The sequence below is a fragment of the Hetaerina americana genome, unplaced genomic scaffold (assembly GCF_022747635.1).
Source record: "Hetaerina americana unplaced genomic scaffold, ioHetAmer1.1.p SCAF_21, whole genome shotgun sequence".
NCBI lineage: Eukaryota > Metazoa > Arthropoda > Insecta > Odonata > Calopterygidae > Hetaerina > Hetaerina americana.
In genome coordinates this window covers 1,517,992-1,590,080 of record NW_027286775.1, presented here as the reverse complement: position 1 = coordinate 1,590,080, position 72,089 = coordinate 1,517,992, and the positions used below count along the sequence as shown (strand labels likewise).

The following is a 72,089-nucleotide window of genomic DNA, read 5'->3' as shown; positions in this document are numbered from 1 at the left end:
CTGCATCGCCCAAGGTCGTGCTTCCCTCCTTTTCAGCCTTGGATTTACTTCCTTATTACTCTCCCAGGCGCTTCATTTTTTTCACATAACGCAAAATTACCTTCATTGGAAACATTCACTTGTTCCTCGAGTTTAATCCCCCCAAAACAGCCTGTTTGATAGAAAAGAAAGGTTATGGGCTGCGTGCGCTGGTCGAAACGCGATGAGCACGTACGTGAGAAGTAAAGGAAACTGCTGAACGGATCTTCACCGCACCTATGAAATTACCTCCGTCGGCGATATCCTGACGATGACCCCCCCCCCTCTCTCTCTCTCTCTGTCTCTTAGGAGTAGTGATTGGTGCCCACTTCAACCCCGCGGCTGCGAAACGGGTCACTTCGACGTACCTAGGACTCGGGGTTTTCATCGATCCAGTCGTCGGCACCACCGGAAAACGTCACCATTTTATTATATTGCCTCTTTCCTTCTTCCTTCCATTCATCCGGTCTTTTTCTCTCCCCCTCCCTGCCACTCCGCATGTTTTCATGCTCCAAATGAGAATACTCGTTGTTTTATTCATCCATTTCGTGATTTCTCTCCCACTATGCCCTAGCACACTTCTCCGTTGCCTTCGCCCCCCCCCTACCTCCCTCCCTTCGTCCTCATCCCTGACCAACCACCCCTCTCGCCCCCCCCCCGGTCCCGCCACCCGCTCGTCGTGCTCCGCTCTTGTTTACTTATTTATAAGCACCTTCACGCCTCCCCTTCCTTATCCTCCGCCCGCACCTCTGCACCTGGTTACCCGGCATCAAAAACACGATTCCTTTTTACCCTCCCCTCGACGGTTCCACTCTCTGACCCTTCGCCTTCCTCCCCACCCCACACCCGCCGCCTCCAACTCACTTTCTCCCCTCCACACTTCACTCATTCTTTATCTCTTTCTTCTCTCCCTCACGCACACACAAACACATACCCACCCACACACTCCTATTTTATCCGCCTTAATTTTCGCGCCTTCTCTTTCCTTGTTTACTTCCTTTAAGGTCTTCTCTCCCCCCCCCATCCGCTCGCCCATGCACGCCTCCTCCCCCCCGCCCCCCATCCCTCCCCCCCGAATATCTTTCGCTCCCGGGGTTGGGTTTTTCAAGATTTATTCCCGACCTTTCTCTCTGGCACTCGCGGACGCCATATTGGAAACATTTCCTTCTCTTTTTCTTTCGCGTCGGTCGCGGAGCTCAAGAGAACGAGGTCACTGTGAAATTTCTGCTCTTTGCTGCATGTAATTTGAGAGAGAATGCTTTCATGAGGTACTTTGTAAATAATAGTTTCACATTTTTCCTTTGTCATTATTTGACGTGACTAGGTTTTTAAAATAATATTTTGGAAATAAAGCACCTAATAGCACCATTTGTTTTCGGAATATGTTAGATTTACATTATCCTTGGAGAATTCAGTGATTCATTGAAACGGCGTGTTATTTTATCTTTGGGTGACAGGTAATAATGCATTTCAAATTAAGAATTTTACGTAGGAATACGATATGCCTCGTATACTTAGGTAATTGAGTAAATACCATCCCAAATTTATCAGAGAGGCATTCAAATATTTTGTTTCACCATGAAATTTAGCATTTTCTTGGGAATTAGTTTTATAGCCACTGACTAGGCCCTAAAACCACCGTCGACTGTAATAATTTCAAACCTGAGATCGAAATGTATTGTACATCAAAATACATATTAGCAATGCTTACATACGTTGTAATAAAAATATACGAACTCGCTTGAATCCATGAAGAAAATACACTCCGAAGAGAAATAATATTTTCTTTGGTCCTCGGGAGTTTTTTAGGAAAAGCTCTACACACTTATGTAGGACTTAAAATTGCAGTCACGTAGGAAGAAAGATATTTTCAGAGCAAATGCAGTTATTTTGTAAAGGGAAGCCGCTCGAGGGCCGAGGAACCAATTAGAAATCTCTTGCTCAATTAAATTAATCAACAGGACTGTCCTCGTGCTGGGAGCTTCTTTGTCTGCATAGAGTTTCCCCATCGCACGAAGGTGGTGACCTCCACAGCCTCTCATTTGTCGCTTTCTCCAATGAACCTTGCGGTCAGCCTTCTCGCTTGTGCATCTCCCACTCATCCAGCCTCTCTAATCCACTCTTCCCCTCTGGACCCTCACCTCCATTTTCCCTTCTGCTTATCACCGGATTTCCTCCCGCCCCCAGCCTATCTCTCTCTCGGTGTCATTCCCCTCTTGCCACTAGGGAAAGACTCCATGTATGTTGTCACTACTGTAGTCCGCGTTGATAATTTTCATCAGCTTGAAATCATTTTTAAGTTACCATGTCAAAATTCCACAATTAAAGATAACATCACTGATATTGTTTCGATTTATTTGAGGAAATGTGATGGAGGAAGAATTTTAGCCTTCGAAATGCGGTATCGGGATGGTGCGGTGGCTAACGTAATGGCTTCCCACCCAGAGGGTACCGGTTCGAATCTCGAAGGCGAAAGATATTTTTCAGTGGAATGCCGATCCCTACTTGAGGAGCTTTATGGAGAGCACTTTGAGTAAGTACGCCGTCCGTCGAATTGGTCGTTAAACTTAGTCACCCCTTGGCGCCTTTCGTTATAAAAGTAGGCTTATATCCGACACCGGGTTTCTGTCCACCCTTCATCCAATCCTGTCCATCCTTAATGGGGAAATGTTGAAAATTAGTGTTATTGGAAAGACTGTGGTGGAAGGGAAAAGGCATGTAATAAATAATAACTATAATATAATAAATATAATATAATGACTAACATGTAATAAAGCGCTTCGCCCAGCGATTTATTTAGTTGATATGATGCGTCCAATCAGAATTTGAAATAGCGTATTTTAATACGCAGTAATTAGTGTGAGTATGCACTTCAATGTAATACTATATGTTTTAAAAATCTAATAGTTATTTAACCAAATGAGTTATAATTACGAATTGCTATAAATATATATTTTTTTCGAAAATGTAAATGCAATTGGAGTTTTAGATATACCTTTGGGTCAATGTATTTTGCCATTTGAATTCAAAGAGCTTGGCATCTGTATTGTTGAATCAATTTATCCTATGATCATAGCGGCAACGCTTCCAACATATCTATACAGTTGCACCAATAGTTTCCATTCCGTTCCCCTCTCCTGCGACCCACTCCCCCCCTCCCCATTTCCCCTCCCACCCATTTCCCCTCCCCCACCCTTTTCCCCTTCTCGGCACCCCCGTCACATCCCCTCGGCGCTCTCCCCCAATTCTGCCCTTCGCCAACCACTTAATTCCTTTCTTCCGCATGTGATGATAGGGTGCGTGGTGACCCCAACCACCACCGCTCTTTCATTCCAATAGTATGCAATCCTCCCCCGCTGACCTATTCATTGCTGCTCTCCGCGCCCGAGACAGGATATTATACGTAACCGATTTTGTCCACACCCCCAAGCTATTATTATTAGCCTTTAGATTGGACTTAAATCACTTGTCTCTCAATTGACAATGGAATTTCTTAAAGTAATCTGTCGAAATTTTGTCAGTATTTAAAGAGCACTCGATTCTTAGGTATGATTAGTTGTTGGCTACCGTTTTGGATGGAAATCCTGCTCCATACCCCAGGTTATATTACGGATCATAAAATCTGCGGAGAGTCGCTCTTGACTTTCCAACGGTCTTGTAGGAGAACATTTTCTGTTAGCTTGTGCGTGGCACATCCGAAAAGGAACGGCCGTTTTCTTACATTTAAGTATTGGCGGGTTAGAACAAAATTTTACGCATTCAACGCCATCTATTGATTGTTTCCGAAGCCACTTGAATTATTGTTTTGATTCAGGAGTCGTTTGTCTTTCGGTGAATGCAGATGACAATGTCCGCCAAAAAATCTTTGCTGCTCTCCCCAGTTGCGAGGTGCGTGCTATGATTATATTTTGGTGTGAAAAAGAATCAAAAAAGGGCCGAAATTCAGCGTGATTTCATGGAAATGCTGTAACAAAGAAGGGAAAGGTAAAACACTGGGATCCCATTGAATACTTCTTTTGTCTCAGGAAAGATTGTCATTTTAGAGTACTTCGTTGCTGCGTGAAAACCTTCATTTGACTTCATATCGTTCTCCTAATTAAATAACATGAAGGGTAATGCAATTTCGAATACAGAACAAGGTTACTTACTTTGCAGGAGTGAACTCATTGTGAAATATTTTATTTTATCTTTTACAAATAAAACTTGAATGATGAATTATTTAGCTGCGGAGGCGTAGGAAGCCATGACGCCAATAAATCGCAGAAGAAATATAGCGAACTAAAGTTCCTTTCGATGGAAGTTGATTGCATGTATCCCGAATTCGGTCGAACATTTAAAAACTAGCAACTATCAGAATAGGATAAGAAGTAGGAGACGACAAATGGGTGGATGTGAGAAACCTCATATTTTTAGATGGCTATTGCCGAGTGCATTAATTCCAAGAAAACTCTCGCAACAACAAGCGCGACAGCATTAGTCGACTCGAAGGTTAGTTTTGAAGCTAGCTAACGGGAAAATGAAAAGGGCATTAAATTCCTTCTGCAACAGCAAAACTTCCTAAAATTCAGTCAACGTTGACCCTTGTCCAAGATTGAAATTCTAACCCTTATTGGGTCAGCAAGGCAATCTGCATGTGACCCAACAACACTATAGCGTTTTGCAGGTGTTGAAAAGAATATACCCACGAGTACTATCTTGTGCTTTTGATCTTCCAACATTTATTGGAATTGCTTACATCCTTTGGCTTCCGCCATTTGCCCAGGGTTTCCGTTGATCATTTTCAAATAATAAAATTTGCGATGCTCAAGGATCAGAACGGTGGGAATTCAAGTGAGATTATATTGAGATGTATGAAGACGTTTGCCGCATTTACAATTCATATCGAACGATTGAGGTTGTCGTTTTGGTTACGACATTTCAAAAACAGGAGTTGGCTACAAGCTGAAGTGAAAGAAACTAAGCAAAGGATAGCATGCGATGAATTTTCATCTGACGTAATTGACTTCCCGCATTTGATTATCTCACATTAATGGTTGGTAAATATTTGATTTTAAATCTTTTTAACGTGTGGGCAAAGCGCAATTTCAAAATTGACTCCATCTGCTCCCTAGATTTGTTTTGTTATAAAAATAGTTTCTTAAAAGTATACCAAATTTATACCACAAATAGAAATTGACAGCATTAATTTATACTTTATTTTAACATTATTTTTGTCTATCTAAAATAAGAATCAATTTAGTTACTTGGACTATTTTAATTGAATAATTTGTTTCATTTATATTTTCCTTATTAATATAAATAATTGGGCCGACAATCCAAAACTTCTGGACATTATGTTGTTTGGCACCCGATTTTCCGGGTGTGAAAACATCTTGACGTGGATGAATCTCGAAAAGGTTTTCCATCTCTTCGCTATGTTTCCATCGCCCTTTTTTAATTAAACATTTCCTTTCGACATCCCCATTTTTACTAAGCACGCCACAGCCGGTTTGTTCCTCCCAACCTCACCAGTATTACACATACTCATCTCCATGCCTTCCTCTCCCTTCGCTGCGCCCTCGGAACATTAGGTTTTCACCGGCTGTTGATCAAAGCGCAAGGAGAGCCGTCGTGTTTCTTTGAGTCCTAATCGATAGGGTCGCGTGCGCACTTCCCTCTGAATCGATGGCTTCTTCTGTTAAGCAGGAGGGCGATCGGCAGTCGCTCTCCGTCCCCGTCCCCCTCCTCTGCATTTTCATCACGAATGAGAGAGGGTTTTCTACGTGAACGCAGTCGAACGGGTCTTCACATTTCGTGTCAAGTGTAGCTCGGAGGAACACTTCCCCCTGGTCACCTCTGCTCATCCCTGCTGACTGAACAGCCCTGCCCGGCACAATTCATCTCCTTCCTCCATGAGGTCACCACATTTATAAAAAATTCATTCACTTTACCGTTTGTGATCCGACGATTAGGCCACTCGACGCACAACTCTTGATTAAGACTAATAACTCTTCTCTCTAGCATGAAAATAATCTGCCTCTTGTCTGAGAAGCCGACTTAAAGGAAGTGACATTGAAAGACAGGACTTTTCCTTAAAGATCGTTTTGAAACAAGAAATCTTTTAGACATTAGTTCTGCTGTCTCGGGCAATGCTACACGCTTTGACGCATGTCGGCTGTTTTCATGATTTCAATGTAACTTACTCTTTTATGGTGGATATTGCTGGTTTATTTCTATTTTATCGTACGTTGTCGGTTTGAGTATTCCAAGCTAATATCTCATGAATTTGTTTTCTGTACTTGCATTGAACTTAATAACATTCTAGACTGGGCCATCATCATTCTACTTCTAACGGCTTTCCTTCACGTATGGATGTTTTTCTGCCCCGAATTTTGGCAGGTTTCTTTCTCTTCTTGTGCGGTGCCTTTCGGTTTAATGAGCCGCGAGAAGATACAACTATTAATCGGATTTTAACCGGTGCGATGAAGAAAACATGTATCAAATTTAAAATTTGATTATTTCAAGCGTTCTTTTTGACATTCGTTCTATTTTGTTTTGTGGATCGAAAATCTATTCCTTAATTTAGTGTAAGAAATCAAGATGTTCATTTTTGCTTCTTTTAAATCTCTGCTTTTGTTTAATATTAAGAAATTTGACCCAAAAATAGATTCGTATTGACTTACTACTTTCAACACTAATTTTAAAATGCAGTACTTTGTCGGAATAAATCTACATAGGAGTGGAATCATTGGTAAAGGATAATTGTTGAATGAAGCTACAGACAGAATGAACCCGAGTCCTTGCAGTTGCTTCGAAATTATTCGTGTAAGGAATTCACGTGAAATCAAAAGAGGTATATTGGTAAAGTCATATTGGTAAAGTCTCCGCCAGTCGGTGTCCAGCCCTAAAAAGTTATCTCTCTTTGAACCCATAGAAAACACCTCCCTATTCTAATTATTCCCAATTCCCTGAGCGATTCGTTCGCCACGCACTCATGTAGTCGCGGGCTCTCGACTTCCTTTGGCATCGATCAGTTCCCCACCCATTTGGTCTACCTTCTACAGTTAGTTGAAGATCTATGTATCCAATACTAGCTTTCAATATTTATCTTTATAGATTAGTTTTTATTGCATTTGTATGTCATCGGTTTCCATTACATTTCATAGTTTCTTGTTTCTTTCTTCTCCTTGCATATCTGTGATGCATAGAAGTTTATGAGTTTCCAACTTATAGTTTTATCCCACTAATTCCAATTAAAACCAAATACCTAGGCAAACATTAACTTTCGTGAGTGTAATTATAATGGCTCTCTTAAAAATTAATGCGTAAGCTTGAGTTGAGAGTTCAACAAGAACTATTTGACAATTAGTGATTGGGTCACGGGGTCCTTGGAGTTAAATCGCCTTCTATTTCGAGGATTTGTTTGCCGAGTGCCAATCTCGCCGATCATTTTTTCCATATGCTAAGGATCAAATTGGGTCCGTTTTTTTTTATTTAATCCTTTCTTGCATGTTTCGCTGTAGTCGAAATGAATACTACGGCTTTAAACTTTGGACAACTTTTCTCTTGATGAAAATTAGATTTACTTAACCTACTGTTTATTAGAGGAATGAAATTAATAGTTATTTTTGCAGATATTAGTCATGAAAACATTATGCATTGGAAAATTGAGATCTAGTGAGAGGTTTTTAACTGAATTAGGAAATTCCTTAATTTTACCCAATTATATTCCTTTATGTGAAATACCTTTGACCAGGCGAACATTTCTTTTGATTCATATTTTTGGTGAACTTTAAGGGCAGAGTTTGCAAAATAAATTAAAGACTACCTGATATTTAGGGGAGAATGGAAAATCGAGGGGTGTATAGGAAAAATAATTTGGAAATGTTCTCCGATAAGTCCAGTAGGATATAATGTAGAGGAGGTAAGCCTCTGAAATGTCCTTTAATAAGTTTTAAACTTATTCATAAATGCTGTAAAATGCTTTAAAAATATCTCATCCAAATAACCATTCATTGGACTGCACTCGCGGGCCATATTTCTAAAACGATGCAAATACTCGCACCTTGTGAACAGAGGTCAACTGAAGACAATTCTTAAGGAATGATCATGTTTTGCAGGAAGTTTCACTCGTGCGAAGTTATCGCAGTAAAGGTATTCCTTATCAACAACCTCTTTCTTGAAAAGTGGAAGCGTTGAATTCGAAGTCGTTTGCTTGTATGTGCAAGTCACTTCCATATCCTAACTCGTAACTACTTCACATTGAGTGGGGAAACTTTTTTTCGCCCCGAAGTTCTTATTTTACTTCTTGCCCTCTTCATAAACTGGGGCGCACATCAAAAGAAGCCTCTCTCGGCCCTTTGATTCAGCAGAGCGGAGTTGAGAGGTTGGTTACTCTGGGGAAGAAATTGCATTACGGCGCATTTTCGAGGAATGAGATAGAAAGATAAAGCGTTTAAAAGCTATCGTCTTAGCCTCCCCCCCCCCCGCTAACCCCGAAAACTTTGTGCTCGACCGGTCGATGGAGTTCGGCCATTGAATCGAGTGGGTGTAAAAAGGAATCCCGAGAATTTACTGGAGGTGGAGTGAATAAGAAGTAGGGAATGAGAGAGATGGAAATGGAGGTCTTGGTGTCCATTAGGAAAACTACTGTGGGGAAAGAATTTTGGACCCCAAGCTCAGTAGTCACCTGCATGAATTATTGATGCGCCCTTTTAAGAGCTATGCAGATCTCAGCAATAAGTACGAGTCCACCCGGTGACGCTGATTAGGTAAGTCTCCTTTCTCGTGGACAGGGCGGGCGGGATTGGGTCCGCCGGCGGCCTTTGAGCGCCGCAGTAATCGAAGCGATGCTAATGCGACGGACAGCGGTGTTTTCACATCTCCTCGGTAGGTGCTCTGGTGGCGAGGCAACGGCCGTTGGGGTTGGTTGATGGGACTCCTTAAGCCGTGTTGATGAGCTCTTCGACCGTGACACTGTGCTAGACTTCCGAAGAAATTCAGTGGTTAAATCGGTTGCAGCATGCCCGCTTTGATAACGGTTTCGTGTAATCCCCTTCCGTCTTTCAGTCTTGAATTTGTCATATTCCCCATCGCCGGCGAGAATCATCAATAAGGTACGATTAAAGGACATATTTTTGAAATTTTTTTGACCTAAAACTAAACGAGGACCTCTTAAAAAAATTGAAAAGGATATGCTGGATGCACTCGCTATTTCAAGTCGAGCCTATTGGAAACTGAATGATTTCAATTTGAATATTTGGTATGTACTGGAAATTTGAACCTTCTCTTATCCAACGTGATAAATACCATCGGGTTGGTTAATGTGCTTTTTTTGGGATAAATAAAAAAGAAACGTGAAAATTAATCCTCACAAGTAGGAATATAATGCCATCGAGGCAATTCACTTAGAATACGCAAGCCATATCATTTAAACCTCTGCCGTTAATATATACACGTGGCCTTTGTGATAGGAACCTCCGTGGTTAGCTGTTGGGGCCATTGGAAGTCATGGAATCGAATCATGTCTGGTAGATAAAACCTTGGTTAGGTTCCAGGGATTAGTTTCCGCTTAAGAAGCAGGGGAGACGGAAATTTGAGCGGATGCATGGCGGTGCGTGTGGGAAGGGGTGGCGGGAAAAACTGCCGCTTCGGACTTCGTATGGTGGAAGCCTTTTAACTTTTCTTACGAGGGTTTAGCGGGAGCTAGGGGTTAAGGGTGAACTTGATACTTCGGAAGCCATTCGAGGGCATTGGCTATTTAAAACTAACGAAAATGTTTGTGAAACTTGAATGAAAGTTGGCCAAAAAAAGAATTTAGAACTTTAAAGAGCCGTAAAAAATATCTGTACAGTGTATTTAAGGCAGTTTATTAGGCATTAATTGCGATATTACGTTGAAAATACATTTTAATGTGATTTCTCAAAGCTTTTCACTGCGATGCAATTACGTATTTTATACTTCCAAATGGCATTTCAATCGATAATTTTCGCGGAAAACAATGATTCATTTCAAATAATGAAGAGAAGAAAATAGTGTTATGAAACTTTTCACTGAAATTAAAGAAAGAGTACCTACGTCTCAATAAATTCTCCACACTCCTTTTGACTGTATATTATTCAGGTATGAATTGTAGATGCATTTAGGGATATCCTTTCACATGGTATATAGTGAGCAAGGCATATAGAGATTCAGGTAGGTGGTGCTGAAAATGCGAACATGTAAGTATGATAAAGGAAACCGTGAATGTCCACCATTAAAACGGGTCACGTAGTCTATTGCTGTTGAAGTATAACTTTCAAGGCCATTAGCATTACTCTTTAAGCTATAAAAATTAGTGAAATGTGCGTGACTATGGAATCATTATGTGAAACAACAAATTTGCTCTTTTCCCAAGATTTATTTGTAACGTACAACGTGTCTCAGTTCATCGAACCGTCTTCAGGTGCAAGTCGGTTCGATGAACTGAAACGCGTTGTACGTTACAAATAAATCTTGGGAAAAGAGCAAATTTGTTGTTTCTCATGATGACGAACTTCCACCACATCTCGCCGGAATCTGTTGAATATATATGGAATAATCGGTCGTTTTCACGTTTTTCGACATTTGATCCTATTACTGTACCATTTGCTCAAGCCACTATATATTAAATGCAATTTAATTAGCCCCCCGAACACCGCAGGAGTTGAATGAATTTAAAGTCTAAGGTTATGACTTAGCAGGCAGTAAGAACATCTGAAAACTACTATATTTAACTGCGTGTTGAATATTAATCTGGTGAATTGAATTTATTATAATTCAATTCCAAGAGTAGTGGTTAAATTAGAAAAAAACGTGAAAGTACATAGTCTCAAACTTTCGTTTCGAGTGACTAATCAACAAACTTTGAAATTGGCTCTGTTGATTGTGTTGTTAATGACTGAACGAAACGAGGATGTGATGTTCTTCCGTCCGGCGATGGAAGCCATCCGATTCATCAAAGGAGCTGACTCAAAGATGTGGGAAGGCCGCCGCGGTATTTCACGCATCATATAGGCATTACAGGCATAGTTGGTGCTTGGTGCGAATCCAAATTACTCGGGACCAACTTGGTTGGTTGTAGCCGCGTCGTCTCCTGGCGATAACTTATGATATGATGGTCATAACACGGCGAGTTAATTCCTAATGGCGTGGTCGGGGAGCGAGCGGGAGGGGTGGTGTGAGGTGCGCTTGTCGGGAGCGGGGGCGTGCGGGTGGAGGGGAAAGGGAGTAGAGGGGGCGGAGTAAGAGTGGGGGATCCCCCCCCCCCAGTGGCATTAATATAACTGCCGCGCTCTCATAGCCAGGCGTTCGTTTTTTCCGAAGAGGCCGTGGGAAACAATTAAGCCGAGCCATAAAGGAAAATAACCGAAATAGGGAGAGGGGGTTGGCGAAAAGAATGGACGCGTGAAAGAACCAACCCCGGTGTGGGTCGAAGCGTCGGTGGGGATGTGGTGAGTGTGGCACCCGGCGTCGGGGAAGGCATGCGATGCGACGCGGGGAGTAATGAGGAGCCTAGGAAAAGGTTCCCGGCGGCGGCCTTCGGGATGACCGGAAGGGGGGAGGGCGGGGGTTGTAATAAAGCGCGCGAGGCGGTGGAAAAGTTTTCTAATTCTAACTCCTAACGAGCGATTAACTCCTTCGTTTCTCGGAGCTATTCCAGGGAAGGCGAAAGAACTAGAGATTTGATGGTAGTTATGGTACGTGAAATGGCTCGGTGGTTGCTCTCTCCATTCGCGACTGTCCTTCCCATCTCCCCGAGCTCGCTTCGTTGCGCGTTTTTTTAATCCAAGATGACTGAATGATGCCCTGGTGATTAGCTGTAACGGGCAAAAAAATTGAGAGAGTTATAAGAGAGGCTAACTGAAACTTTTTCTTTTGTGAGAAGGGTTGTACGTAAAATAGCTGGTATAATGGCATCGGGAAACGCAATGAGTATTAATTTTCTAAGTTCCCTTCTCTTTCGATTTTTTTTAAATTTAATCTTTGATAATCGAAAGGTTTAATTGTAAAGGTAATGACGCCGCTTGTTTGAAATGTAGTTTAAAATTATAAGAACGTCGAATAAGCCATTCTTGTATTATCATCATATTTGTCGTAATTTATTCCAATTTTTCACGTCAGCCCCTTTCAGCCTCCGCTGAACACGCACCAAAATTAGATTTCGCGGATCTTTTAGATGCATTTTAGGAATTAAGTAACCCAGTCATAAATTTACTGAAATATGATACGTATTCATCCGTGACGGTATTATGTAGTAATTCACTACCTTTCTCTTACTCTTGCAAAAAAACCCATAAATCAAAAATCTCACCATACAGTTATGACTCTCTAAGTACCTAAGTATTTTAGCGTTACTCGTGTAATTAATAGTTAATATGGCCAATAATGCTTTGACGTTCCGTAAGGTTCAAAGAACCAATGAATTTAGTGTAGTATTTTTCGCACGTGATTATAATTTCATTTTTAGCGTTGTAAAATAGGTATTCCTAGTGGTTCATCAAGATATTAACATATTTTACGTTTAGCACTTCTATCGCCTAAGAATTCATAGGTTTCTTTTAGTTGTCACTTGTGAGGGGTTATATTGTCATCCGAAGCAATATATTTAGAATGCATTCAGATGGTGCTTGAAGAAATAATTCATTAAAACGAAATAAAGTGCTATAATTAAATCAATCCTTCATCATTGAATATCAATTGAGTTTTTTTGACGGCACCAAATGGCGTGAGGTAAGATATAATAGGATGAACTTATTTTTGAATTGACTTTTCGCATTCAGTCACCACTAAATCAGCATTAATTGCTTTAAAAAATAAATTATGCGTAATTAGGGCTTTCAAATTGATTCGCCATTGAATCAATATTTATTAAGGCTTAAAAAATAAATTAATTTCACAATTGCAAAGGTGTTTTGTCTCCTGTACTCTAGCTCGATAAAATGGAAGGCATTCCTGATGTGAAATGCGCAAATTTTAAATATGCAATTCGGATGGAAATGATTTTCTCTGTGGATACCAAGGTAAATATGTAATTTAAATCGAATTGGTAACTATCTTGAACCGTAGTCCTCTAGGTTATTGCTCCTCATGAAACTTGAACCTATTTTTTCTAATATTACACACTTATGTCAAATTTTAAGCTTCGAAGATCATGTATAGAGAACAGTTTTACTCACTGGAGGAAGCACACGTTTCCGTGCCTCGAAAGCACAGCAGGTCATGAATTGTGTTCCACTTCTTTACATCCGTACTTCGCGATTATTTTTCTACTTTTGATTAGCATTTTTTTCCAAATTATGTTTATTTTATTATCAATCAGTCGTGAATACTCGATCAGCTTATTTTAAAAAGATTAGTTTGATGGGAATTTGGTAGTTAAGGTGGTGATACAGATGAGATAAACTATTACAGAGGCACAAATGATAAATACCATTCTAAAAACTCCAAATACGTATACAATTATGTATCATATCTAATTTTTGTTTAAATATCATCCCAGATTCATCGTTCACTGATTTTTTAGTGCCATCACGATGTATCCCCCCTATCAAGCCACAGCTGTTGATCTCGTGTGTATACAGTGGACCTACGAGAGGCACGATTGAGGTGTGCTAAGAATTTATTTTATCCATCAATGCATGCATTTCACTCACCATAGCTGGTTTTAATTCAAACACTGGAGTCCATTTTCACCCCGTCCGTCCAACAGCGCACGTTTCGTTTGCAGATAAAGGTGGCGCTGCAGCTCGCTGGATGTTTCCTTTTTGATGCGAAGGGAAAGGCGGAGACGCGGGTTTCGCGCCGATGTCGGCGGCGGGGGTCGGGCTTGGCCGGAGAATGGATGATCGGGTGGAGGGGTGGGGATTACGTATTCGGGGGAGAGGAGGAGGGTAGGTCGAGGGGTGGTGGGAGGAGGTATTGCGTGCCACGAGACCATTTTGCAACATCTTACGGTCTCCTTCTTTCTCTTCATTCTATTTTACCTCAAAACTTCCACGTCTGGTTCCATTATTTCTCTCTTTTTAGTATGTTTTTTCTATCCTCTCTCATTCCGTATAATCCTCCCGCCCTGTCCCCACTCCCCGTCTATTCCCTACCAATCCCTCGCTCCCACTGCACCCCAGCCCGTTTTCTCAGCCCGGCGATTCCCATGCCAACTCCCCCATTTAAAATCCCCCAGTGAGGACGGTCGTCATTGACCGCCCTTGCACTAGCTAACCCTATCCAACGAAATATTTAGGGCCGAGCCACACTCCGACTAGTCCCTCTCTCCCCGCCCTCCTCTTTAATATTTGTTTCGACGGTCTTTGCTTGGCCGTTGTTAGCTTTTGCCATTTCCCTCCCTTTTCTTCGACTCGCTCTTTCTCTTTGGGGAGGAAGCGCCGGCACCTTCTCACTCTCACTTTCCCAGTGAACTCTCCTTACGTAAGCATTTCATTAGAAAAGGATAGGATTTTTTTGGCCCGCCTGATAACCGCCCCTGCGCTCCGCAGAACACTATCTCGTCCGTGGGCTGTTTCTTCTCCTCCCACTTCCTTTCCTCCGCCCCGACGGCCGGTGTGCCACCAAGTCCCGCCCCCCCCCCCCCCGGCCCCCATCGCATACATCACAATGTCGCGCCCGCTGGCTGCTCTTCCCCACGCCTTCGAGCACTCTTCCCACTCCCCCCACGTCCTCAGCCATCCATCCTCCCCTCCCCAAATCCATCCCTCCCCTCTCCGCGGAATTCTAACCCCCGCCCACCCCCCTCGAACGCAAAGAGGAAATGGGAATCGATTTAGTTTTTACACTTTGCCAAAGGGAAGCGTTTCCCGGGACATAAAACATCCCCCAACCTCCCAACTTCCCTCCCTATCCCCTATCTGACTGCCCCTTGGTTTTTTTTCTCTTTTTTTCATTTTTCTATCAGCCAGGGGCCAGAATAACCACTGGAGATTTTTGTTCCTTTTACCCTCTCCTGCGAGTCTTTTCTGCGGATTCAAAAAGAAGACAGTGTTTTTGTTCCTAAAAGGTTTTCGCGCAAGGAATTGAAATGCGTTCGTTTTGTCGCCACTTAAAAACACAGTCTGTAAATACGGAAGGAAATTATATTTTTGAACTCTATGCTATTTGCGTGTGAAGGGTTGAATGGATGGTTTATTGGAGGGCGCCCTCAAACTGAAAAAGAAATTTAAATGCCAATTTCAGAGGTATTTTTTTCTAGTCTGAAGGCACGATTTCTCATAAGAAAATGGAACTTATTGCCCTTTCTGGCTCTTTAATTCACAAAGAAACCTCCGCCAGTTTTGCCAAAATCGAGACAGTTTAATAGGCTCTTGAAGGCAGGTCACGAATTTCTTTGAGAATAAATTTGAAATAGGGTTTTTCGGGAAGAGCCATTTGAGTTTGCCGAATTGAGAGGCCCGCAGCGCTTTATTGGGTAAAGTTATAATCGCTTACTGTCACTGGACGAAATGAGGAAGCTTATAAATCCGTAGTCACCTTGTTTTTTTAACCGTTGCAATTCTTTTATTTGTGCTGTTTTAGTGTGCCATTAAACCTAGTGACATACATGCAAATAAATTGAGCTGATATTTATAAAAAAAATGCTAGTTCAATTGATGAAACTTTACTCCATCTTAAGGGATATAATTACTTAAACATTTTCTTCCAGCTAACGAAACAAATTATATAATTAAAGGTATGCACGAGAAGTAAACGCACGTATTTTGTTGGTATGGATCTTGGGTATGCACGTGGCTAGATGAGGTAATACAGAAGTGAGAACTATTGCACTATAGCTATCAAATTTGACCCTTAAATAACCCCACAAGTAAAATAAATCACCATTTATATAAAAACAGTAACGAAAATAGATTTTTATATCTCAAGAAACTTTATAATTAGCAGAACCATAAGAGTTTTTATTTGTGCCTTTAATTACAATAACATTGTAAATTTCACTTAAAGAGTGTGTATTGTTTACGCATGGGGTCACTTATGAACTTTCAATTCTAATCATGCTGAGCCTGAAGTCAGTAAATATGTAGTGGCAAATGAACAAAAATCAAGAAAATCTTCAATCGAGTCTTTTTGTGATGCAAGTGTTAGAATTTACTTGTTCTGAGTTAATTATGTACAGGGCATATTACTCAGCGAGTGCTCTCCGGTGGAATTGCTTTCTGCTTTATCACTGCATAGCATCGTCTCTCGTGCAACATGACGCACTGATGTAGGCTATGCAAATTTCATGATACTGCATTTGAATCGGCAAATAATCTTCTACAATATCAAAAGAGGTGAACGTGATAGATCATGAAGTTGGCCTTCTACATCGAGATTACCAATTTATTTTGGAAATTGAAATGAGAAGTTCGACATAGACTGTTAATATGAGGTATCTCACGCTTAGCTGTGACATAGGTTTAATGGCTCTGATATCATCACTTCACTCTGAGAGGTCAATCAAACATTCCATTGACATGATAAAGAAGGCTCTTTGATGCTGATTGCTCACGTCCTTGAGTTCAAACGATGGCTCTCTAGATTAACTAACCACGTGCTAGATACTTATCAATATATCAATTGGGCATTCTATGAGTGTGTGAATTAAGAATATCCAAAGTGTGAAATACATTAAAACTGTACAAGTATTTTTAATCGTTTCAGCACGCGGTTCATTCAAGTAATCCTGTCTACCGAAAAATATGCTATTTAGTTTTAATGGTTCTCTACTTTGGCTAACGCGGTTACAAGTGAATCTTTTCAAGTAATGGGAGTATTTTTGAATTATTTCAACCCGAAAGGTGACCAGTAGTACTAACAACTGCTTAATTAAAATGGATTCATGGTTCGCACATTTTCATTATCATAAAAGCAACTGTTGTTCGAAATAATTTTCCATAAATAGCCATTGAATTTTTACGCTGATTCAAAAAATAAAGCTTTGCCGGATGCAACATTTCATAGAAATGATTCGGTTGATTTGCTCACTAAATACGGCATAGGAATGGGAGATCAGTCGTATATATCAAGATGAATAATTCGTATCTCTCTGAAATTTTATTTACTTTTGTGCGAGATACCACGTCCATTTCCCGAATATGGCTTTGGCTAAATTACTTGATTTGTGACTTAATAATTTTGTCAGAAATAAAGTTTTTTTTGCGTCTCGTTTCCACTGGTATATATTTTGTTTTAGAGATTTTTCCATTTTTTTAACCTTAGGATAAATTCATTTGTGAGATGAGATTATGAATCAATATTAAATTTATCAATTATAAATTTTTTAGCAAATATTTATTCCCCTTGTGAAAACTGTGTATTTTCCTACCTTTCTCAATCGCACGTACAAAGTCTAACATTAGTTGGAGAATAGGGCGTATTTTTTGCCGGAGCTAAGTTAATGTACGATTTTAAAAATAAAGCGTTCTCGTGAGTACATTTTTAATCCACGCCAGCGTCCTTCAGTACCTAAAAGAATATACTTTTAAATACATATCAATCGTAAATTGAATTCTGTGTTTACCTTATTAACAAAAATCAAATCGACTGAATGAATATATATGCTTATGGTAGCAAATGTATTTTCAGCTCAACTTTGAATTGCTCCTAAATCAGCGCTGGAGCACTGATATTGTATCTGTCTTCTCTGTAATCAATGTCAATGTTACCCTTTGGAGTTCAAAAACTTCAATGTTGCGTTTTGAAAATCAATCTGGACACAAAATATAAAGTATAATATTGCTGATTTTGAATGTTCAAATGAGATGAGATGTAACGCAAGGAGAAATGTAACGCAAGACACTCTTATGTATAGCGAGAAATCTATTAATATTCAAAATTGGAATTAGCGAAATGTGCATTGATTTCTGTAATGGTTTTACCACCTATGATTAATTAATAAACTTCACTCACCTGCCGTATGCGATTAGTATGGAATATTAGAGTCAAATCATGCAGAAATTTCAAATTATAAAAATTATTCGCCTTGACCGGGATTATGGTAGAGTATCAAATACTGCCAGAGGAATTTAGATCAAAGTCTCCTCGTAGAAGAAGGCGAATATTGGAAATTACACACAGGTGTATGATATTTCAAATATATATATAAACACACACACACATACACACACACACACACACATATATATATATATATATATATATATATATATATATATATATATATATATATATATATATATATATATATAATGATATCCTTAAATGCACCACGATGAAAAGTTAAAACTGAAATAGAGATAATTTCGGTTTATTACATCCCTATTACCGCAATTAAATCGTGAGAAAGAATTTACAATAATTGCAGTTACTTTAAACTTGACTCTATCCCACATGGAAGTTTATGTGGATGAAATCAAACAATATGAACATCCTAAGTCTCTATTTGCGACCTTTTTGCACTTTATAAAATTCACTTACAACCAAGGGATTTTTTAATGCCACCACGAAAAAAATGGGGGAGACCGAGGCAGAGGGCATTCGACACATGAACGGTTTTGTTCCCATGCGCGCGAATCCCGGAAAGAGAGAGATGAGAAAGAGAGTAGCGCATGTATGTGTATGAGAGAGAGAGAGGGAGTGGTAGGGGTGGAAAACAAAGGAAAAGGGAGGAAGAGGGACTGTCACAGAATTAAAATGTTTGTGGCGCTAATCCCGCAGCGAGAAAATGAGGAAGCGGCCGACCACTTATCCCTTCAAATAGGAATAATCGCATATGCGAGCCATTAGTTTGAAATCATCCCATCCCCCAGCCTCGAGTATCTTCCTTCCGGCTCACATGCGGTCGGAAGCAAACTCTCCCCCGCTCGGTGGCGTCAATAGCCGCGAGTAATCCCCCTATTCCCTCCGTACTATCATTGCGGAAAGAGACGCGCGTTAAGTAGTCTCCTCCCAGTCCCCGGGTAAGGATAGCGCTGTGTTGGTGAGGCGGGGGAGGGCCGGAGGGGTGAGGGACGGGGGATAGAGACAGAGAGAGGGAGAGAGATGGAGTAAATCGCCCGTGAGAAAGGATTACCCTAAGTGAAATGCCGAGGGAAAAGGCCCGCGACACGGACGTTCGGTTCCGAGAGTGTTTGCCCTGAGGGTCGCGAGGAGATAATGTCCATGCGCATTGGTTGGCGTCTAGTGAGAGGGGTCGGTGGAGGAGTTAGAGGAGGCGATAGATAAAGTCGCTAAGACCTTTCAGGGGTGAGTGTGGGCGAACGAAAGGGTTCCTGAAGATTTCTAAACTCTGCATCTTCGATCTGTCGAAGTGGTGATTGCCAGGACTGACCCGAGTGTGCATCTCTCTCGATGTGTGTGTGTGTGTATATATGTATATATATATATATATATATATATATATATATATATATATATATATATATATATATATATATATATGTAAAATATTTCCTAGACCGGGATCCCGGTATAGGAAATATTTTTACATTCGTGATCTGCTGGATTCCGCCTGTATATGTATGTATTATATGTATGTATATGTATGTATATATATATATGTATATGTATGTATATATATATGTATATGTATATATATATATATATATATGTATATGTATGTATATATATATGTATATATATATATGTATGTATATATATATATGTATATATATATATGTATGTATATATATATATATATATGTATGTATATATATATATGTATATATATATATGTATGTATATATATATGTATGTATATATATACGAGGGTCATCCGGAAAGTAGTACCCGTTCGTGAAATAAAGACACAAAAGTAAATATTAACAAACATAAAAAATTTTATTTGAAAGAGGATACTTTAAACTACTTCTCAACATAATCTCCAAGCAAATTAAGGCATTTGTCATAACGTGTGACAAGTTTCTGTATTCCTGCTGCATAGTCCTTCGCCGCCAGCTCATTGAGATACGCGAGGGACCCATCTTGCACAAATTTTTGCATAATGCAGATGGTGTTTAACAATTTCATGAACAATTGTTCGAGAAACATTGGGAAAATGCTCACAGATGTCATCAATTGTGACGCGCCGATCGTTCCTCACGAATTCGTCAACTGAGCTCACCAGTTGGTCTGTAATGACAGACGGTCTCTCCGAACGCTCATCGTCGTGTGTGTTCCCCCTCCCCATGTTGAAGTTGCGACACCACCGCCGAACAGACGACTCGTCCATTACATTGTCTCCATACACCTCCTTTAATTGGCGATGAATATCACATGGGCGAACGTTTCTTGCATTGAGGAATTTAATCACTGCCCTCACTTCACAACTGGCGGCGTTCTCAATTTTTTTAAACATTGTAAACAATCACAGAAACAACACAGGCAATGCTAGCGTCACGCAACTTGGCTCAGAGAAGGCAGACAAGCCACTGAAGCTATCTGACCTCGTCCAGCGGCTACTCGCGTCGTCAGCACTTCATGCGGCACGAACGGGTACTACTTTCCGGATGACCCTCGTATATGTATATATATATATATACAGAAACATATATAAGGAAAAGGGATAGGAACACGTATAAAGGACGAACACAATAGAGGTGGGGAAGGCGGAATCGAACGGATCACAAGAGTAAAAATATCTCCTCAACCGGGACTCGAACACCGGATCTTTCCACTTGCCGGGCGGATGCTCTTAACCACTTGAGCTATCGAGGATATGTAATTTACCCTGAGATCCGTGGGTCTTATATGTCGCCAAGCGCCCCGATTCTTTAGCCAAGAGATGGCGTCAGGGGGCTGTTTCACCCACCAAAGGAGAAATAGACAATACACAAGAGGAAAGGACAGTGGTTAGAATTAATACAACATCATACAGGAAAAGAACAGTGCGTTTCGTGGCACGCATAGCCAGAAGAAAGAGATGAGCCACATTGGCCAAATACACATTCAAACACGAAATCCCGCCAAACGGCGAAAAAATACTCATGTATACAGAAACATATATAAGGAAAAGGGATAGGAACACGTATAAAGGACGAACACAATAGAGGTGGGGAAGGCGGAATCGGTAATATTATTTTTACACTTTTGATGTGCCTAATTTCACCTTCCAAACCTCCCCTGTGTTTGTCTTTTATGTGTGTTCCTATTCCTTTCTCTTTGTGAATGAATATTAGTTCGCTATGGCGGGTTTTCATGTTTGAATGCGAATGGGTATTTGTGTAGAAGGCGGGCTATCGATGCATCCATGACGTCGAGCGGTAGAAAATGTTTTTTTTTTAAAGGGCCGTGATTTGGAAATGCAAATCTGGAATATGATATGTGAATTGTGAAATTCGGACGAAGGCGAGGTTCCTTTATTTTGTGAGACGAATTCTTGGTTGCCCAAGGCAATCACTTGTCGATACTCCTGGCTAAAGCCACGTGGATGATGATTCACAAAAATATTCCAAGCCATCTTCCAAACACACGATAAAATGGAATCGGGAAAAGTGGCGCCACATTCGTCGGGAAATCGGGGAAAAAGTTTGGAATGGGAACGTTGAAAATGAGTGCCGACTTTTCAGATGCAGTCGAGGATTGACACCGCCGGGGAGGCGCCCGGCGACGCACGAGAGCGGAGCGGGATTTAGCCAACACTCTCTCTCTCTCTCCTGCCGTCTGGAGTAATCCCCTCCTGTCCTAGCGGCGGCGTCTTTGGCGGGCCGTCGCCCTGAACCCCCACCGCCTCCTCGTCCCCCCCCCCCCCGCGGTCGTCTTTTCGACCGCCCGTAGCTAATGCAGGCAGATTGCACCTCCCGCCGCCCCCTCCCCGCAATGCCCAGGGGTGTTTGAGGGGGGTGGGGGGAGAAAGGTGAAAGCCATCCGGCTTCTGCGCGCTATCTCGCGGCATGCTAAGGCGGCGTTATTTATCGTCCGCGTGACGTGCCGAAGCAGCACCCGTAAGAGGCGGAAGGGTCTTCCCGCCCACCCGCCTCGCCTACCCTCACATCTCACCCCCCCCCCCCAAGCGTTTCTCTTTCTCTCGTTTTTTTCCCTTAGCCGTTGTTGCTACCCTAAAGGGATTAGGCACTCGATCCCGGGCATCGCGATAGGTTTATGGCGCGGGTAATTGTTAGAGGTGGCCAGTGCACGTCCGAAAGGGTATTATAATTCTCCGGCTCTTTCTGTTGGGCTGTCGGAAGTTGAGTTTTCTTTAACACTTTGGATATCCTTCGTCCGCCCTTGGATGTATTTTAAGGCTAATTTATTCCTGTTAATGTATTCTAGTATTTCCGAGTAGTTTATGACTTTCCTTTCACTTTGATTATTATTATTATAAAAGGAGTAATAAAATAAGCCTGTGGCGTGAAAAAAGCGATGGCCCGCACAAGTTACTCCGCGGAAAGATTGCTCAAATATCTATTTTGGCGTGTTAAACTTATGTTTTTACATAATGAACAAGTGATTGGGGTGGCGATAACGATAAATAATTTTATATTTTTATAAAATATAGTTTATAATTTTTCGCATGAGCAACAGAAGAAAATACGAAATGTTGGTCAGCAGATAGTATTCTGAGATGACTAGTAAACAGTAGTTTGAATTCAAATTCAAATCCTGAACATATTTTTTGGCAAATTCTCATGGTCACCGATAAATATACTTTTTATCTATAATGGACATAATTTCACACGGCTTAGTACAAGGGGATCTCTGCTCTCGCCTATCAAACCAGTCTTCGATTTTACAACTGTTTTTTGAAGTATATATGCACATTTATGTGTAATAATAAGAAACAACTTTTGGGGCGTTTTAAAGTTTAGCATTGCGGTGAAAAAGAGAAAAGTTTTCACGTGTTCAAGGTAACTATATTAATTCGTTTAGGAGATATAAAATGCTTTGTGTAGTCATAATGATGCACTTTTCACTGTTTGCGGGGTTATGGTCACCAGGATTTCTTTTTCACTCCGATCAACCTCAAATCTATGACAAATTTCTTTTCAGTTTTTTCCCGGTCACCTTGTCAAGTATCATTTGAGACTACAAGAGAAACAGTTCACTATTTCACATCGCTTTGGGTTGTTAGCAATTAATTCTTAAGCATTGTATGCGAGTATCACATTGCCTACGAAAACATTTTTAGCCAAGTTGGTGATGAGAATGGAGGCATAGGTCTTGGATAATGATGTTAGTGATGAAATCAATGCGCTTTTTAGATTTGAAATCCTAAATAGTTTAACTTACGAAAGTATGCCACTCGGTGTTTAATAAGTTACACATGTTAATCAAACGAAGGAGCGAGATGACGTTAGCTGACACAAAAATAGATAGATACACAAAAACAACACTCACACGCAATCAGAAATTTTCGGTGGTACTATCACCTGCGGACAGATGGAACTGGGGAGAAGGATGGACGAGAGGAGGGTGGTGTATAGAAGGCAAGGGGTGGGAGACGATGTTTTGGGAGAGGTGGCATTGAGATGGCAAGGTCAAGGATAGGAGGGGGAATGGAAATTTCTGGAGAGTGGGGAGATTAAGGTCTACTATTAATCCCAGGGAAATTAATGGCGTTTAAAAGCCAAATGTATGCCTGTTCTTTGTCTGAAATTTGAGTGGAGAGTTTGAGGGCGAGAGGACTCACGTCGAGTGGCCGTGGTACTCTATGTATATAATCGGGGAGAAGAGTAGTGAATGTGGAGTACGGGGGTAATCTATACAATATAGCAGGCCAGAAAATTATTGTGGTAAAGCATGTGCACATTCCGAGCACTAATCAGGGGGAGGGTGAATAGAGATTGAATGATCGATTGAAATAAATAATTAGGAAGGTGGTGGAAATAAATAAGGATTCTTACGCAGTGCTAGGCAAAAGGTGGGATAAAGAGCGTGGTAGGAGAATATGGATTAGGGATTAGAAATGATTTAGAAGAGAAAGAAATTGAGTTCTGCTGGAGAGAGGGCTTGATAAAAACTAACGCCTGGTTCAAACATCACCAGAGGCGATACGTACGAGGGTAATACCAAAATTGAAGAATTTAACTTTTTTTAGAAATAATTTGTTTTTCATGTATTACATGTAACTTCAAAGCTGAAATATTTCTCTTTTTTATTTACTGATTATTATGAGTTTATTACTAAAATGTTATTTTATTATATGCAAAATTGTAGACGCTTGTACTTTTAATGTCTCGCCATCGTCGCTGGAGTGCCTTCCGGCCAAATGTTCTTTCAACTTAGAAATCAAGTCGCAGTCAATGAGTGGCAAGTCTTTGGCCTACTTGGGAATGGCGGGTGATGTTGTCCCATCGAAACCAAATGGGAGGAGAGCGAGGGTTTGACGGGCGACGTGGGGACGAGCGTTATTGCAGAGAACCCTTGCACATCATCCCCCATCCCCTGAATGTCCTGAATCGTCCGTCTACGTTGTTCACTAAGTTTCTCACTAGACCTGTCTGCGTTTATTGTGGTCCCAGGAGACATTAAGTAGGCCAGCAACACCCCATTTCGTTCCCAAAAGACAGTTGCCATGATTTCGCCGGTAGTCTATGTCTGTTTGAATATTCGCGGCTTGGGTGAAGAGGAATGCCGCCACTCACGTGATTGCTGTTTGGTCTCAGGTGTGAAGGGGAGCGCCCGGGTTTCGTCACGCGTAACAAGCGAAGAAGACGACGTGAAAGATGAAGGCCAACGCTTCTCCGACGACATGGCGGCGAGCTAGTATTGATGGCAAGGGCGTGCAAAAACTATCCCAATGCCTACAAAAATATCTTCATCGAAATGTATATTGCATATGAAATTATAGGGGAATGAGGAAGATGCAAAATGTTTGCGTCAATAATTGAAAATGAACGTTTCTTTCTATTTATTAAAATATCTCTTAAAGAAGATCTCAATGTTGGGTTTCTCTCGTACTCGTGGATAATGATGGGATGAACAGGGAAGTACCAGGTAGATTATGTGATGGTTAAAGGCAGATGTGGAAACGGGTTCAGCAACTCGAACAACTTCTCTTGCAGATTTAGATCATAATTTGTCATCAAATGTATAGTGTAGACCATAGTTTTTCTTAAAATTCCATTTGAAATTCAAAAGAGGAGAACGATAGTAAATCTGGATAATTAAATTTACGGAAATTGGAAGCAGAAGAAGAAGAGTGCCGAAGTGGAATTTGAAATGCTTAACCGGAGAAAATAGAAGTTGTGCCCAAGATAACTTACGGAACCGATGAATGAGAATAGAAAGATAAAAATGCCTGAGGTGAGGTGCGAGGATCTTGAATGTGGGACGGAAAGAACCGAAAATGAATCGATGCAAATGGTAAATAATTATAGAATCAAGAGGCCATGGATTGCGAGAGAGATATACATTATTATAAGGTTAAATGGAAGAAGAATGTAAGAAAGTTAACCTGGAAATTGGAAATACTTGTACAGAGAGCTAATTAATAATTTTGAAAAGATATTTATAATGCCCAGGAAATGTAGTGCACAAATCAGGGAAGGAAAATGGAGGAATTACAGATGCAAGTGGAATTAGAAGTTATACAGTGTGATGGTGAGAGAATTGTCAGGATGTAGCAAGGAAAAATGAGACTTATCAAAGAGAGATAAGACTGTGCGGAAGAGCTAGAAGATGTTCAGGGAACGTGGAAAGAATACGTGAAAGACCTTTATGGTAAACATGAGGCCGGTCAAAATAGAAATAAAAATGGAATCCGATGTGAATAGCTTGGGTCCAGAGCATCGACATAGAAAAAGCACTAATAAAGTAGAGCAAGGCAGTAGGAATGGATGAATGGACACCGTAGAATCACTAAAGATTTAGAGAAAACAGGTTGGAAGGGATCGTTTAAACTTAAACGCAGTACTAACCGTCGCTTAGGCGAGTTGATGAACAACTGTTTCCAACTGTTGTCATTCCCGAAAGCAGCATGAATTCATCAAATAGACGTCGCGGAAGCCTAAAGATTAATTTAAATGCAGTATTTATGAGGAAGGAATGTGGATAGAAGATTTCCGTAGATCGATTCGATCCCAATCCAGAAAAAGTGTCAAACAGTGGTATGTGAATACAGCGGGGTGAAAACTTTAATTTTTCAAGAATTAAATTTTGCTTTAGGGATCATCAATAGAAGATTACAAAATTGTGCAAACCATAAACTGGGCGAAGATCGTTTTGGCTTTTGAAAGAGAAGAGAAACGCGTGGCGCCATTGCAGTCATGATGAAGTTACTGGAAAAGGATATTGAGCATGATCAGGATATCTTTGTGTGCTTCGTGGATTTTGAGAAGGCGTTAGACCGTGTGTAGTGGGAAGTGGTGTATCACGGATTTGGGTGGAGGCGATTCATTCGAAATTTGCACTGGAGTCAGCCGGCACGCGAGAGTCGGAATTTGCAGTGAATGGCAGGGGGTGAGACAGTCAGGTTTCTCTGTTGTTACCATTACCTTGCCACATACATATCGAGGAAATTTAAAGGGTGCCATTGAAAGTGCTTGAGAAAGGATTGAAAATGAGTGGCGATACGATTAATGCGGTCAAGTGTGCAGATGTCCAAGTAACAGCGTGTCAGACGGCCAAGGGATTACAGCTATTACTGAATGATTTACAGGAACATGCGATATGGTGTACGATGAAGGTTAGCCACGAATAAAATCAATGTGATTCTCGTTAAGTAGGAAAATTAAATTAAAAACTGAAGAGGGAATAGACTAAACCAAGTGCAGCACTTATTGTATTTGGGTAGTTTTTTTAGAAAAATGAGCGTTGTAGTGTTGAGAATAATAGATAGTTAGCTTTAGAAAAAGGGGAAGTTACAAGAAGGAGAGGATTGATTACGAATGTGCTGCGTTATGGAGTAATTAAAACACTAGTGCAGACTTCAATACGGAGAGCAGCGCCTAATGGATATAAATCCTGGCCTGTGAGTGTAGAGGATGAGCTTAGCTCGGAGTATTTTGAGGGTTGGATGTGGCGTAGAATGAAGGAGTTAAATTGAAGAGAGAGGAAGGTTAGAAATGAGAAGTATTTGATGATGGAAATCCGAATAAGGCAGAGGCAGATGTTGGATGCCGTGAGGGAAGGAAGAATGTTTGATGTAGACGACTCGGTAGAAGAAGGAATAGGTTAGGCTTTTTGGAAGCCACCATGGAGGCAGGAAGAAGTTACGGAGGCCAAGAAGAAGGCAAGGGGAGGGGAGTAAGGCAAAGAAGGGGAAGGTGCCGTGATGCGAGAATTCGGTGTGGACCTTCAATAAACCTATTTTTATAAGGTAGAATACCTAAAATAAAAAAGGACGCCTTGTTCGCAAGGTAAGGGAAATATATAATTTTATCTTCCTCGGATTATTGATTTACTAGCTCACCGAAGGATGACAAACGCGAACTTTACCGGATAGCTGGGAAGTGTTGAAGTCGTAAACACTGAAAAAGAATGAATCTATGTGACCACTGGAATATTACCGGTATGAACTTACTCTTGTAGGGAGGTAGTATTTTTCAATTATATGTGTATGCGTGCATTATTCAGTGACCGGGAAGTTCCATGTACAATCACAGCGAGACTGCCTTACTCGTATGGTAACGTCACAAGATCCAAATCCCTTCTCTTTTCTTAAAACTTGAGTTCCAAATGTTTCCGTGGTAACGTCTCCGAAACTACGCTTTTTACGTGGATACAGTTATTTTCAAGTCAAAGATTACTGCATGTTAATATTTCGGATAAACGCACCATTCTTTGCTGAAAAACGATGCATGCATGGTCTATTTTCGGAGTCGTTATTAGACGCGAGTATTTTTGAAACGGGAATGCGTTTCTCCGTCTTTTGGGTTTGGGGGCGATGTGTTTCCGGAGAGGCACTCCCCATTCGAGGCCGCCACCCCCTCCCTGGTCGTGCGGCAGAATTCTACACAGTTCCCACGTTAATTTTGACTCGATTGGTCGGGCTAGAAGGTTGGGCGCGACCGTTCTCGTCCAATGACAAAATGAAATACCTTCGGCTGTGGCTTACCGTGTGCTGTGTGATTATCAGATGTGTGCTCCAAGTGTATTCACTTTTAGACTCCTGCGTGAACTATTGATTAGTGACTTTTGAAAGTAGGAACACGTCCTGGTAATGAGTTGCAAAAGGATCAATAACGACGTGACACTGGGACGGTGCCAGGGAAGCGGACGGGCTGCGCAATTGTCATTTCAATCCCATTTTCATTGGGAAGACGAGCCTAGGAAAATACAGAATAATGCCTTTAGAATTACCCGCAGTCAATACGTGAAGCGAATGGTGATGTCTTCGAGAGGTCGGTCGCTGGGGCGCACATCTCTTCGCGAGCACCGATCTCGACCCGTCCATACCCCAAGCCGCGAAGCACGCCACCTGGCGCCCGCTCCACGAACCACGCCGTCGGGGATACGGCGAGAGGGATGGTAAGTGCGGGTGGGACGCGGAGAGGGGTGCGGGGATGTGCTGGTCCGTCCCTCCCCCGAGAGGGCCTCGGTTCGAGGCAACGAACGAGTGAGAGGAGCGCCGGTGTCGTTCACCATCGATTGCCCAGTTATTCCTATTTCATTGCCTGCTCGAGTGAAATTCTGAAATAGTTAACACGCCGTGGGTGTGGCCATGATTCAACTCCATGTACCTAGTGTGAATCGTCGTGGTCATCAGTCTCTCCGTTGGCCCTGAACATCTTGACAAGGATGTCGATTTGTCGACCAATTTCGCCTCAACTACTTGAAAATAGCTTCACTCCAATTAGTATGACTAGTCACCATTCGTTTCAGTTATTTTTTGCGAGCGTGATCCTAAGAAAAAAATTTCTATGTACATTATTGACGTACAATAAGATGGACCTTTCCTTTTCCTTCCCATTTGCCCTGTTTGAAAAGTACGCATCTATTGGAAATTATTTTCGAAAAACATGCGAAGAGTCGGGAGTATTGAAATTTCAATATTATGTAATGAAATTCATCCGAAGTTCAAATTTCTAACGGTTCGGTGCGATTGCTACTCGTGGTGCATTAATCATTTGCTGTATGATTATGATTTTTTGACGCAGAATCTGACATTCTGGGCAGAAAAAAACAAACAATTGAACGAATCATCGTAAGGTAACTAACTGTAAGCATTTTCGATCGGTTAATGGTGTAACTTACTAAGTGAAAAAACGCGTTCAAAATACTAATGCACATTATATCGTAGACATTTATGCATATGTTGTCAAACCAGAAAAAAATTTAATGGAGAATGACGATGTTTCCCAGAATGCAGGAGATATTATCAATAATTCCCGAAACTATCAATTGAAATATTAATTGATGTTTGGATTTTCTGTAGAGGAATGGCATAATTTTGCTTTTGGGTTATAATTTACAACGTTCAAAAAATCAAATTTAGGGAAGAGTTTTGTTGCACATGAGCCTGATATTATATTGAAATGTTTACTGATAGATCTGAAGAATAGGCACGACTAAATGTTCAGCTTCTCACTTTGTTTGCCAATACCAAGTTCATTAATATACCTATATAAAAACCTATAAAAATACCCTCTTGTTAAAGGCGTAAATGTAACCAAGGTTTATCGATTTATTGTCCTTATTCAATGTTTAGCCTTCCATTAATTAGGTGGGGAACATTCGAAATCACTCAGTTGATATTTTATTTTTGCTTCATCGAATGATGTTCCATAGGAAACAAGTTGATCATAAGTAAAATACCTCTCGTTGATAGGTGCTGCATTCTCCGTTACTTTGTGCAAGTACTTCCAAATGGAATGCGCTCAACGGCCCTCGCATGCGGAGTATCGGTCAGTGGAGAGTTGATGACTCCGGAGTGGGAACCGACGGCCGCTGGGCCCGTCACGCATCCAGGACGTCAACGGCGAAAATCAAAACTGCGTCTTTAATTGCGCGCACTCTCCGTATGGATGGGAGAGAGCGGTTGTGTCCTCCCGAGGGCAAAGGACGAGGGAAGCACTCCTGAAAGGAGCGTGTGGGGATCCGCTCTCCCCCAGCGATCGAATACAGCCCTCTCTCTCTCCAACTCCGACGGCTAATGCAGGCAGATATTTACACATCCTTTAGTAACCACTGCGCACATTATTACACCAATTCTCTTTACTCTGATGTAATTTATCAATGTCCACAATCAACCTTCCAGTCAAAATAAGACAAACCGTCGGCGATTATGATAGCTTCTTTCCCTCAATCTGTTCTTAGAAATATTTTCAACATCCAACAGTAAAACAAATACTTAATATGCATCGAAGAAAACATTTTCTACCACTTCTATCTAGCCTATCTATCATCCGCCTCGTTACCTGTCTTCAACACTCCTTCGACACTACTTGAGGATTTTACTGTTCGTGTTTTCTTATAAAATCTCTAAAGAAATATTTTTTCTCTTCGATTCCCGCTACAGCTGGCTGGATTTCATTTCCTCCATATACTATTTTTGTTAAGTGAATATCATTTCATGCATTTTATATTTGCGTGTAATGTGTACTCTATGTGTTTCATAGCGATTAAATTCAGGGTTCGGTGACTCATGAAACATTTCCATTATCACTCGCGATCCGGGTTTCGATGTTAGACGTCATCGTCAGGCTACACCAGCAACCAGCACGAGTCTCACATAGCTGGACCGCCGTCGTGAGGGAATGGGAGGTTGGAGAAGGCGACGGAGGAGGGGGCGTGGCATAGGGAAGAAGGTAGTAGACAGGAAACAAAAAAAAACATTGGCGAGGCAGGTCGCAGATTCGACCCTTTTTTTACAAACTGCGTTTTGCTCGAGTGCATTACACTCATTTGGTTCAAAGGGAGAGGGAATATTCATTCATTCGAAGTCACTCTGATGCTCGTCATCAATTAGGTGAGCCTCATTACATGTAAATTTCCAAACCTTGATGCGGGTCATTTTCACTCCAACTCTCCCCTCCGAATCTTGTCTCCAATTTGAGGGCTTAGTACGCTTTCGTCCCAAAGGCTGTGCGATAATATTCGATCCCCGTGTAATATCGCAAGACAGCGGCAATGCGCGATATCTTGCGTTATTGTTTAATATGCGACGTGGGGCCATGTGTGACATCATGCGATATTGGCCAGCTTGCGATATAATACGATCGATAAGCGATGCACAATTATTTTCAAATCATGCGATACTCTGCGATTCCACCATGGCGAATTCTCTCCCCCCCCACCCACGTGCTTCTCTCCCCATCTTTCCTCGAGCTCTTCCTCGTCACTTCAATCCCCCGCCCCACCCCCAACCCCAAACCCTCCCGCCCCCCTCCCCCACCCCACTGCTACCTGCGCCGCCATCCATCACCAGCCGAGGCAATATGTCACCTGCACATGCCCCCCTCCCCTACCCCCCCCCCTTGCCACGGGGAAAAAATATCAACTAGGGTGACGACACTCCTGGTTCGCTGCAACCGCCGCTCGCCTCCCTTCGTCACACGCAAGAAATGTACTCGCAGATTAAAAAAATAATGATGGTGGAGCGGTGCCCTTCTCGGTGGGCGTGTTTTTTTTTCATTTTCCCTTCCCGGCCTCGGAGTCGGCCATCATTCCGGTGCTCACGCAAGTCCACGTCCGCGGAATTCGTGACCTTCGGCAATGAGAGTTAGAGTTCGTTATTCCGTGCACGCACCCTTGCATCCGACCGGGGCGTCGACGCCTGGGCCGAACGCGAGTGCTCGCCGGGCGGACGTGCGCCCAATCTCTCCCGCCCCCGTCATCCTCAGCATCTCCAAAGCAACAAACGATTCTCTTCTCCAAAGTGCTCGGAAAACTTTTCTCGGGCAATCTTTCCGAGGCCCCGAAATTTGTAGCAGGGGTCCGCAGAGGCATTCCTCGCGTCCTCCGCCGTGTGATGTCCATTCAGCGAACCCCCCCTCCATAATTCAGGTTCTCTACGAAAGCTGTATTATGGAAGGGATTAGGAGAGGGCGTGATTTAAAAGTAAACTTTTCGTCGGCTTCTTGGGTTTAGAGGGATGAGGGCGGGCGGAGGGACGACAATGCGAAATGATTAATGATAAAGCGGCCCGAGGGAGGAGTTACGTGCGCGAGTGGGTGGGTTAGCCGAGATCCCGGGATATTTAAGTGGCGGGGCGGAAGGGGAGGTGGATGAAAGGGAGGGTGGCTACGGGATCTCTGATACGACGAGGTTTGGCAATATATTAACACGCAAAGTATCGGGCGACGTGGCGATTATAAATGGCTCGCATGAAAAGGCAACTCGGCCGAGGAGTACTTACGACTAGATTTGTTAGAGGGTGTGCCTTGAATTGGAGCGACTCCCCTCTCTCTCTCTCTCTTTTTAAGTCGAGGGAATCGTATGAGGGAGGATGAATCGTGCGCCATTATTTGGCCTCGGGGAATGTCGATGAGGATTTGGAGTAAATTGACGACGTCTCATCTCGCCAGATTTCAGTCCGTGGGAGAGCAGAATTTTACAGAATGAAAGGCGGACGGAGTAGAAATCTTTCCTACCCGAAGAATGATGTTTTCGGAAACAATACGATTATTGTATCCTGAGATGCCTATGTCGTGGCGAAAAAACTTCTTTTACGTTTTTAACAAATGGGATTTTTAAATATTTGAGCTTTGGAAGGAAAGAATGTTCATTGCTCAGGCGTTCAGCTACCGAGAAAGCGAAATGCGTGCATTTTTATCGGGTGCGAGGAAATTGTATTTCATAATCTGTGCCGATGGAATCGCCCCCGTGTGGGAAGCATCTTTTTATTGGAATGGTTTTAGGTCACTGACCAAATGGGTGTGAACATGTTTCGTTTTTAAGAAATAAGCTTTTGAAGCTTGAAATATTGTACGCTTACAAAGCCATTCGCCGTGTTGACCTTACAACCATGCTCACACTGTACACCACACTAAAAAGGTCTAAATTAACCTGAGAGTCATTCATCAATTCATCTGGGCGAGAGTCAAACTTATCTGAAACCTTTGACGAAGGTGCTTGATTCGGATCAGTTGGAAGCAATCGGAGTTTTCAGTACCACTCCGGTTATGAGCGTACCATATTCTGACTCGGGGAAACCGCCCTGGTGTACATGAAGGAACATCCTCTTGTGCAACTACGTTGCCTACATATCATTAATGACCAATCATCCACGAAGAAATAATACACTTTGCCTCTCTACATATACAGGGTTCGTCCGGAAAATAAGTGTACTGACTCCTGGGCTGGACGCGCCGCTCCAGGCGCGCCCAGCACCGCTCTGACGGGCTGCGATTGGAGGGGGGTATGTTGGCAAGCGACGCTGAAAAAGGCAGTCGGCTCTGAGCTGTGGTGTAGTGAGGAGCTCTGTTCACGCGAACCTCCACGCTCGACCCACGTCACGGAACGCGATGCCGAAGTTTTTGGAGCAGCGTTATTCCATCAAATTTGCGGTAAAGCTTGGGAAATCGTCTACCGAAACTGTCGGTATGATTAACCAGGCTTACGGGGAGTCAGCCATGTCCAGAAACATGATCTTTCGGTGGCACAAGATGTTCGTGGAGGGCAGAGAAGAGGTCGACGACGAGTCTTCGAGAGGTTCCCGATGATGCCTTCGCGGGAGCGTTCCAGGAATGGGAACGCCGCTGGAACAAGTGTATCGACTCACAAGGGTCCTATTTTGAGGAATATTAGCTTAAGATATGTAAAAGTGTAATAATTTTTTTTTCCTGAGCTCAGTACACTTATTTTCCGGACGAACCGGCGTTTTTTTATGACCTAGTTTCTTTACAGCGTAATAGCTTCGGGCTTGGAGGATTTCCACAATGCTACGCCTGAAACTGTTTTATTTACCAGTCATACACGTTTGAATGGCATTTTTAATCTGCGTTTTTCGATCCTTTTAACGGATGGACGAGGGATCCTTAGTATTCGTTTTCATACTTATATCGAGGACTCTGTTTTCCAGCTTCCGGAAGTGTATCCGACAGGATGCTCGGAGCATGCACGTATGCCCCTTGGAAGATTCCTCGGCGAGAGTGCCAAACACTGTTTGCCACGCTCCCGAAATCCATCACGACTTCATCCGGGGACCAGTTACTATTCAGGGAAACCTTGAGGCGACTCTCGGGCTTGTACGACGTAAACCCGGACGGGGCGAAGTCGCATTCAGCGTTCGGTGGCGCTGTCACATTCTCCTCTAATGGAACCATTAAGGCAAATCTCAGTCCGCTGTTATACAGTACTTACACAGCGGATCTCTTATCTGTCAACATAACTCTCTCAGTGGATTGAAGTGCCGTTTTTTAATTTGTGCCTTCTGAATGAGTGCGCTGCATTACATTTTCGATATTTTCCCAATCTATCCTATCGCCCAGGAAACACATCTATCACTCCTCCTCACACTCCACTACGGCAAGTGTGTTACGGTGTCATTTCTGTAGGTCCCAGGGGATCTGAAAGTGGCGTTCATGAACGCATCCTAGATGGTGTGGGATGACACTTGGAGGATGATTACCCCGGGAAGGAACTTCGCACCGCGAAACCCGTGGCTTTAGCGTGGTCTTCTTTTGCACGCAGTGTGGGCGATATCACGCTATCCCGTGATTTGGAACAGGGTACTGTGATCCGACTCATTCAAACCTCTTCCTTGAAGAGAAGACGCCATATATTTGTGAAAATTTACTCTCCACTGTGGCCGTGAGACACCTACCGACGGAAAGCGAGAACCATTGGGCGAAGCGCTGTAGGTCAAGCCTAGATTGTATACAAGGCGATCACCGAGTAATTGTTTTTTAAAAAGTAGCTGGTATCTTTCGCCTCATGTGACATATGAATGATGTATTACACCTATCATTTCTGGGCATTTTTGTAATTTGTAATGGGACGGGGATCGGAATGCGATAGTGAAGCCTTAAAACACGTACTTTTGTCAGTTTATGATTATTGTCCGTATATAACCGATACGAGAGCGCTCTAGCCACCTGACGGTGGGAATCCCGACAATTGAAGGGGTGCGGAAATGGAATTAAATCACCAAAGTGCTTGTTTAAATTCGCATGCCAGTCCCCTGGGCTTCATCATTTACGGTCGTCATTGACGGAAAAGCAGAATGAAAAATTGCGAAAACTACTCAATGGTTCGGAGAAAAACATTTTTGCTTAAGAATTTGATAGCAGATTTCATCAACCAAGATTAAAATCAGGAACAATGTGACATCTTTTGTGAAATCACTGGTTTGGTAAACATTTTTTTAAATAACCAAGTCCTATGCGCTGGTTTTTCAACGCTTGAATATATTTTCACTCTTATCAGATTGATATAAGGCTATTCTAATAAGTGAGAAGTATACCTTTGAGTGCTAATACAGAAGAAAGCCAGCAATCATGTCTGTTTTAGGTTTTTATTCAGGTGATTTCTATTTTTTTTCTATTTCAAAGATATCTCACATTTATGCGTGAAAACTGCTCTCGTTTAAACTGAATTGTATTTGAGAGCGATTGAAGAGATTGTATATTATTTTATATTATACCGCAGTAAAATTATTTCTTTTTTGAAACTTCACACAATGCACGAATGGAAATTTTGCTTTAGTTTCTCCTTTTCCCTCAGCTGCTGTCCCGTTTTAAAGATTTCCCACCACTCGGAATGGCTGAAGCTCGCTCTAAACAGCGCCCGGCCGAGGTCTCCGATGGCACTTTGGCTCGGGGAATAAATTATAATTCACAAAGAATGTACGTTCCATTTAAAAAATAAAAAAAAAGCTTGTTGGAAGTGAAATGTGTCCCATCTTCCCGTCGCTATTACGGCGAAATATGAGCGTTCATCAGCGAGGGAGAGTCGTTAAAAGTGCGCCCTTCCTCCTTCAGCACACGCGGAAGCAAACACGTTCCTCAAAATCTGAGGAGTAAGGACTTTTGTCCAATAGATTCCGAAGTTCTGCACGGGGCGTTCATTTTCGAAGCCAGGTCGTTGTTTTCGTTCCGGGCCGCGAGTTCTCCGGTCGCCGCAGTACTCCCCCGGAACCGCGCGCTATGGAAATCATTGTTCTCGGGATCATTTGCGCTGACTGCGGCGGCTGCGAATGGCTGAAAACACTTAATGCCTGGTATGGCTGCTGCAGCCATGTGCTCTCTCTCTCTCTCCCATGCCCCCCAACCCACCACCCCCGCCCTCCTCCTCCCTGCACCTTGCCCTTTCTCTCCCCCTCCCTCCCTGCACTCCGACCCGCCCCCACCGGCAACCTTTCGCCCGAACCCCCGCCTCTCTTCCCCGCCCCCTCCCACCACCCACCCCCCCTTCCATTCCCTTCCCGCCTGCCCCACCTCACGAATTCCATGAGGTCAAGAGGAATATCGACCGAGTGTCACGTGGTATTTTTTGTAAGCCCATGGCTGAACACTTCGCTCCGAAAGCCGATCCGAGTTTTGACAGCTGCCTTAAAGGAAAACACTACGAGATGCGAGGCACTGTTAGGCAAACGTTTCACGGGGGGACGGGACTGGAAAAAAAAGATTTGCGGGGGAGCATGTTGAGGACGGTAGCGTAGTGGCGGTGTTAATGGAGGTGGGGATGGAAGGGAGCCACCGGACGATATGAATTTTTGTTGCGGGTGGCACGCTGGGTCAATGGGACAATGCTCGGAGGGCAAAAAGGAATTTGCAGCTCGTGGCCCGTTCAAAGGAAGTTGATTGCTGACTGGCTCCGGTTTGATTTCCTTGGCTGGAAACTTGTCTTTTCAGAAGGAGAAAAAAATATTCCTGTCAATTTCAATCGATTCTATCGTGGTCATTGTTTTTGTTAAAAACCGCTTTGATATTTCCTTTGAAGCTCCAACACATTCCATGCTTGCATCGCTTTTGAAGCTATTTATTTTCGGAGCGTAAGGAATAGCGTGATACTCGATTTGTGTCAACAGCCCAACATTGATTTTGAAAATGTCAGCTTTTATTATACGCCGGTGATATTTACGCGAGACGCTGACAGTCGCGATTGCGTTTCCAAATTCTTGGTTCCAAAGCGATTTTTATTTATCTCAAGAAAATCTAGCAGTGGCATAGTTAGGCAATTTTGAAGGTATTAAAGATGTGTTGGAGTGCTATATGAAAGTTATTGGCAAATTTATTGATTCGACTGTTGTTTTATAAGTATCATCACTCTCGGGCTTCCTTTTTTGTACAAACGCCTTTTGTTTGATTTTAGCCACCTATGCATGTAGGAGGCGCTTTTGGCGACATTTTTCCTTGAAAAACGGAATGATGTAGTAGGATGACTTATGTATTTAAATGAAGAATTGAGACCATCCAAAGCATATCCATATGGTTGTGAATCTGGTGATCACACGTGAAAAGTCAAACGCCATGAAAAATAATTGAAGAGCATTTGATATCTTTCCTTCAATATGTCGTTTTTATTCACGAGGACACATTCTGGAATCTAGCGATATTTAATTGTTCAGTGATTAAATAGAGTTCAGGGCTCATTAAAAAAGCAAAGGGATATAATTAATTTAGTACCATGAAAGACAAAAAGAAGCGGCATAACAGATATAAAATAAAATTAGAAAAATAGGCAAGGAAAAAATTCAGGGAGTACTTTTGTGCCCCAGTCAACTCATGGAAATTACAATAATATTCTGCAGTATTTGAATTGGAAGCCATTGATTTAACGGATAATTTGTGCGCATTTACGAAGGATGCCACATCTTTACTCATCAAATAAAAAACAAATGATCTACTCTTTTTTTTGATCTGACAGAAGTATTGAATGAATAGTGATATGACTAAGCCGATCGGCTATTAATAATGCTGTGGTTCTCAATCACTTCTAAGTCTTTTGACACATTTCTTTGAATAATTTATTTTAGGTTCAAAAACAGCTAATGAATTGGGTTGATAAACTCGATCGGTCGCTAGTCATTGTGCTGGATGCTAATATGCAGCTAGGTATGAGATTAATTACTGCTGACACAAAGTGACAGACGTGTATTGTTTGGTGGCAGTCTGCCGCTATGAAGCTCGATCAGTAATTATGCGAAGGAACTAGCCCTGCATTTGCCTTCTTCATTGCTTGTTAGCATCTATTGCTTAATTTTCACATGCCATATCCTATAAATAGAAAATTACCAAATTTAATTTCTAATCACATGACTTGATTGGAATATTCGATTGTATATTCTCTCGGGCGTTATAAATAATACTTCGGCATAATTAGGAAATTTTCTAATCGCTTCAAGTTATGTTTCCAATGATACTTGAGAGCGCAGAGCATGACGATTTGGACTTCGTCAGTCCTCGTGTGATAGATTGATTGGGGCAGGGGACGCGCATGTGCGTGTGTGTGGGCGGCCTTCCTATGCCAAGGCATGTGACTCTCGTTTTCAAAAGCCATCTCCCCCCGATGGCAGTGCCATTGCTCACTATTGTAAAATACCCAGTACTAAGGCTTAAATTCAATAAACTGAAAGAACTTTGTCATTTGGTTCGAATTGAGTTAATTATTAAAAGGGTTAGGTTTCAATGCATCCCACCTGATGATGATGCAATACATGGAAACCTAGGTCGGATTGCATACATTTAAATTGTGGAAAATTGCATTAAAATATCCAAAATTACTAATACCTGATCCGTTATAAATCGTCTTTATGTAGCCATGTAATTTAGGAAATATCTATTTAGATATCCGGCGAGTTCATAAATGATTTTTAACTTGACCAGTGCAGTCAAAGACAATGATGATGAAGTCATACGATATCTCGTATTTCTTTCAATTTTTTATCCTTAAATTAGGCCTGAAAGACATCTCCTTTTGTGCTTTATATTATTCTATGTGCTGTAGAAAAATTATACCATGCAATAACTGACTCTCAAATTGAAAGTTTATGTTATGATTGTGTCCAAATCCGAAATCCACAATATGATAGGGGTGAAATACAAATCTAATTAATTCTTTTATTAAAAATTTTTTCCAAACCACAAATGGAAAAATAAATAAGATGCAGAAAACTAATTTACACTTTCATTTCTCTATACATTATTTTTCTATATTTCCCTATACATTAAGTTGTCACTGGCTACAGTTTATCTTATTACAGCGTGTATTTCGGCTGAAATTGTGGATAAACTTCTTTCCAATGTTACCGAGCGCTGAATATGGTAACGTCATGGAGATATGTTAAAACAGTACGATTTCCCTTTTCCTGCGATAGAGCAGAGCGGCTGACCAGTGTATGAAAGGACTATCTTAGGGCCAGTGTAGGAAATCACTATACAGATATCTCAATCTTCTAGTTACAAATCATTTTCTTTTCAATCTTTTTTTAATTCGGGAACTTGGGACGAATTCCAAGACTTGCTCCCTGTCACCGCCGTCCTTACCCAGAGGCGAAGCTGCGAAGGAAGTGTCAAGGGGGGGAGGTGGGGGGGTTGAGCGACGACTACGGATGCGGTGATTGGGGTTAATGACCGCCTCTTTGAGTGCATTTGATTGTGCGTTAGTTGCTCTTCGCCGAGCTCGGAGTCTCTCGTGGGAATGAAGAAGGGGGTGCGGAAGAGGGGGAGGCAAGAGAGAGACGGAACTGGGGGGGAGGGAGCAGGGAGGAATTAGGGTGGGGAACGATGTCCTGGCTGCCATTCCCGTTGACGCATATCGGGGAAAGGGTGGGAGGGTTTGATGGGCTTTCAGGGAGGGTGAATCGGCGGCGGGGGTGGCCATGGTTTGATGGGGTCCAGCGGGGGACACGCGAAAAAGATCGCGTATTTGTGTTTCAGGAGAGGGGGGCTGTTGGTCGGAGGGAAGAGAGAGACATTTGGAGGGGAACTGCTTGAATTACGTAACTCCCTTGCTAAGGCGCCGGTCCAATCGAGCGAGCGGCCGTCGCACACCGAGACAATCGAGACGTGGTTGAAGAGCTTGAAAATGTCGATTTGACGGAACTCCTGGAGTGGTTCGGGTGGAGCAGCGTTTGAACATACTCAACAGGGGGAAATTCATTCTTTCTGAATGGACTGAAAGAATCATTTTAAAAGGTAAATACTATATTTCAGATGAAATGAATGCATGATTCCCCCGCGACGCTTCCCGAAGGCGACGCGAAAGAAACCTAGGTACTGAAGGGAGGGACGAAGGTATCTAACCGTTATTTCATCTACATCTACATGATACCCCACAAGCCGCCGTGGGGGCGTGTGGCGGGGGCTGTTAGGTCGGTATTCTTAAAAGAGAATAAAATCAAATTCAAAACCAACAAATTCATCCAAATTCACACCTTAAGATGCGTATGCATTCATGCGAAAACCTTTTTAACCCACGCGCGCGCAAATACATATACTATCAATGAACATTTCACATGCACCTAAGAATGCAGTAAAAATCTATCCAATTACGTGCAAATTAGAATTGAAAAATAAGAAGGAGAAATTTCACCATCACATGGACATGGGACTCATGGTCCCCGCCCCCAAGGACACCGCATCGGAATGGGACACACCGCAGCAGGCAGGCAGCGGAGGCGTCCTAATCACGGAGAGAGATGGAAGAAGTTTGAAAATTAATAAAGCAGGGCGAGTAATACTGACTGCAATGAGCACTGTAATGGCAGTCGCATGAAGTCATGCGGGAGTTTTGACTGTGAAGCACACGAGATTAGTGAAAGTGCATGCATCTGGGTAAAATTAATGACACCCTTGACGCTGTGGGTGGGAAGTGGAATTTTTGCTATATATAACCCTGCAGTTGCTATCCCGTATTGGAAGCAGACTGAAGCACTCCTTCTCTCCTCCCGTATGGGAAGAAGGAGGCCTTCAGTCTGCTAGTTCTGGCATACTATATATTTGCCGAATTATATATTTATGATCCAAGCGACCGATGTATGTTGGAGGGCGAATAATTTGCGAGACCTCGGTACTGAAACATGCGGCTCTGAATTTATGAAGTAAGTTCAACCTAGCATTGAATCATCTTTCTTCTAATGATTCCTAGCCCAACTCCATCAGAATTTCAGTGACGCTCTTCGTTTTATCGTAACAGTTTTTAACGAAGCGGGTTACCCGGCGTTGAATCTTCTCAATGTGTCCTTTTCCAGTCGGATCCCATGGCACTCCATGCATACGAGTATTCTAAATGAGGCCATGCTAGAGCGTGGTCACAACGTTCCTTGACTTTGTAGTCACTCCTGACAAGAATTCGTTTGATAAATCTCAATTTTTATATGCTTGCCCGCATATTGTACGTAAGTGGATACCCCGAGGTAAATCGTTAGTTATAGTAACATCTAGTTATTTTACCGTATCAACTACTTATGGGTCAACTCCAACTAGTTTGTAAACAAATCCCGTTGATCTTTTAAAGAAATTTACCACCGAACAGTTGTTATGGTTTAATGACAAACCCAATTTTGTGCGCCTTTCCGAAATGCAAAGTAAATCCTTTGCTAGTACTAAACGATCCTCTTCCCCAGATATCTCCCGATAGATCACCGTGTCATCCGTGAAAATCCCAATTTTACTCGCGGTTCAAATCGTTCTCAAAAATCAAGATAACCAACAGCTCGATTACGCACACTTCCCTGAGGTACCCTCGGAGTCACGCCGCCGGAACTAACGCCGTCAAACACGACCCTCTGTTCCCGCTCTGGCATTCTTCAACCCAATTCATTGCACCCTTATTTGTACTAGCGAACTTCAATTTATGAATCATTTTACCATGGTGAACTTTATCAAATGCCTTTAGAAAATCCAAAATGATCGCTGAACACATGTTTACAACTTTCACTCAATAAGAGTAATTCATGTGTAAATAGTCGTAATTCGGTCCCATATCAGCGGTTTTCCTGAATCCGTTCTGATTTTTACTTGAAAAGTTAATTCTCTCGAGGTGTCCCATTAATTGGCATACAAGAATGTGTTCCTAAATTTTGCAACTAATGGAAGTGAGAGAAAATGGGTCTGTAATTACTGGGAGGTCCTCCCCATCACCACTTTTAAAAAGGGCCGTTATCGTGCGGATTTCCAATTTTGAGGCACTTTGCACGTGCCGTGTTTTTTTAAATATAACTTCGAGATACGGGGCGATGTTCGAAGCCGTTACTGTGATTCGTAATCATTGCCAGATTGGAACACAAACATATTTTCCATAAGCTAAAAAGGGAAAGCTATAAAAAATATACTCTCGGGAAGTAGCAACTATCAAATCAGAGCGAATCTAGGAACACTTTCTGCTCATTTTCTCGGTCTTGTATGTTTATCGGCACGGAGCACCGTCTCGGATCAACTGCTTCAGGGGTGGGGCTGGGGGGAGGGGAGGGGCGAGCGGGAGGCCCACGTAAGATGGCGGTGGGCGGAGAGTGCGAGGAGAAAGGCGAGAGAAAGTGCGAGGCGGGAGTGGAGGTTTTCACATGGTTGGATGGCACACATACGCACAACGGCGTCCACGGGTGCTTCTTATTCTTGCAGAAACTCGCATTCACGGGACACATCCTCCCTCGCCAACCGGCAAAAAATGCTCTCCTCCCACCATCCGACCTTTTCCCCCCCCCACCCGTCCTCCTCATCTCCCGCCCCGCGGAACTCCGTAACTAAGCATATCCCGAGGCGACCCCGCTATTGTCATGTGCACACCGTAATTTCGTGCCAGCCTCGCTTCCTCCTCATCGCCACCTCCGCCCTCTCCCGCCGCGCACCCACACCACAACTCGCACCACCAGGCAAGGGCCTCCCCGCCCCCTCCCCTCGTCCGCCCTCACCCCCCCCGTGCCTCTTTCTCTCTCCCTCAACCCCAAGACAGAGGAGGAGGTGAGGCCGCGTGGAGTTGAGGAAAAAATAATGCACTGGGCCCGACATCGTCTCCCTCCCTCCCTCCCGTTCTTGGATGCCGTATTGTTCTCCCGCTCCGTGTGTGCATGAATGATGGTTGGGCACAGCGGGGGTAGGGAGGGGAGGGAGTAATAGAAAAAAAGAGAGAGGGGTGTCGGGGATGGAAGCGGGAAGGTGTATCGGCTGAGAGTGAGCGAGGGGGAGTGCGCGAGCGAGTCTCTGGATTGCCGAGGGGGGGGTTGCTAGGGGGAGGGGGGAAACGCATGCGAAGTGATATTTTCTGTGAGGGAGGGCGAGGGGGGGATTAGATTTGAAGGCAGGGGGAAAGAGAAGGAATTCCTCGGGTATGAGAAGGAAGGCCTATTCGTACCGTACATAGTGGGCTTCGAGGCAAGATGAAAAAGAAAACCACGGATGCTGGGGTAGATTAAGAAAAGGATTGTTTGGATTAGAGCGGGAGGGGAGGGCGGCCGAAGGGTTTGGGCGGAGACTGTTTCCGGGAATGGAGGGCAGGGCTTATGGAAGAAGGGCGACGGGGGTGGGAGAGGGAGCCAGCACCCTTCTGCCCGTCTTTATTCCTTCCTTCCTTCCCTCTCTCTCTCTCTCGCTCTCTTCGCTCTCTCCTCGGCCTTTTCAGCTGGCTTTGAGGTCAGGAAGTGGGCGTCGTCCTTGTGCCCCTCGCGGAGAGGAAAAAATGTTCGCGAGAGGCCTTTGTTTTCGCTCCGGCCGCAAAGCTCCGATTTCATACGTACTCGCGGCCCTTCTTCCTCGCCGCCCCCTTCCTCGCCGCCCCCTTCCTCGCCGCCCCCTTCCTCGCCGCCCCCTTCCTCGCCGCCCCCTTCCTCGCCGCCCCCTTCCTCGCCGCCCCCTTCCTCGCCGCCCCCTGCCTCGCCGCCCCTCCTGCCATTCCTTCGCCCCCCATGCACCCTGCACGAGGCACTCATTACACATCTCTAAAACTTCGTCATCTCCTCCCCTCCCGAGTGCCCCCTCACCCTCGTCCCCTGACCCCCAATTTGCCGTTTTACGTGGGTGGTCTTCGTTCATTACCTTCCAGACTTCCTTCGTTTCCACCTTTTCGCCTCCCCGGCGGCCTCTCAGACGTGGAGTGGCGGTGTAATATCCGCTTCCTCGGCCCGCCGCGCCCTTTCTCGGCAGTTCCGCCGCTGGAAGTGCATTGGTTTGGCATTCCAAGTGCCCTGCCGTCCCTCGGCCCTTACGCGTCTTTGGCTGCCGCACGTGTCTCTCTCTCTCTCTTCGAAATTACTTCCCGCGCTTTGTGGACATCTTTAATTAAAAATCGTCCCAATTACTCACCCACTTCGTGGAATTGAGTGAACGAAAGCAGACGCGCACGAAGCAGTTTCTATTCATTTACGTGTATTTGCAGTGTTATCTTAATCAATGGCCTAATGCATAGGACGTAACTATTTATATCTTAGTTAGAATTTAAAACAATTCTCGGAAAAAATTTTAACATTCAAAATTTTTTTATAATTTCACTTCTAGTGTAGTATAATTCCATGGTAACAAATAAATATCAATTATAGAATTTATTATGTGTCTTAAAATCGTATTGTCCGGGTTATAAGGTAAGAATTTTTCTACAAAGAAATTCGCGAAAAGTATATGCTCACGCTCATCATCATCTCAACTTAAGCGGGCGGAATACGTTTTATATATTCAAAAACATCGCTAGTTTTAGCATACGGGCGACTAGTATTTGCTCCTTTTCAGATAGTACTCTGATAGGTGCAATAAATTATGTCAATAAAAGTATAACTCTCATAAAATTACAAGATAATAAGATGTGTCATTAAATTTGACAGGAATGACTTTTCAGTTTTCTAATTCAACTCGCGTTACTTTAGTAACGCCAACTTATAATGCATGGATATGAATCGTTCATTAATGTTTATTGGAGACATAAATAATAATAATAACTATTTATATTTTGAGTGTCCATTGCAATCCTCGTAAATACTAAATGTGCCCGTAGTGTTTCGATATCTCAATTGAAAAATTGTTTTATTAATTCCAAAATATGGCGGCACAATTAGGGGATGCATTATATGCATTAAAATAGAACACCCCTGATTTTATTTTTTTTTACCTTACACAGCAGGAATAAAAAGAATTGGGCTCGCGAAATGCATTACCTCAGGATTTAATTTATAGGATAAATCGTTCGCTAAGTTCATAAGAATAAGAATTTCATGAAAGCGTAATGCGAAGAGCCAACCTTACAATACGTTTCTTAATCTCTGTCGAATGCTTACACGAATCAGGGCGAGGTCGTCATTATTCTTGATCCCGGATACTTCGAGGGATAAGAATGGAGCGCGCGTCGCGAAGGAGTTCTCAACGGAGAGAACCAACCCCACCCATTACGGCCGACTCCTTTTAATGGTTATCAGCGGCGTTCATTCATGGATCTTACTTCAGTCATGGCGGTGTATTCAATGTAATCCGTTGCCCCGATTCCTACAGTAATATGCCCGCGTAGTTTGTCTTTTCCCTCTGTCGTCGCCAACATGGGACCCCCCCCCCATTAACCCCAGATCGCCGCTTCGATTTCTCCGACGGTGACCTCGTAAATTGGCCGTTTTCAACTCTAATACCAAATAATAACCGGAATGGAGGATATTTCTTTCGATGGAAAACGTCAAAACAAAACCACTCCCTCTCAAAGGGACACAAAAAAAGCCGTTCCCGAGAAACACGGGACTACCGATTGGAAGTGACCTGGGAAGCAGTCTGATAAGGAGAATAAGAAAACCTCGTGGAACGGGGGGAGGGTTGATAAGGAAACGAGGATAAAGGGCGGGGAGAAGGTGGGAACAAAGGATTGGTAGTCAGATATGATAAGGGGAGCTGGAGGAAAGAGAAAGCTGCCTGACGAATAACGGAAAAGTGTTTATTAACCTTGGGCAGCTGCTCCCGTGAGGCCATGAGAGTAGGTAGGTAACTATTACTCGCTCTAAAATAGAAATGGAGGAAGTTTTGTTGGCTGAAAGTAATGCGGTTTATTATAGGGTAATGATGGCACTGTCGACGATAAAATCGGTAAACCAACCTTAAAAATCGGTTGAAGCACGCCTGAGAAAGGTTAATAGCAATTTGTCGTGTTTTGACTGAAAATCAATGTGCAATAGATGAACCCACAGCTTTTCATAGACTCATGTTCAGGGGACGTTAATTTAGATGTACTTGCATGAATTACTGTTGAGGCCAACCATAAGGAAATTATTACAAATTTAATTTCACCTCTACCAAGCACTGTTTCTATGTTACGTGGGATGGTTTTCGTGGAAACATAATACCAAACGAATGTTATGAATGTGGCTATACCTTCATCCATGCAATGATTTATGGAATTAGCAGAATATAAAATAGAGGGAAAATATTTTATAACATTTGATACGAAGAGCAATTGCAAGCGCCACTAAACGTTCATGCAAGCAATATTAGCGGCACGCTTACTTTATGACCAACTGCAAGTTAATTACGTTCCAGGCAGTTTCATTCTCAGTATGACTTTGATTTTGGGGACGAAAACAATCATTGACGTGCGCCCTGTATATTTCAGATTACCTAAATTGTATAGAATTTGTAACAACATTAGTAATGAGAAATGTATATAAAACACCTCATAACTATTATGAGTTATTGTTTCCTTTTATTATTTAATTAATGAATGATAGATTCCATAGTATTAAGATCAGTACATCGTTCTTAGTATTTTTTCGTTTCAGGATATGACCGGTTTCTGCGCGTATTAGTAATCTTGCGAAATCAGAGAACAGAAGTAATAGAAGTTTAGAGTCATTTCTAATAACTATGTCTTAAATTATGAGTTTTCAAAGGGAATCCCGGTGTTGCAATTTTTAAAGATCTAGCTAAGTACGGTAATTTGGTAAACATTTTCTTTTTTTTAGTATAAAATAAAATCAGGACGTATTAGCCTCTTTCGTAGATTCCCAGGCGGCGTTTGATAGAGTGAATTGGGAAAAAACTAATGAGTATATTGCAGAAAATAGGAAGAGATTGGAGGGACAGGAGATTAATTCGCAACCAGTACATGCTCGGACATGCAACTCAGACTGCTCGGGTGCGATTGGGGAACGGGGAGTCCGGATGGGCAGTGTTAGGAATACTTGTAAGGCAGGGTTGCCCTTAATCACTATTGCTGATCAACCTATATTTAGAGGAAATGATTAGAGAGGCATGGGAAGAACTGGAGGTAGGAATGGAAGAGGGCGGGGAATTCGTACAATCATTTAGGTTCGCTGATGACCAAGCTTTAGTTTGTCAGTCAGCCAAGGGGTTGCAAGCATTGCTGAGTGAATTGGAAATTCAGTGCGACAGGTATGGGATGAGAATCAATATTAATGAAACAAAGGTAATGCGATTTTCTAGGAAGAAAAAGGCTAAGCTAAACTTCGAAATAGGAGGGCAAAAACTAGAGCAGGTAGAACAGTTTACGTATTTCGGAAGTGTTTTGGACCAACATGGTCAAAGTAGTGGGGACGTAAGGAGAAGAATTGCGCTAGGCAAAGAGGCTTTCACCAGGAGGAGGGAGTTGATAACAGGGACGTTGAGTAAGGATGTTAAGAAAAGACTCGTAAAAACTTTGATATGGAGCATAGCTATTTACGGTGTGGAAACGTGTTCATTGAAGGAGGAGGATAGACGTAGATTGGAGGCTTTTGAAATGCGGGTGTGGAGAAGAATGGAGAAGGTGAAATGGACAGAGAAGAAAACAAATTAGGAAGTATTTGGTATGGTGGGCAAAGAGAGGGGTTTGTTGGGAGAAATCCTATGGAGGCAGGAAAAGTGGATGAAGGGGGTGTTGACCGGCAGCGGGATGCTGAAGACTGTCATTGAGGGGAGAATGTTAGGCAAACCAGGAAAGGGAAGGAACAGGGTAGGGATGTTGGATGGGATGAAGGGAGTAAGGAAGTACTCAGAGATGAAGAGGGACCTGATGTAGAGTCGGTTGCTGGATTTTATTATATGAAGTCACCAAATATTTATTTGGTTGTTTTGTCCATCCAAGAACTACCTTAACCGGAAGAGTATTAATAATAATCGTTATTTCAACATTAAAGCGTTACAATCTTCTTTTGCAAGGGTATTGATATTGCTTGCATTGTTAATGGCTTCATATTTATGATTTTTATGTTACCAGTGGAGGTATGGTGTCGTTCAATTTGCCAGCATTTCCTACTCATTGTAAATTGAACACGTATACTTCATTTTTAACTAAGCACAATATTATTTAAAAATACGACCTCCGTTTTGGAAGTCGGGCAATAATGCCAGTATCGATCCGCGTTTATTAAAAAATTGAAGTGTCCCCGACGCTCCATTCAGTCGGTGTGCTTTTTAAAACAAATATGCCCGGAAAAACTTCAAGAAATAAAACTCTTCATGAAAACTGCTCCTTGGAAGCCTTTGTAGAAATATTACTTGTTCTCCGCCAGGCGCCGCCACCGTATGGGTGCAGAGTGCTCCATTTCAATTCATTTCTTTATTAGGGGGGGGGGAGGTGCAAGAGGGGTCTTACGTACGTTTGCTATTCTGTTACTTCGGTGGTTAATATATTCATAAATACATGCACAAGTTGTACATTTGTAAATACCCCAGGCCCCCAAAGAACCTACTGAGCAAACATTCAGTAATCGAGCTGTCGTTTTGGAAATACCTAAGCATTTATCAAGCTATTAAAAGTGTTTCTAAATGTTTTCTTAAACATACTTTATGTAGTATAATGGGTAAAATAATACTTATTCTTCAAACGTGCACAGTTTACCGTAAAGTGTACCTTTGCGGTAAAAAAAACCTCATTTAACTGATATCCATATGCATTTAACGGAAATCGTAATACGAATCCTATTCGCCAATCATAAAGGAGCTGCTTTATTCTTCATTTTTTAGAAAAGAAGGAGTATCTGTCATGTCAATAACATCGCTGGAAATGATTTAATGGAGGAAGTCATGGGTTGCATTCCTGCATAGGGGGGAGTGGTGAAGAAGTCAATCTTAATCGAAGAAGGAGGGGCAGTTTTTGCGCTATGCGGGCGGAGGGGTCGAAGGAAGGAAGGAAGGTTGGCTGGGAATTCGGGGGGGGGGGGGACACCCCTTGGGTCACGCGGTGGTCGACTGTTTGCTCGCATCGGAACGCAATAGCGGGTGGTCATCGGGGCGGAATCATTTCGGGGCAGAGCGGGGGCCTGGGGCGAGCGAGAGGAGGACCCCTTGGGCACGATGGAAGAGGGAGGGGAGGGCGGCGAGATGAGAGGCGAGGGGTCGGGAGGAAGCGGCAGGGGCGTGGGACGAGGGGTGGGCAAAGGTGGAAGGTGAGGCGTCAGGAAGGAAGAAGGCGTAGCACGGCCGAAGGAATGCAGATGCTATGCAGCGAGGGTTCAAGGGTCGGATGTGGAGAATGCGAAACGACTCTGGGAGGGGGAGGAGGAGGAGTGTAATCCATTTGGATGGGAGGGAGGGGGGGGGCAGAGAGGGAGAAGGTGGCCGATTCCTTTGGTGTGGAGCGAGAGTTATTACGCGATGCAAAAGAGGAGTTCGCGTGCTTTCAAGAAGAAAGGGGGGAAGGCATGGTGGGCGTGGCGTGGAAGGACCCGGGGTTTGAGGGTGGCCACTAACGATGAAGAAGGGACGGTCGTGCGAGAAATACCGTGGAATGTCTGGGATTTATAGTCGTTTTTCCATCTCCTCCCCATCGGTCACTCTTTATGCATCAACTTTTTTTGTTTCACCCGCCCCCTCCTTTCATTTTTCTCGGCGTCCCTCCTGCATTGCCCTCCGGACACTCGCAGGACCCGCCTCGTCGGTGTCGGCCCTGCCGTTCTCCCGTCGTCCCCCCACCACCATCCGCCCCGCCACGCCCCCTTTGCCCTCGGAGAGAGTAGTGACTGGGGGCGGTGGTCGGGGGGGGGGGGGGCTGAGGCTCACGCGTTCCTTGTTCGCCCGGCAACTCAACTCAAAAGCTCTTTTCTTCTCCCAGACTCTCGAGGGCGCGATATCAGACATGATTGGTCAGTATTATCCTTCCATGGGCGCCATATCACTCAATTTCAAATCATTTCCCCGGAAAATAACCACACCCTCGAAATCATCCACTCAAAATTTGAGTGAGTCATTGGCGGTGAGAGATTTAAAAATCTAATGGTCTCAGGAACGGAGGCTGGAGCTCATCATAGATTCGGGCATTATGAATCTGTGATATAACACAGTTAAAGTACGTGTATATTCAATCACGTTTTCAAAGATGGATGAATGAAAGAAAACGATGATATGATTGCCTTTTTATGCCATACTATGCCCGATAAATGTTGTTAGTGAATATGTGCAAAATATGATTTTTGTCCTCGGGTGTGGATACAGATTAAAATTTTCCATATTTGTATTACTATATCCGATTTATGGAAGTCGGGAATTATTTGAAATTAAATGTCAAGGCAACCGGCCAGATGCTGCACTGCGATAGTGCATGACCGCAAATCGCAAAAATTGTAGCTGAATATCTCTCGCAAATCATTGCGAAATGTATTCTTCGTGCACCTTAAATTCCAGAACTGCCAGCCCAATTTGACTATTGCATATTCCCCGAAGCGTAGAAACCACTTCGTTTTTCATCATCGCAATCAGGCGTGGGCGAAATGAACATGTTCAACTTGCAATGGCTACCACTGGCGCAGCACTGGAATAATATCAATTAAACTTTTACCTAATACGCATCATACATTAAGCTGACAATAAAACAAAAAGATAAACTTTGCCACCATAGGTTTTGCGAATAAAAATTTATAACTCGCTAAAAAACTCTACATAATGTGTTGCAATCGATATTGATTTTTAAGTATAGTTCACAGTATAACTCTACGCTATTTCAATTTTTTTCTTTTGATAACTAGGTAAAATAAAATCAACAAAGTATTACATGTTTTACTTTATAAAATTTATGAGATCATGCCGATACGTATTACTTCCCAGTCCAGAGTACGCATTCGCTAAGCATATTACAAAATTATGTTTGTTCACGACACATTATGTGGATAAAATATTATCCCTCTTTATTGAAAAACTTTCTTATTTTTGCATAGAAAGATTCAACAACAAAATAAAGTGCTTACACGACATTCAATTTTGTGGCATTCAATTTTCAAGGAATCAGTCAACTATTCTAGCGCCGTAATTCGAATTTAAAAGAGGTATTATTTTCCAGAAGGAACGGTCTGCTTCACTCTCTAAACTTCCAACCGCAACCCATAACGCCTTTCTGACCACCAATTTTCAGACATACGTGGTAAAACTCTGATCCTCAAGTTGTGCTCTTTCTTCGACCCTGCTCAGAAATAATATTATCCCTCTCCGTTACATATTTTCTCTGACTTTTCTTCGAAGCATTTGAGGAGACGGATTAATTTTCTTTTTCTTTCCTCAAAGCTTACTGCTTTTTGTTTCAATTTTCTGACTCTCGAAAAGGTATTATTACAGCATTTTATCTCTATGTTTCGTCGTGATATTAGAACGGATTTCTAGTTGTTGCACCCAATCTTAAAAGGCCTTACAAAATGTTATTTCTCCCAAAATACGTTGAATCAGAAGGAGAAGAAACTCGAATTCGCAAGAAGAATGCATATTCTTCGCTGTTACAAAATGATGAAAACTAAAGTGTTGCCTGAATCAAAGAATCTTTCAATGCCCCTTATGCTCCTAAGTTAAACCTGCTGTGTTCGCCTTAGATTTCAATTGAATACAAATCACAAGTATACAGCTTCTGGAGTATCAAAGATATTTTATGTTTGCGCTTGTTATCACGGAATGAAAAATATAAAAAAAAATTTTACGTTGCCTCTCGCATTGTATCATCTGCAGTATATTCAACTGAAAAACCAATTTAGCTTTCAAAAAATTTATATTAGCTTCATTTTCCTTGCACTGGCAAGGGTGAATTGTTTTGTGACCTTTTTGACTCATATTGATAATTACATAACGCATTATGTCAACCCTTGATTATGATGTGTTTTTAATAACGCTTTCGTTTTTAATTCTCATGATGACAAAGGTTTAGCCGACACTTAAGGTATTTAAGCGTCGCAGCCGAGGACAAGGAAAGCTGTGCGTGTTGTTAAACGTGTCGTGATCGGATAGCTATTTGGCACGCAGAAAAAGATTTCGTAATTCCTTTACTGAATATTCGTATTATTAAAACTCAAATTTGGTCAAAATAGTTTTGCATTATTCGAGTAATCAACCATCTGCACAGTATAATGGGTTTGCAGTTGTATTGCTAATAATTTATGTTAATAATGACGACAAATTGGTGTAAATACCCTTATTATAAACCACATCGCCCTGTAATATAATGTCTTGCATATAGTTGAGCAACATTTCTATATAATAGGGACATTTATTATTTCAACTCCATAATAAATAATGTCCTTGAATATCATTTACCGAATGAGGAAGACAAATTTATTTATATTTATGTCTTCAGGAAAAACATTTATTGACATCCTCTCAGAGCATATATTCATTTTCCTACACTTTGACCTTTGTCAATTTTGCTATGTTATGTTACACAGTAGACACGATAAATTCTTCCGCTCTGGAAAATATGTCCGCGGCTGGAACCAATGGCGGGAGTTTTCAAGAAGTGAAGGAAGAAGCCCATTCGGCAGAGCATTTGAATAATTTAACAGGGAGTGGGCGAAGTCATATAATTTTGTAGCAGAATTATACACAATGATATTTTGTAAACTCCTATTACTGTGTGAATTTAACTGAAAGATTCGATGGAAATATGTCCGAATAAATTGATTCTCCCATAATAGGATATGCTCTTCCAAATGCATGATAGATACACAATTATATTTGTAAAGACAGCAAAAGGCTGGCACATGGTAAAGCCTACTTGTTAAATAAGCATATGCTTTCTGATAAGTTCTTTCACATTTCTTTAAAACTTAATTTTTATACATACCTCATGCATGAAAGTTGTTATTAAAATTATTTTTCTCATCAATTATAAAATTAATGCAATTACTTATTTGGCCCTTGATTCATTAAAATGAAGTCATTTAGGAGCCCGATGAAAATGCCACTACGCATATTAGGCGGCTTTTTTAAACAATTCTTCATATTGAACACAACTCAAATTAATACTTGAAAGTAATATCTTTATTTTCATCCTCAAATGGAAAAAGAATTGGTCAGGTTAATTTCAACATAAAATATTATAGCTACTTTAGGTTACTTCTAGGTTTAGTTATCATTATATAAAAAATAAATGCACTCTAAACCAAGATTCTGCGGTTTTCGCGAAAGAGGAAGGGTAATTATAATATTAAATTAAGAGTCCATTGAACGGGTGGAAGAGTTTATCCAACTCGGAATCGTCTTGGGGCCAAATGGTCACATTGTTATACATGAAAAAAGAAGGAGAATTGCGTCGCTCAAGGAATTTTTCCTTAGGAGGATGAAATTGATTGATTGTTGATTAAGGATGCTATGAAGGCTCGTCAAAGCTTTGAGAAGTGGCGTGGTGTGCGTACGACGCGGAAACATGGTCATCGAGGAAAGGTGATAGGCGTAGATTGGAGTCAGAAATGTGGGAGCGGAGAAAGTTGGAGAAGGTGAAGTGGACAGAGAGGAAAACAACGAGGAAGTGCTATGTATGGCGGGGAAGGAGAGGGCATTGTTGGGAGAAATCGCTAGGAAACAGTAAAAATGGATGCAAAATATTTTTGACCGGCAGTGGGATGTTTGCAGACTGTGATAGAGGGGAGAATGCTATGAAAGCGAGGAAGAGGTAGGAATAGGGGATAGGGATGTTGGACGGGATGAAGTGAGGAAGGAAGTTCGCGGAATTGAAGAGGGGCTTGTTGCAGGGTGGGTTGTCTTCTTTTAAGAGAGGCGAGGGAATTGGCGTTGTGTAGCCTATGTTCATCCAGAACTCAACTTAGCCGCAGATTATCAATTATAATAACAAACCGGCTTTGAAAATAGTGTTTTGGAAAATTTTGGAGGAAGGAATTTGTTTAAACCTCATTTTAAAATATAAGATATCGTACTCGTATCTTGCAATATCTAATATCCCTTTCGTCTGCTCTCCGCATTCCTTCACCTCCCTCGCCCCCAGTCATTCCCTTTACCTCAAAAATTTCCGTTCACACACGCCCTTCATTCTTATTCATCCTCCCAGCCGTGCGCCCTCTTCGCATGCACACGTCCGTCATTCGCCCCCACCCCACAGCCCACTTTCGCCCTCCCACGCGCCGCAAACTCCGGCCTGCCCCGCGTCTCTTGTTGCTGGGATTACGTCGCCTGGGTCCGCCGCTTTCAACCAGGCGCTCTCGGAGAGGGCCGGCGTGTTTGGCCGCGGACTTACGGGGTGCGAAGCGGCAGCTTTCCCCGGGGGTCCTCCCCCGCCCCGCAACGGCCCCCATCCTCCCTCCTCGGTCTTTTCATCTCGAGGCGACCCGTTCCCCGCCGTGCCTCCCCAATGCTGTTTGCCCACTCACTCACCCTCTCACTCCACTCGCCCTCTCGCCCACGACCGTCCGCCATTTTAGAGCTGTCCTGCGGAGTCCCTTAAATGAAAACCTTTTGCCTGGGGAGGCCTCAAATGATTTTCATCCTTCCCCACCTGCCAGTTCCTACTACTGAAGGATTGTGGGCGTTGTTTGTGTGTGGTGGCCCCTCCCCCCGCCGCCTTGTCATCCAGCTCATCCCTCCCCCCGCTTCCTCCCTCCCTCTATGGCAGCGGCTCCCCGCTTTGCATGCGCGTCCTTTCCCGGTGAAGCTTTCTGGCAGGAAAATTGTGTGGTTTCGTCCTTTGGGTATTACGGTGCGCGAGATAGTCGTTAGGAGGTTTTGGTGTGACTAGGGAATTGATTTAGTTTTCTCCCGTGGAGTGGCCGAGGGCGAGAGGGAACTACAAAAACCTGTAGGGCGGCGCGGGGGGGGGGCTGGGAAACGGTTGCTTCCTTGTGGGCGAGGACGATGGGCCTTTGATTGGATAGGAGGCATTTGACGCCGGGTGGACTGGGCGGTGGAGGATTGCGCTCGGCCGGGGTGTTTGATTACCCCTTTACGTCGCGAACATGCTGCCATTTGGGCCTCGCCACGCACACGCGCTCGTCACCGGCGCTGGACTCATTCAAATTGAAACACGGTAGAACAGGAAAGTACTGCATATTTGCGCGACTTTAAGCGTCGAGGAGCTTTGCTGTCATAGGAATTGCTGCGACTAGACGCGGAGAAAATGGTGTCGGGGCTAATGCATCAGTCAACTGTCTCTCTCCGTAAAAATGGTTCCCTTGGTTCCTGATTTTTGCTCTCCCGGTTTCACTTGCAAAGATCAAAAGCTACGTTTTCGCTTTTGGCAGTCATTTTGTGCATGTCTTATCGTCACTTTTGGCGAAAAGGATCACCGCAATGTAATCCTGACGACGAAATGTATGTATGTCATGGATGTAAGTTTCCATTAGAAATGCACGCGTGTAATTCGTTCCATTGTTTCGACGACGAAGCAAATGTTTTAGGAAAACAATTAAATAATAAACGGTGAAAAATATGTAAAATTTCCAGAAGGAAATTTACTTTTGACTTCTTGCTGCTACATCCTTTATCTAATCACTTCACTGATATAAAAGTATGGAGTACTAGTATATAATCACATGGAGCTCGAATAATTGGCATGGTTACGGAAAGCATTAATAAATAAAACAAAAGTGGAGGTAATGCGAAATTTGAATCTTAGTTCAGCGGGAATGTACAGGTATGTATGCGGTGTAAATGTAGTCCTTGGCCACAGAATATCTGCTTATATTTCTCATTTAAGTACAGCTCCGTGCATTATATTTTTAGCATAAAAATTACATCTGCGTATAAATGTGGAATATTTTTACTTCGTTTCCCTTTAGATAATAAAAAAATAGATTTAAAATATTTCCTAATTTACATTGAACGTTGAAATTTATTTCCGATGGCGTCTTATTCGTTTCAAATGATGATTGTAAAATAAGTTTCGAGACTTTCATCACTAGGATCTGGATTCCAAATAGAACAAGGTACACTCTGCATGTACTTCAACGCAAAAAATTAAACGCTCAGATTTGTTTTATGACGCATAAGCAACCGAAATTTTTTCCGTGTCCTCTTGTGTGTCCCTCGCCCACATATTTCAAGGAATCCGAGAATTTCGGGAACATAAGGAGCTTAGGCCCATGGGACATGCTCAGAAAGCAAGCCGCATCCTCTTGTTGGTGCATACAATAGGTTGTTGGCCTCGCCGTCCTCACGAGACAAGAGCAGCCCCCCGCCCCTCCCCTTGGAACGGGATCACTGGGAATAACATTAGGATTCGAGGTGGAGAGCGCACATAAATAAGTTCCCCTTCCCGAAGCGCTTTTAAGATTTGAATGGCGTGGCTCGGGATGGGAGCGGGGAGGAAGAGGGAGGAAAGCCGTGGGGAGGGTTTAAAGGGATCAGGGGAAGTGAAGAGGAGAAGGCGAGATATATAACTTCCGAAACAACTGCCTTGCTTCCCAGCGTGCCAACTCGGTGCTGGGAAGGAAGGGACGGGGTGCGGGTGTGTAACGGGAGGGTGGGGCCGGTGCGTGAGGGAAAGAGGACGAGAATGGCGCGTGGGGGGGGGGGGGGGTGCGCCGCGACCCGAGGAAGCGACGCGACTATATGGTAAACTTAGGAACGTCTCTCACGTCCCATTAATCCCGCGCAAATTCGAAATAATGCGTCCGTCATAACTAAAACTTTGAGCTATATGACCGGTGCAAATACAAGAAAGAAATCCGCGTAATTGTATGTTCCACAATGGATGAGTAAGATGTCACCTCCGAGCAAAAAATATTTCCCTTCTCAGAAAACCAGCCTTTCCTCCCCTCACGATGGATTTTGCGATAATGACTTGCTCTAGCAAGCAATTCATATGACTTGAAAGTATTTTCATTATTAATACCGATGAAGAATACGTATTTCCTGAATGCATACCCCTGATGATGCCTCGGGATAGATTTGTGGTCATCATTAATGTGAAATGCTCAGCATCTTAAATTCATTCTGATTCTTCAAATCGTATTCAATTTTCTAACGGAGTTCCGAAACTTATGTTAATGCTAGCTTTGTGACTTTTATCACTAAATGCTGTTCATTTCTTAGCTGTCACACGAATGTCTAATTGTTTTCCTGAGTCGTCCTGCTGCCCTCGGGTGCGCCAGTATGACGCCCACGCCTGTCCGCCAATTGGGGGGGGGGGATCCCGCCTGGAAGGGGGGATGCCCTCCTCCTCGCACGTATTGGCTTTCATTGATAATCCATGATGTTCATGATGTTTTTTTAAATGGCTTAAGTGAGAGAGAGAGAGAGAGTCGTTTGGCTCTCATTTCGACATAAATAATGACAGTGTTTATCTATGTTTTTGTGTTTTATCTGCATGTAATACCTTGTTTAAATGAGTCATAAAGTCACGGATTTCTACGTGATAGGATATAAATACGTTCGTGAAAGTAACAACGCTCCATCATTGTCTTATGGCATTCATTGACCTCCGAAAATTATAAAAAGGGCGAGCACAGTTTCTGCAAAATTTAAAAATCAAGCGGCTAACTTAATACCGGAGTTTTTTCGATTAGCGAATTTGCATAATTCATTTTACTGAGATAGAATACAATTACACACATGCAAGAACGCGTACGCCCACTCGTACATTTGTATGTTTATTGATTCATGAAAGTAATATTTTTATGAGTTTTTGTTTTCAATTACTATAGGATCCAATATTTTCAAGGGAATATATAGTTGTCGATTGAGTAAAATCACTGTATAGTTTGTAATTTACACGCGACCAGTTATATGCAAACTGTGATATCCGTCATGGAGAGGAACTAATTTCCCCAATAAATTGTAAATACATACTCTCTGAAAATATATCTGTGTAAAATTGCTTGTGATAATGGGTTATTAATGGAAAGATTATTTTATACACGCGGCTAATATATTATAAGCTAATTTTGTTGAAATGGCGAAGTCAAATCCGGATACCACTTTTACGAGACTGGTTTTCACAACCACTGCATCTCTCCTTTTAATGTTTTTTTGGATCTTTCTTCGTGTACCGAAGAGTATCTTTAAAGTTTCTTTTCTAAATTTTAGGAAAAGTTGGAGCAAAAGCGACTTCTTAAATTTTAAATCCACCCATCTCAAAAACTCCTGGCAAGTTAAAGAAATGAGGAAATATGCATCATGAAGCCAACAGTTAAGACTGTTCCACGAGAGGAGATGAAAAACTCGACGGGGCATTGGTACAGTTGGAAGGGGGGGAGGGCGAGTCGTGGGCGAGGCGGGCAGTTCAGCAATTTCACCGTCCGTCCCCTCATCGCGGGGACCCAGGTGGTGGCCGCTCGTCTGGGGCCGGGGGGGAGGCTATTTGGGCATCGGGAGCTCAGGGAGGGCCGGCTGAAGGAAGGATGCTGGCGGATGGGGGGGTGGCGGGAGGAAAGATAATTGCCGTTCGGACTGTGTGTCAGGATGTACAGGAAGGGTCAATAGGGAGGGCCACCAAGGACCAACTTCCCTTCTCGCCTTGATGCGAGAGTCATCGACCCCTGTATTTTTTCGCTCCAAATTCTCATTGTTTATTAACGTATTCCCGTCCATTTATTTTTTCAGATTTGGATTGCAGGAGAAAGAGGGAGAGAGATTTCGGTTCTCATGCTTCGTCAACCGTTGGGCAAACGCGATAAAAGGCATTCGCGCCTGGCATTCGCGTCTCTCTTGAAAGTTCGCACTGGATTTGTTTCGTAAACCGCATCCCTGGCATTTTTGTGGGCGACAAATAATGTCGTGGAGTAAAGCTAGTCAGGGATTTGGACCTCTGCTAGAAACATAATTAGAATGTGGACTGAAGCGTGAAAATGAGAGAGAGTGATGGAAACCAAAGCAGTGGAAGATCTCAGTATTTATTCCCTAAATATTAGCGTAAAGGTTAAATTGTATTTGCTCATTAGAGAGCCGCCATTTTTCAAATCTTTCGCATCGATATGAATATTATTCTCTCCTTCATAAGGATTAAAGGAATTATGGCCACAAGGTTAAATGAGGTGAAGAATGAGGGCAGGGTTTCTCAGTCTTCGCTCAGCAATTTGCATTCCGTGACCTTGTCACTTGGCATTTTGCTGAACTCCGTGGAAATTTGTACCGAAACGTGGACGGTTGTATGTTGCCTGTCCATGTGGTAGTAAGATTTCGCTTCTTTACTCGTCCAAGTCTGGCTTTCACCTTATTGGATAAATGATTAACTGCATCCTAAGGTGCAGTTGCTTGTCAGTTGATAGTATATGTAGATATTTGCATGCGTGGAGGTGGAAAGGATTTTTGCATGAATGTATACACCACTGTGGCTATAGGTGTGCATGGATGTTTTGATTTTGCATGTGGTTCTCTTCCCTTTTACAGGTGGTGACCTATCACCCTCCGCCACACGCCCTTGCGGGTTATTATGTAGATCAAACTAGATTAATTTGGATTTTCTTATGAGTCATCCCGAGAAAATGACTACTTGACAATGCACCATCCATTCTGTAGTCCACATGCATGACGTAGTCGTCAGTCAGCCGGCGAGCGCGTCACCCACCGGCATAACCGTGACTACCACCTTAATCAGGTCATACCCCACGGGGAATGAGTGCTTCACGTCCCGATGTTGGCACCATTCATTAATGCCAGGCCAGTCAGGGCTCTACACTCTTTGCTAGAGTTAAATAGTTAATTTACTCTTGTGTTTCTCATCTCGCGTAGCCAAACTAGTTCTGGTTAGTTTTGGAGCAATTTTTCGAATATAATGTAATCATTAGATAGGAGAATAATTTCCCCACACAATCAGAATCCCTTCCGCCCAGAAAGGAATAAAGAAGCCGCAAATATCGCATTTTGACGCTCAGCCTCGTTTGGAGAATGAGCGAATAGAGGCGATGCTAGCAGTGGCGCTCGGCTGCGGTCGCGGGAGACACGAAGGGACGCAGCGAAAGGTGAAGTGAAGGGCGGTGGGCGAAGAGGAGCAAACAGGAGAGAATTGACAAGAGGGGCGCTGGGAGTTGCAATTTACAAGGAGGAGGCAACCTGGCAAAGTGTGTTAGAGAAATTTGCGGGACGAGATATCATGCTTACACATGCATATCAATGTGCCTAATATTTCGGTGGTCGTATATATATATATATATATATATATATATATATATATATATATATATATATATATATATATATATATATATATATATATATATATATATATATATATATATATATATACGTAACCATAAACATAGCCATCAACCTGAAGGTCGGTTTGGCAGGTGATTGTAGAGTTCACCCAGTTCCAAGCTAGACGGCGCGTGAAATTCAAACACCAGGGTAGAGGGCCAGTTCCTTTCCCCTGGGCCGGTTATGGTTTCCCAGGAAGATCTGGTACCCGTAAAATCACACAGCTTGGGTGGAGCTGCAGGTGCCCAGAGTGCCTTGCGTGGTAATCGAACCCGGACAGTCCAACGACTACCGCAACCCACAAACCCACACACACACGCATCAATATATAATATTAGTTAACTGCAGCCCTCCATTCTTCCCTATTTAGTGTTAATTCCCTCAACCTCTGATGCCGCCCCGGTGGCGGCGGGGTTACGTCCTCGCCTACCAACGAAGAGGCCGCGGGTTCAATGATCACCTAAGTGGGCTTACGTCTATCTAGGGCTTGATTATTTGAAATTGTTTAAATTATTATGAATATTATTTCACATGTGAGACTTAGACTTTTAGAAAGGTTCAGAACATACGAGTTTAACGATGAAACTAAAGGAATTTTAATGGCCCCACACTACTAAGGGAGATCAGACCACAAAGATAAAATAAGGGAGATAGATTCCAGTACAGATAGATACAAACACTCATTCTTTCCCCGAACAATTAGGAATCATAATATTAAGGAACCGAAGTTACTTTAGAAATATTTAAAAAAATTACTCGTCGAAAAAATAAAAAATTGTGTTTTTTCATGCGTGTGGTGTGTAAGTGTTTTTGCATGCATTTATGCCATGTTTTGTTTCTTGACTATAAGCTTGTGGCATATGCATGCGGTTTTTTTCTTCATTACGGGTGGTGCCCTAACACCCCCCGCCACACGCCCTTGCGGCGTCTTGCGGGGTATTAAGCAGACGTAGATGTAGGTTCCCCGTTTTACGACCTTCTTAATTTGCCCTTTGCATGTCTCCTGGCCATCGTCGCGGGTTCTTACCTTCAATTTTTCCGTCTGTTATGTATCTGACTAATTTATTGTGCCTCTAGGTATGTCCAATCCATCAAGTTCTTCTTTGCCGTAGAGTGGTTCCATATGGTCCTTTCTTCTTCTGCAGTTCTATATGCTTCATCGTTCCCCACTATGTCTGTCCATTTAATCCTCAGCATTCTCCTCCAGCATCCCATGCTCCACACGAACGTTTTGACGAACTGCTTCCTTGTTTGCAATCTTATTTTCTTTGAACTTGGTATTTGCCTCTTCTCAATGAACGCCTTCTTTGCTTGGGCTATTCTGCGCTTCATGTTGGTCGAGCTTCTTCCATCCAAGTTGTACTGCTGCCCGAGTAGATGAAGGATTCCACTTGCTCTAGTCTCATTCCTTGAATTGTGATATCATATATATATATATATATATATATATATATATATATATATATATATATATATATATATATATATATATATATATATATATATATATATATATATATATATATATACATTCAAACACGAAATACCGCCAAACGGCGAATAAATACTCATATATACAGAAACAGATATAAGGAAAAGGGATAGGAACACATATAAAGGACGAACACAATAGAGGTGGGGAAGGCGGAATCGAACGGATAACAAGAGTAAAAATCTTTCCTTGACCGGGACAAGGAGAGATTTTTACTCTTGTGATCCGTTCGATTCCGCCTTCCCCACCTCTATTGTGTTCGTCCTTTATATGTGTTCCTATCCCTTTTCCTTATATCTGTTTCTGTATATATAGTATGAGTATATATTCGCCGTTTGGCGGTATTTCGTGTTTGAATGTGTATTTGGCCAATTTGGCTCATCTCTTTCTTCTGGCTATGCGTGCCACGAAACGCACTGTTCCTTTCCTGTATGATGTTGTATGAATTCTAAACCACTCACTTTTCCTCTTGTGTGAGGTGTATTTCTCCTTCGGTGGGTGAAACAGCCCCCTGACGCCATCTCTTGGCTAAAGAATCGGGGCGTTTGGCGACATATTAGACCCACGGATCTCAGGGTAAATTACGTTTCCTCGATAGCTCAAGTGGTTAAGAGCATCCGCCCGGCAAGTGGAAAGATCCGAGGTTCGTGTCCCGGTCAAGGAAAGATTTTTACTCTTGTTATCCGTTCGATTCCGCCTTCCCCACCTCTATTGTGTTCGTCCTTTATATGTGTTCCTATCCCTTTTCCTTATATATGAGTATATATATATATATACACACACACGAGGGTCATCCGGAAAGTAGTACCCGTTCGTGAAATAAAGACACAAAAGTAAATATTAACAAACATAAAAAATTTTATTTGACAGAGGATACTTTAAACTACTTCTCAACATAATCTCCAAGCAAATTAAGGCATTTGTCATAACGTGTGACAAGTTTCTGTATTCCTGCTGCATAGTCCTTCGCCGCCAGCTCATTGAGATACGCGAGGGACCCATCTTGCACAAATTTTTGCATAATGCAGATGGTGTTTAACAATTTCATGAACAATTGTTCGAGAAACATTGGGAAAATGCTCACAGATGTCATCAATTGTGACGCGCCGATCGTTCCTCACGAATTCGTCAACTGAGCTCACCAGTTGGTCTGTAATGACAGACGGTCTCTCCGAACGCTCATCGTCGTGTGTGTTCCCCCTCCCCATGTTGAAGTTGCGACACCACCGCCGAACAGACGACTCGTCCATTACATTGTCTCCATACACCTCCTTTAATTGGCGATGAATATCACATGGGCGAACGTTTCTTGCATTGAGGAATTTAATCACTGCCCTCACTTCACAACTGGCGGCGTTCTCAATTTTTTTAAACATTGTAAACAATCACAGAAACAACACAGGCAATGCTAGCGTCACGCAACTTGGCTCAGAGAAGGCAGACAAGCCACTGAAGCTATCTGACCTCGTCCAGCGGCTACTCGCGTCGTCAGCACTTCATGCGGCACGAACGGGTACTACTTTCCGGATGACCCTCGTGTGTGTGTGTGTGTGTATATATATATATCTGAACCGAATTGGAGCCATGCTTCGTCGCAAATTGCTAACGGCCCTGTCCCAATTCCCCTCGAGAACCACGTCCCTCTCCTCTACCTTCCTCCCGGGCCATCCTTCTACCCGACCCCCGAAACACCTAAGCACCCCGCCTGCGCTATCCGGACCCCGCTTCTCCTTCATCTCCCACACGATCACAATGATTCAAAAGCCCGAAAATGCATTCTTTCATTCTTCTATTCTGCCGAGGGATAGTTGCTCCTAATACCTTCCCCTTTTATACACACACACACACATCGGTTTGGTAGGTGATAGTAGAGTTCACGCAGTACTGGACCCGAAAAATCACGTAGCTGGGGTGGAGCTGCAGGTGTCCAGAGTGCCTTGCCCGGGAATCGAACCCGGGCCCCTCCGGTCGACAGTCCAACGCTCCACCCCCTGGACTACCGTGACCCACACACACACATATATATATATATATATATATATATATATATATATATTTATTTATTTATTTATTTATTTATTTAAATATACTACCTTGATCAAAAAGTTCCCGGAATAACCACCGTGTGGCGCTCCCATCGTTCCGATTTGACTTCTGTTTTTTTTGTTAAATTGGTACATCTGTTATTGATATTCCCTTTAAATCTTAGTGTCATAACTTGACATTTGCAAAAGTTACGTAGCCAAGAGTACATCTATCTCTGTGTGTGTTGGCGATTTTTTACAATTGCAGAAATGGATTTAAATTTGCAACAACGAACTTGTATTAAATTTTGCGTAAAAAACGGATTTAGTGGCGCACGGACGTTGGAAATGTTGGAAAAGTGTTTCGGCAACGATTCTCTAAAAAAAACGGTCGTTTACCAGTGGCACGAGCGGTTCAGAAGTGGTCGTGAGTCAATCGAAGATGATGAACGCAGTGGCAGACCATCGACATCGAAAGTCGGTGAAAAAATTGATAAAGTAAAAGAAATGTTGGTCAATAACCGCAAATTAACCATCAGAGAAATAGCGGAGGACATGAACATTGCCTATGGATCCGCCCAAGACATTGTGGTTAATGATTTGGGTTTCCGTCGTGTAGCAGCAAAGTTGGTGCCAAAAGACCTCAATTTCATGCAAAAAAGAGACCGTGTTGACGTCGCAAAAGACATGATTTGCGAGGCTGAATCCGATCCCACATTCATCAAAAGGATCATTACTGGAGACGAGACGTGGGTTTATGAGTACGACACGCAATCCAGACATCAGGCAAGTGAATGGCGTTCACCAAATGAGCCGAGACCAAAAAAACCACGTCGTTTTCAGTCAAAAAAGAAGGCAATGCTGACGGTTTTCATGGATTACAACGGTGTAGTGCATCATGAATTTTTGCCAGAAGGCCAGACAGTAAACAAAGAGTATTATTTGGGCGTTATGAGACGTTTGCGTGAAGCAATTCGCCGAAAGAGACCAGAAATGTGGGCAGAAAACTCGTGGATTTTGCACCATGATAACGCACCGTCGCACAGTGCTATCATTATTCCTAATTTTTTGACGAAAAATGCAACAAATACCATCCAACAGCCACCGAATTCACCTGATTTGGCTCCCTGTGACTTCTTTCTGTTCAATCGAGTTAAAAAACCATTACGGGGAACGCGTTTTAGCAGCCGAGAGGAAGTAATGGAAAAATCGCAGGAAGCACTGATGGACATACCGAAAACCGAATATAAAAAATGTTTCGAGGATTGGATCAAGCGCTGGCATAAGTGTGTTGCAGTCGATGGGGATTACTTTGAAGGGGACAATATAGATTTAGATGAATAAACTTGTATTTTTAATTTTCTGAATAAATTCCGGGAAATTTTTGATCAAGGTAGTATATATATATATAAGTTAATCTACCGGTTAAGGCAGGTTTTTGGATGGACACTGCTACTAAATAAATATTTTGTGACTCTAACAACACCAAATCCAGCATCCTTCTCTGCATCAAGCCCCTCTTCATCTCTGAGTACTTTCTTCCTCCCTTCATCCCGTCCAACATCCCTATCCTGTTCCTGCCCTTTCCTCGTTTGCCTAACATTTTCCCATCTATTACAGTCTTCAACATCCCACTACCAATCAATACGCCCTTCATCCATTTGTCCTGCCTCCATAGGATTTCTCCCAACAAACCCCTCCTTTCGCCCACCATTCCAAGTGCTTCCTTATTTGTTTTCTTCTCGGTCCATTTCAGCTCCATTCTTCTCCACACCCACATTTCAAAAGCCTCCAATCTACGTCTATCCTCCATACACACACACACATATATATACATATATATATATATATATATATATATATACACACATGTGTATATATATATTTGTATGCTTAAAAACAATATCCGGAATTAATTCCGTAATTCAAGTCCCCGTCAAGTGTGTGTGTGTGTATATATATATATATATATATATATATATATATATATATATATATATATATATATGTATGTATATATGTATATATGTATGTATGTATATATGTATATATATATGTATATATGTATATATATATGTATATATGTATATATATGTATGTGTGTGTGTGTGTGTGTATACTACAGGAATGCAGCTGTAGTTTCGGTGGACGGAGGAGTGGGTGTGGTATTCTTATGGTTGATCGTGTGAATGTGGTCTGAGTAGCGATGAGGGGTCGTGTGGCGGGGGGGGGGTAGGAAGTTGGCCTTTCCCTCCACCGCTCTTTTCTTTTGCCACCCCCGCGTGTGTACTCCCGATAAAAAGTGAAAATAAGGGGGTTGTCATTCCAGGCACCGAATCCGTTCCCCGCTAACCCCCTCCCAACCCTTCACATCTCCAATACCGTCCTACCTTTTTTGGAAAAAATCCCTTTTCTTTGCTCTCCTCCGCTCCAGATTTTACTTTCGTTCCGTAGCTTTTCAAGACGTTTTCTATTTGCACCCCAGGGTTATTGCGGTGGGTCCTTTGTGTTAGCCTAATGAAATATGAGAGGGCTTTATTTTTTACTCTGACCGGATTTGGTTGTTTCCCGGCTCTCTCCAATTGTATGGGGGCGTTTTCTTGTTTTTCCACGCTTTAAACTGCTCCACCGGCCTGTTACCGTCGCCTCCCGCGCATTTTGATTCCGTAATTTCCTTATCTCCTTCGGTTCTGGCATCCGGCATCTCACGATGATCCCGCAGCTGCTTTGTATTCCAGCCTCCTGTTTGCTTTTATTGTCCTTCATCCCGTTATTGCAAACTCACTGTATTCAGAACAGTGGGTACTTTCTCCCGAACTCGTCTACTCTCATCCTTCCATTTGGTCTTCCTTCTATCTGCCTTCAAATTATACCAAGTTATCTCGCCATGGGAATAATCTTTTTATATAGAGATAGAGGGAGGGAGTCGATTTCCTGCTCCATAATAGGCCCGCGGAGATCTGTGGTCTTATGGCAGATGTGAAGATAACTAGATTAAAATCTCGCATGGGATTGGAAGGGCGAGGGATGATGGGAGTAAGTCAAATAACTCTTGTGACATCAGTGGTTAGGAAAGGTGATTTATAGTTAGAACTGCTTTAGAGAATAAAATCTTTTTTCAATGCCAATTAGATTGCGTTGGTAATTCATCTGCTTATCTACGTAATAACAGCGTGTGTGGCATGGGGTATTGGCGCACGAACCATGAATCTGCCTCTCGCCCTCTGCATTGTGGTTGGAAATTGTCCAACAGGTAGGAGCGAATCCTTCAATCTCTCTGCTCGTCAGAATACCCACTCTATCGTGCCACTGTTTTTCAAACTAAAATTGCGTACATTTTGTATTATTTATTTAATGTTCGAGGTTTAATTTTGTTAATCCGTTGTAGAATTCTCGTGGCTCCGTTTAAATCTTTAATTTAAAAGTTTAAATCTAATTCCCAAGTGTCCCACTAGTGTTGTTTGGCATTTAGGTCATCTGATAAAGCTGCCGTGTCGTAAGGATCACGGATATCACGGTAAACCACTGCATCGTCGGCAAATAAACCAATCTTACTATTGACTACGGAGTTGATGTCGTTCACGTAAAGTAGGAATAAAAGAGGTCCGATGACACTTCCCTGGGGAACACCTGAAATAACTTTTACTGCATTTGAGCTAACTCCATCTATGACTGCTTAATGTACTCGACCATTCAAAAAGTCTTTAATCCAACTCCGGATATTTTTATCTTTGCCATATGCTTCTAGCTTTGCGAATAGATTACTATGAGGTACTTTGGGTAAGGCTTTCTCCAAACTTAGAAAAATCGCGTCCACTGGAACATTGCTCTCTCCCGAAATAAGAATACCGTGAACAATAAGCGCAAGTTGTGTCTCGCAGGATCTACCTTTTCGGAAACCGTTTCTAGTTTTCTGTAATAACGTCTCATTATGGGAAGCCCCTCAGTTCATAGCAGCCAGTGAAAAGCATTATTCATGTAGAGGAACGGTGGAAGTAATTAAAGGATACTTAGTGATGATGACCTTGGCGTAGAGCAAAGGTATTATATTCCACTTGACCTTGAGAGGGTAGGTACGCCTGCCTGTCTTAAACTACACAGTACTGAATAGTAAGGTCAAAAATTGAAATGTATGGAACTATGAAGATCGTTAAGTGTACTTCGGGTAAATTAATTCTTTGGATGGTACGTTTAAGGAAGTGATTACACCTGTGGTTAGTGTTAAGTGCAGAATTAAATAGGAAGGCAATATGTGTAAATATTTGCTCATATGGATGGAAATTGATAGAATGAAATAAAAAAATGTGAAACGAACATGCGCGTGTAAATATTTTAAATAGGTTTGTTTTCATACGTGTTCTCTCTGAGTAACGTTCAAAGTTAAATCCTTCTGACACTTTTTATTAAGCGATGAAACAGTGACCGAGGGGAAATTGGGAAAGAAGTCTACGAGTGAATGTGCGAGGGGCGGAAGAGGAGAGTTGTAAACCCGATATGAGTGCCATTTGGTTAAAATACTAATTGGATCACGGATTAACCTGCCATCCGACGGCCTGAGTCCCGCATTTAAAACCATTACAGCGAGTACGATAGTGCGGTATACAACTGGAAAAAGGTTTCCCTGAATCCAGGGCCCAGGGATATGGAGCCGGTTATCTAGCCGCCGCACATATCCTGCCCTGAAAAATTAGTCACCACTGTTCGCTAAAAACCCAATCTTCAAAAAGTAAAAATAAATCCGCCATTGTAAAGGCTTGTGATACACTGCAAAGCTCGGAATACGATCGTTTGGGGAAACTGAAGAGACGTGAGGTGAATATGATGGGGCTTCGTAATAACCGACGTGCGTGTACTGACGCGTTTAGTAACTGATTGCCATTCTTTCCAAACGCAATAACCTATGTAATGCACTTTTGGGTAGCGTTAATGCTTCGGCCCGTGTTGAATCGGAAGGAGCGGAAAATGTTGACTTGTCCTAATTTCATGAAGAACTCGGGTTAATTAAATTAACCCGGGTTGATTAAATTAATCCGATGCTCAAAACTTAGTGCATTTTTTTAATTTTATCAATGTGTTAGCAGAGATGGAAATGGCGCGCTGGAGAGGGTATCGGGGAACAAGTTCTCGGCGGATCTGAAGCAGTTTTTCACTGTGGCGCTCCTCCTCGGGACAACCGCTAATTCGAGAGTGATATCGAACGATGAGGCGAGGAGGGAGAAGTGCGGAGGGCGCAGCGCGGAGGGCGCGGGTGGGAGATTGGAATTACGAGGAGGGGACGATTCAACGATAAAGAATGTGAGGGGGGATTCCAGCGGCGAAGAATGAGGTGTTTGGGGAATGTGAAACGTATGTGGGTTGGAGGGTGGGAGATAAATTTCGGGCGAAGAGGATCGAGAGACGAGGCGGGAGGGGGTTTGAACGCTAGGGGTTTAAGGAAAGGGTGTTGTAAGAGTCGTAGAGGCAAGGGGGGGATGGCAATTTGGGCCTGGAATGGGAGGAGTTGGCGGGGCTGTTCGGGAGAGTATTGGGGGGGGGGGCGAGAAGCGGAATTGGGTAAAGATGGAAAGAAGTGGGGGGGGGTCGTGCGAGGAATCTGGATCGAGGGGGAGAGCGAGATGGGGTGGATGGGAGCAGTGGAAGGGGGTCAGTGTGTCCGTGGGCATCGGGAGGGTGTCGCTAAGCAGCAGAGAGGAACGTAGTGCTCTCAGGTGGGGGAGGCAGGTGGACGAGGAGGAGTCGAGGGAGTTGGGGGAAACGCGAGCAGTTGTTTTCCGGAGTCGACGGTGTGCGAGAGGGTGTGGGAAAGAGTCAGCGAAGGGTTCGGTCGGGTGGATGTGACGTGGTCGTGTGCTGAGGGAGCGGAATCCCAGCTCGCCTCTGAAACTTTGTCGGGAATTGGCTTCTCAAGTGTGCGGGTCCGCTCTGCTCCGCCCGCACCCCTTCCCTCCGCCCCCCGTCCCAGGACTTCCCTAGGATTTCTTCCTTTTTGTTTTAATGCTTTTTCGGAGGTATCTATTTTGCTTCGGAGTTAGTTTTTTCAGTGAGGGAAGTTCGGTGGAGAGTGAGAGGGGGAAATGATGAAAACCGAGTTGGCTTTCGGGAGGAGAAATGCTTAACTGTAGTCGATGGCCGCCGCGTTCCGTGTCAATCCCATTCCTTGCATTCAATTTTTCCCCGGGATTCGAAATCCCAGAATGACACTTCGGTCTTGATTTATCTGCACATATATCCCAACGGGATATAATACGTACATTTTCTCAGCTTTAATTTGAATTCTTCCGATAGATCTTTCTTCGTCGATATGCTACGAACTGGGAAAATGGATTGTGAAAGGAAAATTCTACGGATATTTCTAGAGATCTGACGGAGTTTATTAGTGGCATTCGTCATCGAATAATATCTTTATATTACTTGATTAATCCATTTTGTTTCTAAAACGCAGCATCTTTCGATTTCTTTATTTAAATACATCTGCCCACCTCTACATTCTACATTCTTCATCCTACGTGTGCAACCATCGTTTACACGAACGGTTTGTATTGCATGTACCATTTGATAATCATCATTTTTAAACCGGAAAAGGACACAGAAAAAAACTTGAGCAAAATGGCTTTCTTAATAGTTTCGTCTTCTTGTTGTCACATGTTGTTATGGGGATTGAGTAGACAAAAAATTTAGGGTGAATGTTTATGTGAAATGCATTCTGAATTACTATGATCCATAATTAACTTTTCCAATAGTTAAATTTTGTTTTCTTATTTGATGAAATATAACATGTTCTAGGACACATATTTCTTTGTGAAAGACTTCACAAGGACAAATGTCCTAAGTTGACGCTTTGGAGCTACAAAAATGTTTATCGTATCGGTCAAGTACGAAACCTTACTGCAGCCTAGGTCGGATGAACTATGATTACACGGGAGACGCGGTCGATGCAAAATCAAACCACTATAATTGCAATTTTTCTATCATGTAGAACACGTGGAATTTTTGCTTAACATTCCACTGCACCCTTGAAGTGGAACTTGATATGCAGAGTGACTCGGTTGCCTTAATCCGTTTTTTGACAATTGGGTGTAATGAAATGCGGTTTTCTCAGGCACTTTGGTATAAAATCGCACAAAAAATCTGGGAGACCTGAGTAGGAGAAATAGTATGTAAAATAAATATGGAGAAGGAGAGAGAGGAAAATGGGGGACGTGGTAAGGGGAAAAAATGAGATGAGGGGGAGTCGAAATGAGACGGACAAAGCCATCGAGCAATAAAAGACGAGAAATAAAATGAGATAAAGAGATTAAAGCGAGAGAGAAAGAACGGGCGGAAAGAAATAAATGGGCGGCCTGGGGGATGGTGGGAAAGAATAAGGAAGGGTTTTAGTCTGGTGGGGGGGGGGAAGGGAGAGAGGTGGCTGGGAAGGCCAAGTTTTAAAGACGGAAGAGTGGGAAGGGATGGAATAGGGGAGGGGGATGAGGGATTCATATTGGAACAAATGGGGAGGGCTAGGGGTGTTTCCCCCAAAGGAAAGGGGGAGGTGGGGGTGGGAAAGAAGGCGGTGCGGTGGTGTCGCCAAAGCGGGGCCCCCAAGGGTTGGGGCCAAAGGGGTCAATTTGGGCGGGGGTGCGTGCGAAAGGGGTTCGAAAGAGAATGCAGAAGGGAGCGGGAAGGGGTGGAGAATTGGATGGATAAAAGTGCGAGCGTGAAATAAGGGCAGGGCCATAAGGACGACGATGACGGGAGGGAGGAGGATGCTACGGGGTGCTGACTGGCGATGATGACTGGCTTGACCCCTGTCCTTCGGAGGGGCGGCGGGAGGGTAGCACAGCGCGCGCGTGTGTGCTGGGGAAGGTGGTGCGTGGTGCTGGCAGGGGTCGGGGGGGCGCAAACCGTGCGGAGAGGTTTGCTTTGGAAGCGGTCTGGAGTTTGGAAGTGAAAGGGCGGGCGGTGTGCGGGGAGGCGGGAGCGATGGGTTGGCCTGCGGGGGAATGGGAGCAGAGAGGGCGCTGGGTCGACGTGGGTGGAGCTTGTACGAATGAGTGTGTCTGTGTGGGACGTGGGAGGAGAATGGCGGGCCGGAGTTGTGAAACGACGCTATAAAACTTAGATGGTATGTCCTGGGAGGGAGAGGGAGGGAGGTGGAGAAGGGGTGGTGGCGTGGCCGGGAATGCTGGAGTGAGTCGTGGAGGAGTTGGGGTTGGTTTCGAAGGTTGCATCGGGCGAGGTGAGCGTGAATGCCGGGCGTGTGCTGCGGGGGCGGGAGGGGGAGCGGCTGCACTGGAGACGTGAAATCGTAAATTTTGTCAGAATAGAATCCCATGTGTTCCACTCCAGAGTTCGACCCATTCGAGCGGTGAGCCAGCTAGCTCTCCTTCTCCGCCGCTTCCCTCGAAGCTCTAGCTGCTGGCATCTCCCATCCATCGACGACAGTTGGGCTCCTTGCACTCTCCGAGTGAAGTGGGGCATGCCCATGGTTCGGTGACAGCTACGACTGGAATAGCATGCATGCTATGGAGGCCTTCTGCTGGAGGGGGTTGTGAAGATTTGATGTGCCAATAGGAA

At 43.0% G+C, this 72,089-nt stretch overlaps 1 protein-coding gene across 1 annotated transcript; it reads right to left on the bottom strand.

The window, feature by feature from the left end:
• Positions 1–43,279: 43,279 nt before the first annotated feature.
• On the bottom strand, positions 43,280–43,651 carry LOC139688603 (small ribosomal subunit protein bS18-like). Its single transcript, XM_071586148.1, has one exon. It carries the CDS (start codon positions 43,649–43,651, stop codon positions 43,280–43,282), a length of 372 nt encoding a protein of 123 aa, XP_071442249.1.
• Between the last annotated feature and the right edge of the window lie 28,438 nt (positions 43,652–72,089).

Coding starts and splice junctions, on each gene's coding strand:
- LOC139688603 (XM_071586148.1), bottom strand. CDS start 43,651: ATGAGTGCCTCGTGCAGGGTGCATGGGGGGCGAAGGAATGGCAGGAGG.